This window comes from Oncorhynchus clarkii, chromosome 23 (genome assembly GCF_045791955.1).
Source record: "Oncorhynchus clarkii lewisi isolate Uvic-CL-2024 chromosome 23, UVic_Ocla_1.0, whole genome shotgun sequence".
NCBI lineage: Eukaryota > Metazoa > Chordata > Actinopteri > Salmoniformes > Salmonidae > Oncorhynchus > Oncorhynchus clarkii.
This window is the reverse complement of record NC_092169.1, coordinates 43,432,870-43,504,958: the sequence shown is the minus strand read 5'-3', so window position 1 is coordinate 43,504,958 and position 72,089 is coordinate 43,432,870. Positions and strand designations below refer to the sequence as shown.

General features: G+C 45.2%; 1 protein-coding gene and 2 pseudogenes across 1 annotated transcript; 2 read left to right on the top strand and 1 right to left on the bottom strand.

Annotated features, from left to right (window-relative positions):
• Positions 1 to 12,203: 12,203 nt before the first annotated feature.
• LOC139381473 (delta-like protein D) lies at positions 12,204 to 18,575 on the bottom strand. The gene is made up of 12 exons (XM_071125039.1): positions 18,035 to 18,575; positions 17,620 to 17,910; positions 16,727 to 16,787; positions 16,372 to 16,629; positions 15,485 to 15,545; positions 15,235 to 15,365; positions 14,821 to 14,990; positions 14,404 to 14,620; positions 13,456 to 14,284; positions 13,219 to 13,345; positions 12,708 to 13,093; positions 12,204 to 12,483 (listed from the first exon to the last, which is right to left on the bottom strand). Exons 1-11 carry the CDS (start codon positions 18,086 to 18,088, stop codon positions 13,088 to 13,090), a joined length of 2,205 nt encoding a protein of 734 aa, XP_070981140.1. The 5' UTR covers positions 18,089 to 18,575; the 3' UTR covers positions 12,204 to 12,483; positions 12,708 to 13,087.
• A 3,878-nt stretch (positions 18,576 to 22,453) lies between these two features.
• LOC139381296 (constitutive coactivator of peroxisome proliferator-activated receptor gamma-like) lies at positions 22,454 to 23,964 on the top strand (annotated as a pseudogene).
• Positions 23,965 to 24,136: 172 nt separating this feature from the next.
• Positions 24,137 to 58,767, top strand: LOC139381295 (constitutive coactivator of peroxisome proliferator-activated receptor gamma-like; annotated as a pseudogene).
• Positions 58,768 to 72,089: the final 13,322 nt, after the last annotated feature.

Here is a 72,089-nt window from a genome sequence, read left to right as displayed (position 1 = left end):
TACATATGAGATGAGTAATGTAGGGTATGTAAACATTATTCAGTATAAAGTGGCATTGTTTAAAGTGACTTTATTACGTAACATTTTTAAATTAATAAAGTGGCTAGAGATTTGTGTCAGTATATTGGCAGCACACACTCAATGTTAGTGATGGCTGTTTAACAGTGATGGCCTTGAGATAGAAGCTGTTTTTCAGTCTCTCGTTCCCAGCTTTGATGCACCTATACCGACATTGCCTTCTGGATGATAGCGGGGTGAACAGGCAGTGGCTCGGGTGGTTGTTGTCCTTGATGATCTTTTTGGCCTTCCTGTGACATCAGGTGTGTAGGTGTCCTGGAGGGCAGGTAGTTTGCCCCCGGTGATGCATTGTGCAGACTTCACTACCCTCTAGAGAGCCTTACGGTTGTGGGCGGAGCAGTTGCCGTACCAGGCGGTGATACAGTCCGACAGAATGCTCTCGATTGTGCATCTGTAGAGGTTTCTTCAGCCTCCTGAGGTTGAAGAGGCACTGTTGCGCCTTCTTCACCACGCTGTCTGTGTGGGTGGACCATTTCAGTTTGTCTGTGATGTGTACGCAGAGGAACTTAAAATGTTCCACCTTCACCACTACTGTCCCGTCGATGTGGATAGGGGTGCTCCCTCTGCTGTTTCCTGAAGTCCACAATCATCTCCTTTGTTTTGTTGACATTGAGTGTGAGGTTATTTTCCTGACACTACACTCCGAGGGCCCTCACCTCCTCCCTGTAGGCCGTCTCATCATTGTTGGTAATCAAGCCTACCACTGAAGTGTCGTCTGAAAACTTGATGATTGAGTTGGAGGAGGGGATGGCCACGCAGTCATGGGTGAACAGGGAGTACAGGAGAGGGCTGAAAACGCACCCTTGTGGGAACCCAGTGTTGAGGATCAGCGGGGTGGAGATTTTGTTTTCTACCCTCAGCACCTCGGGGTGTCCCGTGAGAAAGTCCAGGACCCAGTTGCACAGGGCGGGGTCAAGACCCAGGGTCTCGAGCTTAATGACGAGTTTGGAGGGTACTATGGTGTTAAATGCTGAGCTGTAGTCGATGAACAGCATTCTTACCTAGGTATTCCTCTTGTCCAAATGGACTAGGGAAGTGTGCAGTGTGATTGCGTCGTCTGTGGACCTATTGGGGCGGTAAGTAAATTGGAGTGGGTCTAGGGTGTCAGGTAGGGTAGAAGTGATCTGATCCTTGACTAGTCTCTCAAAGCACTTCATGATGACGGAAGTGAGTGCTACGGGGCGATAGTCATTTAGCTCAGTTACCTTAGCTTTCTTGGGAACAGGAACAAAGGTGGCCCTCTTGAAGCATGTGGGAACAGCAGATTGGGATAGGGATTGATTGAATATGTCAATAAACACACCAGCCAGCTGGTCTGTGCATGCTTTGAGGACACGGCTAGGGATGCAGTCTGGGCCGACAGTCTTGCGAGGGTTAACACATTTAAATGTTTTACTCTCGTTGGTTGCGGTGAAGGAGAGCCCGCAAGTTTTGGTAGCGGGCCGTGTCGGTGGCACTGTATTGTCCTCAAAGCAAGCAAAGAAGTTGTTTAGTTTGTCTAGGATTAAGACATTGGGGTCCGCGATGGGGCTGGTTTTGTTTTTGTAGTCCATGATTAACTGTAGACCCTGCCACATACTTCTCGTGTCTGAGCCGTTGAATTGCGACTCTACTTTGTCTCTATACTGACGCTTAAGGCAATAGCTACACTGTTTGTATAAGGCAATAGCTACACTGTTTGTATTCGGTCATGTTTCCGGTCGCCTTGCCCTGATTAAAAGCAGTGGTTCGCTCATTCAGTTTTGCGCGAATGCTGCCATCAATCCACGGTTTCTGGTTGGGGAAGGTTTTAATATTTGTCGTGGGTACAACATCACCGATGCACTTGCTAATAAACTCACTCATCGAATCAGCGTATACATCAATGATGTTGTTCGACGCTATCCGGAACATATCCCAGTCCGCGTGATTGAAGCAATCTTGAAGCGTGGAATCAGATTGGTCCCTGCAACTTCGACAATGTAGCTATTACGTTACAAAATTAATCCTGCAACTTTGACCAATATATCCATTCAGATACATTTATCCTGCAACTTTGACAAATGTATCCATTTAGCTACATTTACCCTGCAACTTAGAAAAATGTATCTATTTAGCTACAATTACACTGCAACTTTGACCAATTAAATGTTGTGTCTTTACTATCATTAAATTGAAGACTTAGTTTTTATCAAAGATTCCGGTAATTAGTATTACGCGATTAAACTGAATAATCATGTAACTATAATTAACTAGGAAGTTGGGGCACCAAGGAAAGTATTCAGATTACAAAGTTATAATTTCCCAATATAACCTTTCAAATATTTTCATATCTGATCAATAGTCTTCTGATTAATGATTTATTTATTTTACCTCACGTTAGTCTCATTCCCAACGTCGTAAATGGTTGGTTATCTGCACAAAGCCAGTCTTCACTATGAGTCATCCATACAGGACATCAATTGTCTTAAATCATTTATTTATTACTAACTAAGTAATTCACAGAAATGCATAAACAAACAAACATGGTAAATGTGGTTACATGAACTGATAGGAAAATGTGCCCTAGTGGGCTGAACCGGCATGATGGCTTGTTAGACAAAGTGGAAATGGGGGGTCAGCCAAGAAGTCACTACAGAGTTAATTATAACAATTAAAATGCTAATCCCTTACACATGAACGCTCACTCATTCGGGAACAATTTCAATCAATATATATATTTACGCTCAGTGTCGTCTTGATCGCTGGTGAAAAGTTTGTGTCTTTCGTAGAATTGTCCGTCTCTCAATCTGTCTTGGTTAGAAGGGATAGTTCAAAGTGACACTCGTTATAGGATGGATGTTTCGGCGGTTGTCGTTCTTCGCGTTTAATGATACCGAATTCATAGCTGCAGACTAGTAATTAATATCAAAGACTTGTTCTCATTCTGTCGGTATCGATAGTCTAAGAGTTTAACCACGTGGTATGGTTAAAAGATTCAGCAATCTTTTACAACCTTTGTCCCCCCCCCTAATGGAGAAAAACATGGTCTGGTGATAATTTCTCAAAGTTGAGTTTTATTCGGAATGGCAGAAAAGGGCTGTCCCAGGATGTCTGACCCTCACTGGGCTCAGGGGCGGTCCTCTGATTTAGTTCAAATCCAATTCCCTTTTTGAGTTTTCCTTCATTAAACAGTCCAAAATCACATTGTAAAATTGTGTAAACAGTATCATACTCACTCATCCATCTTATACAACAATTAGATGTAAACCTTATATCTGGGGCTATTATATGAACAGCGTTATGGTAATGTGGCCACACCGTCTCCCATGAGCTTCCCAAGTTATGACAAACGGACCAGTTCGTAGCTGGATTCTTCACCGATCGTTTACACTTTCTCCGGAACATGAAATTTGTTCATACCTCAAGTCCTTTGAGGTGGATTTCCTTTGTCTCCATGAAAAACTACTCTCTATAACTGTGTGTCCATGAGGTCTTCTCAGGAATTTACGACCTCTGACCACAGCAGCCTAGTTGAAGGAGGCAAGGGGGGAGGCAGGGAGAGGGGGATGGGGTTGCTTTACTCAAAGAGGCCAACGTCATGACAATATCCGTTTAGCTACATTTACCCTGCAACTGACAAATGTATCCATTTAGCTACATTTACCCTGCAACTGACAAATGTATCCATTTAGCTACATTTACCCTGCAACTGACAAATGTATCCATTTAGCTACATTTACCCTGCAACTGACAAATGTATCCATTTAGCTACATTTACCCTGCAACTGACAAATGTATTCATTTAGCTACATTTACCCTGCAACTGACAAATGTATCCATTTAGCTACATTTACCCTGCAACTGACAAATGTATCCATTTAGCTACATTTACACTGAATTTTTGACAAATGTATCCATTTGGCTAAATTTACCCTGCAGATTTGACAAATGTATCCATTTCGCTAAATTTACCCTGCAACTTTGACAAATAAGTAACATTTACCCTGGAACTTTGATAAATGTATCCATTTAGTTACATTTACACTACAACTTTGAAAAATGTATCCATTTGGCTACATTTACCCTTAAACTTTGACAAATGTATCCATTTGACTACATTTACACTGCAGCTTTGACAAATGTGTCCATTTAGCTAAATTTAACCTGCCACATTGACAAATGTATCCATTTTCCTACATTTACCCTGCATTTTAGAAAAAGGTATCCATTTAGCTACATTTACCCTGAAACTTTGACAAAAGTATCAATTTCGCTACATTTGCTTTGCAAATTCTACAAATGTATCAATTTAGCTACATTTACCCTGAAACTTAGAAAAATGTATCCATTTTGCTACATTTACCCTGAAACTTTGACCAATGTATCCATGTAGCTACATTTACCCAACAACTTTGACAAATGTATCAATTTAACTACATTTGCTATTTAGATACATTTAACCTGCAGCTCTGACAAATGTGTCCATTTAGCTACATTTACCCTGCAACTTTGACAAAAGTATAAATTTCGCTACATTTGCTTTGCAAATTCTACAAATGTATCAATTTAGCTACATTTACCCTGTAATTTAGAAAAATGTATCTATTTAGCTACAATTACTCTGCAACTTTGACCAATGTATCCATGTAGCTACATTTACCCTGCAACTTTGACCAATGTATCCATGTAGCTACATTTACCCTGACACTTTGACAAATGTATCCATGTAGCTACATTTACCCTGACACTTTGACAAATGTATCCATGTAGCTACATTTACCCTGACACTTTGACAAATGTATCCATGTAGCTACATTTACCCTGACACTTTGACAAATGTATCCATGTAGCTACATTTACCCTGACACTTTGACAAATGTATCCATGTAGCTACATTTACACTGCAGCTTTGACAAATATGTCCAATTAAATACATTTAACCTGCAACATTGACAAATATATCCCTTTAGCTACATTTAACCTGCATTTTAGAAAAAGGTATCTATTTAGCTACAATTACTCTGCAATTTTGACAAATGTATCCATTTAGATATAATTTACCCTGCAACTTTGACAAATGTATCAATTTAGCTACATTTACCCTGACACTTTGACAAATGTATCCATTTAGCTACATTTATCCTGCAACTTTGACCAAGGTAAGCGTTTATTTACCCTGCAACTTTGACAAACGTATTCATTTAGCTACAATTACCCTGAACATTTGACAAATGTATCCATTTGGCTACATTTACCCTGAAATTTGGACAAATTTATCAATTTAGCTACATTTATACTGCAGCTTTGACAAATGTATCCATTTGGCTACATTTACCCTGCAACATTGACAAATGTATCCATGTGCATCCCGAAAAAGTTGTTCCTTTTTCTTCATTATCATGTATCTAATTTATTTAACTTCAGAAGCTTGTCCATTACCAACTATTTCATCACTACTCAGAGTAGTACTCCTCATTCCTTTGCATAATATCCTCTCGGTTTGCATAATAACTTTATTTAAAGATGCCTTCAGTTTAGCCCCCGGTCTACAGTGAATGGAGCATGGAGTGGTCTGTTTAAAACCTCTTTAAAAGGATCCGCCCCTTTAATTTTTTGTTGTTGCCTGAAATGACATAACCAACTCTAACTGCCTGTAGCTCAGAACCTGATGCAGGGATAAGCATAGTCTTTTGAAAGGAAACACTTTGAAGTTTATGGAAATGTGAACTGAATGGGGCAGCAGGTAGCCTATTGGTTAGAGCGTTGGGCCAGTAACCGAAAGGTTGCAAGTTCTGCCCCTGATCAAGGCAGTTAAACCACTGTTCCTAGGCTGTCATTCTAAATATTTGTTCTAAACTGACTTGCTTAGTTAAGTAAAAAATGTAGGAGAATATAACACATTAGATCTGGTAAAAAGATAATACCATCATCTTTGAAATGCAAGAGAAAAGCCATATTGTATTATTCCAGCCCAGGCTCAATTGAGATTTATGCCACTAGATGACAGCAGTGTATTTGCAAAGTCTTAGACTTATCCAATGACTCATTGCATTTCTGTTCAACATTTTGTATCATGACTGCCCAAGTTTTTCTAATTGGTTTATTAGTAAATTTACAAGTTCATAACTGTGCACTCTCCTCAAACAATAGCATGGTATTATTTCATTGTAATAGCTACTGTAAATTGAACAGTGCAGTTTAGATTAACATGAATTTAAGCTTTCTGCCAATATCAGATATGTCTATGTCCTGGAAAATTTTCTTGTTACTTTCAACCTCATGCTAATCGCATTAGCCTACGTTAGCTCAACCGTCCCGCGAGGGACCCACCGATCCTGTAGAGGTTGTGTGCGGCGTGGGGATTGGTCGAGAGTGTTGTGGCAACAGTATTCCCCTTTCTGGAGATGTGTGTGATGACACGCTGCCTTTTAAACCCACCACTTCCCTTTGTGTCCTTTCCATTGTCCTGCACGAAACAGTTTTGTTTCCCAAGACTTCACTGGCACAACCCTAAATCCTAACCTTAGCCCATCGAATGAGATCTAAGGCTCCAGGTTGCAGTGGTAGAAAGTGGGGTGGTGCCGCATTGTAGGGAATGACAGGTGACCTATACATGAACAAAGGATGGCTCATTGTTGAACCATGATCCCCTTTCTTCTTCCATATTCCCCTCTTTCCACAATCTGTCAAAATACTTGCCATTGAGGGGCTTTCAGAAGAAACAGCTTTATATAGACTAATCCATGCAGAAGTAAGAGTGCACACACAGAATGTTCCAAAGTTGGTCCACAACACCAGCATCTCCCCTTTTAATTGAACAAGAAGAAGCCAGATGAAGGAAACTGGGGATATCTGACCAGATGAACGGGGGATATCTGACCAGATGAATGACTTCCTGGGAAAGTTGACTGTAGAAAGACGGATGAAGGAAATGGGGGATATCGGACCAGATGAATAGGATCCTGGGAAAGTCATTGACTTTACTAACCAGAACACTAACTGCTCTCTTGTCATGGTCAAATAGATTAGGACCAGAGTAATTCTGTCTTCACAGAGGGCCCAGGGTGGATTTAAGAAATAACCTACAGATAACAAAGCTAGTTTGTTAGCCATAGCCTGAAACAATTGGCTGAATGTAAGTAAAAGTTCAAATTGAAGAACACCACCATTGGGCATCTCTTGGATGTACAGTACATTATCCAAGACAGTTCAGGAAAAGATCCTGCAGCTACATTGTGAGTTGATAACTAGATAGTGTCACATCTAATCAACATCATTGACCAACGACATCTACTTCAAATATTATAAATGTCAAACTGAAGAATGTATCTGAAGAATGGCGCCAAAACTGTTGAAACTTCAGTGTTGTTGTCAAGGGCATCTCAGTCCTGTTGCATGGTGGGAAGATGTTTAGGAGCTACAGCTTATGTACATCTGTCACCTGTGCTCCCTCTCCGGCCTCTAGGTCACCAGGCTGCTCGTTATGGCGCACACCTGTCACCATCGTTACGCGCTCCTGCACATTATCAGACTCACCTGGACTCCATCACTTCCCTGATTACCTTCCCTTTATATGTCTCTCCCTTTGGTTCCTTTCCCAGTCGTTATTTTTTCTGTTTCAGTTTACTGTCTGTGCGTTGCTTGTGTTTTGTTCATTAAATGATGCACTCCCTGAACTTGCTTCCTGACTCCCAGCGCACTCGTTACAGAATAGCGCCTCACCAAAGGGAAGCATCAGGGGGTCAGTTTTTGATCTTTTTGTGTTGGAGGTGATGTCGGGTCCAACCCTCAGCGGGACGATAGGCTCCCATGCCTCAGCTGGTGAACAGGTTCCCGTGCATCGACCGAGGCAACCGGGGAGGTCTCAGCCGGCTCATCAGGTTCCGGATCCCCGGGATCGTCCCTTTGGTCGGTGTCCTGCAGCAGGAGCCGCACGTCAGGGCGAGGGTACTGTCACATGTGCTCCCTCTCCGGCCTCTAGGACACCAGGCTGCTCGTTATGGCGCACACCTGTCACCATCGTTACGCGCACCTGCGCCTCATCAGACTCACCTGGACTCCATCACTTCCCTGATAACCTTCCCTATATATGTAATTCCCTTTGGTTCCTTCCCCAGGCGTTCCAGTTTCCTGTCTTTGTGTTGTTCGTGTTTTGTTCATTTGTTAATTAAATTATGCACTCCCAGAACTTGCTTTCCGACTCCCAGTGCACTCGTTACAGCAGTTTTGCAACAGAAAACAATACAGAAAACAATACACACACACATTTGGCATCCCACCATATTCCAAACATATAGCAAATCCTAAGGATGAATGCACTACCAATAGCTGAAAATCTGAATGTTACACAGGAAGTATGCATTACACCCATTACATTGTGAGAATTGCATTGCAAATATATTTATAAGCATGAATAGGTATGTTTTTTTTAAAGTACCATGAGCCATTATGATTATTATTATGTAAATGGTTATTTTGTAACTACGTAATGCATTACAGACAGATTTATAGTGGTTGTACATTTATACAGGCTGTTAGATTACAGACATTTTAAATTTAGGAAACAGAACATTTAGCAAGAGAATGAATCTTTAGTCAAAAACAAAAATTAATTTTAAACATTTTGAATATTAAGATCTCAATGTTATAGTTTAGTGTAATTCCAAACATAAATGCAAGTAAATCAGACTTTTTGACAATCCTTTATTTCATGCTTATCAAAGCGTTTCAAAGTTCTTCATTCAAAACACTCTGGCATATTGGCATTAATCGGTGACCTTTGTTTGATTATTGACACAAAACTGGAGAAAAAAAATACACTGCTCAAAAAAATAAAGGGAACACTTTAACAACACAATGTAACTCCAAGTCAATCACACTTCTGTGAAATCAAACTGTCCACTTAGGAAGCAACACTGATTGACAATAAATTCCACATGCTGTTGTGCAAATGGAATAGACAACAGGTGGAAATTATAGGCAATTAGCAAGACACCCCCAATAAAGAAGAGGTTCTGCAGGTGGTGACCACAGACCACTTCTTAGTTCCTATGCTTCCTGGCTGATGTTTTGGTCACTTTTGAATGCTGGTGGTGCTTTCACTCTAGTGGTAGCATGAGGCGTCTACAATCCACACAAGTGGCTCAGGGAGTGCAGCTCATCCAGGATGGCACATCAATGCGAGCTGTGGCAATAAAGTTTGCTGTGTCTGTCAGCGTAGTGTCCAGAGCATGGAGGCGCTACCAGGAGACAGGCCAGTACATCAGGAGATGTGGAGGAGGCCGTAGGAGGGCCACAACCCAGCAGCAGGACCGCTACCTCCGCCTTTGTGCAAGGAGGAGCAGGAGGAGCACTGCCAGAGCCCTGCAAAATGACCTCCAGCAGGCCACAAATGTGCATGTGTCTGCTCAAACAGTCAGAAATAGACTCCATGAGGGTGGTATGAGGGCCCGACGTCCACAGGTGGGGGTTGTGCTTACAGCCCAACACTGTGCAGGACGTTTGGCATTTGCCAGAGAACACCAAGATTGGCAAATTCGCCACTGGCGCCCCTGTGCTCTTCACAGATGAAAGCAGGTTCACACTGAGCACATGTGACAGACATGACAGAGTCTGGAGACGCCGTGGAGAACGTTCTGCTGCCTGCAACATCCTCCAGCATGACCGGTTTGGCGGTGGGTCAGTCATGGTGTGGGGTGGCATTTCTTTGAGGGGCCGCACAGCCCTCCATGTGCTCGCCAGAGGTAGCCTGACTGCCATTAGGTACCGAGATGAGATCCTCAGACCCCTTGTGAGACCATATGCTGGTGCGGTTGGCCCTGGGTTCCTCCTAATGCAAGACAATGCTAGACCTCATGTGACTGGAGTGTGTCAGCAGTTCCTGCAAGAGGAAAGCATTGCTGCTATGGACTGGCCCGCCAGTTCCCCAGACCTGAATCCAATTGAGCACATCTGGGACATCATGTCTCGCTCCATCCACCAACGCCACGTTGCACCATAGACTGTCCAGGAGTTGGCGGATGCTTTGGTCCAGGTCTGGGAGGAGATCCCACAGGAGGCCATCCGCCACCTCATCAGGAGCATGCCCAGGCATTGTAGGTAGGTCATACAGGCACGTTGAGGCCACACACACTACTGAGCCTCATTTTGACTTGTTTTAAGGACATTACATCAAAGTTGGATCAGCCGGTTTCCACTTTAATTTTGAGTGTGACTCCAAATCCAGACCTCCATGGGTTGATAAATTTGATTTCCATTGATAATTTTTGTGTGATTTTGTTGTCAGCACATTCAACTATGTAAAGAAAAAAGTATTTAATAAGAATATTTCATTCATTCAGATCTAGGATGTGTTATTTTAGTGTTCCCTTTATTTTTTTGAGCAGTGTATTTTAAAAAAAGATATTCCCCATCAGACAGAGCCGTGGAAGAGGACTACACTGAATGAAGAAACAAAGGGTTGCTTTTACCTGTCTCCTGGTATTTGTGTGACTGACAAAGGTTAAGTTAAAAGCTAAGCATGGTATGTGAAAACAACTGTCCAACAAATACTTTTCACTGGTCCCTATTGGAGCCACTTTATTCACGCTGCATTTACAGGGCAATCAGTCCCACCGCTCCTCTCTGGCTGGCTGTAAAACAAAGTTAAACAGTGGGTTTGTGCCCATAGGCAACGTTGTTGCCGGTGATGTCTGGTGAGGACCTACAAGCCCTCAGTCCAGCCTCTCTCAGCCTATTGCGGACAGTCTGAGCACAGATGGAGGGATTGTGTGTTCCTGGTGTAACTCGAGCAGTTGTTGTTGCCATCCTGTACCTGTCCCGCAGTTGTGATGTTCAGATGTACCGATCCTGTGCAGGTGTTGTTACACGTGGTCTGCAACTGCGGGACAGGTACAGGATGGCAACAACAACTGCTCGAGTTACACCAGGAACGCACAATCCCTCCATCTGTGCTCAGACTGTCCGCAATAGGCTGAGAGAGGCTGGACTGAGGGTCAGCTGTCCGTCCTGTCTCCCTTTAGCGCTGTCTTAGGCGTCTCACAGTACGGACATCGCAATTTATTGCCCTGGCCACATCTGCAGTCCTCATGCCTCCTTGCAGCATGCCTAAGGCACGTTCATGCACACGAGCAGGGACCCTGGGCATCTTTCTTTTGGTGTTTTTCAGAGTCAGTAGAAAGGCCTCTTTAGTGTCCTATGTTTTCATACCTTTGACCTTAATTGCCTACCGTCTGTAAGCTGTTAGTGTCTTAACCACCGTTCCACAGGTGCATGTTCATTAATTGTTTATGGTTCATTGAACTATGGGAACTAAGTATGGGAAACAGTGTTTAAACCCTTTACAATGAAGATCTGTGAAGTTAATTCGATTTTTAAGAATTATCTTTGAAAAACAGGGTCCTGAAAAAGGGACATTTCCTTTTTTGCTGAGTTTATGAACATAAACATGACAACTCTGGATCAGCATTCTATGAACATTAATATAACAACTCTGGATGCTTGGCTCTGTTGTGCTTCTACAGTATAATGCATTTGCCTCATGCACCCCAACTCTGGAATGGGGTGTCTCTCCATCTGGACAGCTGCAGGTCAATGTAGTTTTCAGCTGTCCACTTCTTACTCAATGCTTCAAAGAGTGATTGTGAAGACAGTCGTACAGTACATATGGTAATGGTGTTTGTTTTTCCTGCCTTCATATTGGTTTCTAACCATTTGTCATGCTGGTTTTGGATTCTCATTGTGTAAGGACCAAATTAGTCTGATGAGTACGAAGTGCAAGTTGCTTGTAGGCTACCATCTAGCCTTACTAAATGACATTGACTAAGATTTTTTTTAAAGTTGGAAAACACTGACCAGATTATTTTCCAGGGGTGGACATTTTCCAGAAGGTTCTTTCTTCCTAAAAATAAATTGCCATCAAGATGAGGGTAGTAATTTGTGATTACTGGTTGTGCCTTTGTGTCAGTTAGTGAGGTCCCTCAGGGAGACAGTTGCATCAGGCCAAGAATTCTCAGTTTGCAGTAAGACTACATACAGAACTTAGGGTGAAACATTGCATGCATTTATGTCAAAGAGAAATCACTCTAATATTCAATGTTGGATGTTTTGCGTGACATGTTAGGTAGGTGGATAATCACAAAATATGCTATTATTTCATACATTAATTTATTTTTGAAAAATATTTAGTTGATTTTCTTAATGGGCAACAGTGATAAAACAATTCCAATAGCTTCTGTACAATGCTTCTTAAATACATTTTTGTTGGAAAACAAAGTCACATTGACCTGAACTGCCTTATATACATTAGACATAAATTATATCAAAATGAAATCTACAAATGCACAAACAACTGGAACACATAACAATTAAATTAAAAGAATACATCTTTGAAAAAACACAGTATGTTTACAAATTTAAAGGCAGTATTTGCTTTACAAATACACACTGCAGTCGGTGCATACTCATTATACACAGTAATTAACTCAAATACACACTGCAGTCGGTGCATACTCATTATACACAGTAATTAACTCAAATACACACTGCAGTCGGTGCATACTCATTATACACAGTAATTAACTCAAATACACACTGCAGTCGGTGCATACTCATTATACACAGTAATTAACTCAAATACACACTGCAGTCGGTGCATACTCATTATACACAGTAATTAACTCAAATACACACTGCAGTCGGTGCATACTCATTATACACAGTAATTAACTCAAATGTGTATGTTTAAATACATATTAAAAAGCAACCCTCCATAGTGCAATGAGGTACAACTGTCAGTGCAACAAATCCATATTACGCACGTTCCTGGGAAACATAAGTTGTGAGAGCACGGACCAGTGTGGTCCAACATCCTTTATCTGCAGCCACTGAGCTTACTTCAGTTGAGAACCAGCTCATTCTGAATATCACTGTCAATGTCTTAGTCTCACAGCAGCAGTCACACGAAGGGAAACCTTCCCCCTGGGTTTGAGCAGCATTCACCAGAGTAAAACCTCCAGTAGAGAAGACGAGCTACAGCTCAGCTGTGGTGTTACACCTGGGGAAGACAACAGGCAAAGATGCTTTAGTTTCAGAGTATTTGGCTATTCGCAAACCAGTGAAAACTAAATATGCAAACTGCAAAGAGATATCATTAGCAGTGAAAAAGGGAAATCAACTCACCTCAGTTGCAATGATACATTCATCTTTCTCGTCTGATATGACGTAGACTGACTGGTACTTTGTGTCATTGCACATCGACGCTTCGTTGCATGTCGACTCCTCTGGACGTTTCTGTTCTGAGGCGTCACTGAGAACACAAGAAAAATAAATACATTAACATCAACATTCACTCGTCAGACAAGCATGACTACTCCCATATGTGGCACATCATTTATATCTAAATGTGTAGATATTCACCTCAAACGTTTTCTTCGTTTCTCTTCAAACTCACTGTCAGAACAAAAAGATTCAGAACCATTTGATTCGGAACCCTTTGCTTCACTCTTTTCTTGGTCCTCTTTCGACACATCTTCTGGCTTTAGCTCATGCACCAGATTATAATCTGTTGACGAGCATCGGGACTTGTGGCCATTCTGCTCTCCTCCAGCATTGTCCGAGTGAAAGTCCACTTTCTTATTGGTGTTCTTGACCCCTGTCGTGCCGATCACGCTGACAGATAGGTCCTTGTCAGGCCGTTGACAGTTGTTGGCCAGGTTGTTCATGGTCTCACTCTCACTGTGGGTGTCTCCATGCTGACTCCTCTGCTGCACCTTGACCCGGATGTAAACCACCAGCACGGCACAGGCCACCAGCAGCAGCAGCGCCAGGATAATCCCAGCACACACTGCGGTCCAGGGGAATGTGCCTTGGTCCTCTTCATCAGAGTATCTCTTACCAGCTCCTTCCACCCCGGGTTGGCCCTGGGGGTGCTCCGGCAGGAGGAACTGGCAGTTATGGCCACCGTAGCCTGGCACACAGGCGCACACATAGCGATTATACCTCTCGTGGCAGGTGGCTCCGTTGTGGCAGGGATTGTGCTCACATTTTCTGATGGTCGAGCTGCAGTTCTTGCCGGTGTATCCAGGTGGGCAGGTGCAGGTGTAATCGTTCATGCCATCCAAGCATGTGCCACCGTTCTGGCAGGGGTAGTTGGCGCACTCGTCAATGTTGTCCTCGCAGTTGGCTCCGGAGAAGCCCTCAGGGCACTGGCACATGTAGGAGTTCACAAGGTCCATACACTGGGCACCTGGAGACATTAAAAAGACATGTTAAACCATCTGTTCCAGTATTCATTCATGTCCTCAGACTTTCAATATAAAGGTTAAACTGGTAAACACAGAACTGGAGAACTTTGTTTCAGCTTACCGTTGGAGCATGGGTTGGAGGTGCAGTGGTCGATCTTCTTCTCACAGTTGAATCCGGCATAGCCGAGAGGACACTGGCAGTAGTATCCTCCCTCTGGGTTGTCAGCACAGCGTCCGCCGTTAAAGCAAGGCCCATCGGCACAGGTCATGGCACTGAGCTCACAGCTGTTGCCATAGAAGCCTGGGGGGCAGGCACATGTGTATGTGTTTTCTAAATCCTGTCAGAGGTGAGACAAAGCACTTGCTAAGCAAAAGGTACAACTCCTTAATGACTTGTTATTAATTTGTTATGCTACATTCACCATGAGGAATGCCTGCCAGCTCTAGCATAACAGCACCACACACTATGTGACACTATATCACTGAGAAATAATTTCTAATGTAACTAATGAGGGGAAGCTCAGAAAAAAATACTTACAGTGCAGCTTCCCCCATTTTGGCAGGGGTTGTCGGAACATTCATTAACCTCAATCTCACAGCTGGCCCCAGTGAAGCCGGGTTTACAGGAGCAGGTGTAGCTACCCTGGCCAGTATTGGTACAAGTGGCTCCATTCATGCAGGGCTTGTGGTGTGTGCAGTAGTTGAGATCTGAAACAGACAATGGCACATGTGGATTAGTCTTCTGAGAGTTAATGTACAGTGATATCCAGGATGTTTTTATGACTTGTTTTAAGGCCAAGATGTGCCCTATTCTCTGAACCTGATTGGTATGGTGGCTTAGATAACATAGTGGGGATACTGTATGTCATCTCAACACCAGCACAGTCTGGATCTGGTGGAGAAGGACAGATGAGCACTAGTCAGTTGCATATGGGTGATAAAGAGAACTTACCTTGGTTGCAGAAGAGGCCACCCCACCCCTCCAGGCAGCTACACTGCCACGGCTGCTGGCAGGTGCCATGAAGACACCCTGGATAGCGGATGCAGTCATCACAGTAACGCCCACTGAAGCCAACTCTACACCTGTAACCACACACAATGCTCATGGTTAGATATCTGGCATATATGAAACTATACCAAACAGTGATCCTGTTGATTGGTGTTAAACCCAGAGAGAAGATGGACAAATCACTGGGACTTACTTGCATTCACCAGGCTTGTCACAGAACCCGTGCTCCTCGCCACAACCAGGAAGACAGATTGCTGCAATGAGATAGACCATCACAAGTGAATCACGGGAATCTAACTCATTGGAACATGTGTTTATACCAGCAGAGCTTATTTTCAGATGGGCCCTTTCAGTAAACACTGGTTCATTAATTTCAGTAGGCTGGTGGCCCCATTAGCCGTTACCTAGAAAATATGCCCCACTCGTCACCAGGGGGACCAACATTCTGCTTAAAACAGTTTCTGCCTATACAAAGGCTTATTTTTCAGCTAACTATGGGACAGAAGGGTTAGGGTTAACCATAACTATGGGACAGAAGGGTTAGGGTTAACCATAACTATGGGACAGTAGTCACTTTTTTCTTTCTGCTTATACAGCCCTTTCCCTTAATGTCCCTGAGTCTGTGCAGATACAATGTGGACAGCCGGTGTACGTGGTGCCAGTGCAGGACAGCCGGTGTACGTGGTGCCAGTGCAGGACAGCCGGTGTACGTGGTGCCAGTGCAGGACAGCTGGTGTACGTGGTGCCAGTGCAGGACAGCCGGTGTACGTGGTGCCAGTGCAGGACAGCCGGTGTACGTGGTGCCAGTGCAGGACAGCCGGTGTACGTGGTGCCAGTGCAGGACAGCTGGTGTACGTGGTGCCAGTGCAGGACAGCCGGTGTACGTGGTGCCAGTGCAGGACAGCTGGTGTACATTGTCTACTCTCACTCAGCAGCTGCCCGCTTCCAACAATACCTCACTAAGCCAATCAACGACAAGTGCACTGCCAAGTAGCCAATCAGGCATTACATTTAATCTATGGCTTGCATGTGAATATTCTGTTAACTTCTCTTATTTAAAGGAGGACGCAGCCTACTTACGTTCTGTGCAGTAGGTTCCCTTCCATCCTGAGTTGCAGATGATCTCGCCACGGTCCCCACAGGTGAAGTGACCGAAGGCATCATCTCGTGGACGGCAGAAAACAGAACAACCCTCCCCATAGTAATGCTCATCACAAACAAATCGGTAGGAGTACTTCAGCTCTGTTCTTCCACTAGTCTGTAAATCAGAGGACCACTTATCGCCCACTGTCAGATGCTTCTGAGTGGTGAAACGACTGATCAGACCTTCAGGGTTATCTGAAAATTGTGAATACAGGAATTAGTACTTATATCCCTATAAATATTTACAATTAATCGTTTTGTTTGGTGACCTGTTGCCCTGTATCGAATTTACCTGTTGAAAGATCATCGTCAGAATCCGTGTGTAGGGCCTCAATGATGAGAGAGAATGTCCCCTGTTGAAAAAAAAAGAAGAAACAATTATAATAATGAACAACTGTGCCAACGGGTTAGAAGGTGCTGAGGCCCCACAGGGCTGTTAGGTCTGATAGAGGTGAGCCACCGTTAGGCTTCCGTTAGGCCTGATAGAGGTGCGCCACCGTTAGGCCTGATAGAGGTGCGCCCCCGTTAGGCCTGATAGAGGTGCGCCCCCGTTAGGCCTGATAGAGGTGCGCCCCCGTTAGGCCTGATAGAGGTGCGCCCCCGTTAGGCCTGATAGAGGTGCGCCCCCGTTAGGCCTGATAGAGGTGCGCCCCCGTTAGGCCTGATAGAGGTGCGCCCCCGTTAGGCCTGATAGAGGTGCGCCACCGTTAGGCCTGATAGAGGTGCGCCACCGTTAGGCCTGATAGAGGTGCGCCACCGTTAGGCCTGATAGAGGTGCGCCACCGTTAGGCCTGATAGAGGTGCGCCACCGTTAGGCCTGATAGAGGTGCGCCACCGTTAGGCCTGATAGAGGTGCGCCACCGTTAGGCCTGATAGAGGTGCGCCACCGTTAGGCTTCTGTTAGGCCTGATTGAGGTGAGCCACCTTTAAGCTTCAAACTTAAATTCCACCACTTCCCTATTTACTTGAAGTTGCATGCAGAGATGCCAATTATACTCCCAACTATGAGGATGTGAACTTTCCCACCCTGATAGCATTTGTTTAACGTGCCTTAGTCCACCTGTCCTGGGATATGCTACATTTCACTATGACCATTAATGACATTAGCAAAGCCCCATAAGTGGTGAACCTTGAGCATGCTGACCATGATTGTATAATTTGACAAAGCTGTGTTTAAATACTCACCGGCCACGTGAATCCAAAAGAAAACGGAATAGGGTTGGCGAATGCTTCTGCAGTTGTTTCAGGCACTTGGAAGGAGTTTGATCCGAGGACAGGAGTCATCGCACCACCATAGGTACAAGGGGGTTCCGGTGATACATTAACTTGATAATGCTTCAAGCAGATTCTAAAAAACGTTTTGCATTCACACTTCTGAATCACAGAGGCTCCTTTGCAGCAGTTTGTATTGCCTGTCACTCCTTTCTTGTTGAGAAACTCTTGCAACTTCAACTCGAAAACCCCTGAACAAAAACCCTGTAAAAACACAATTAAAATATGAAGGTTGTATTCTATTATGTTTTTGATATGTAGCCTACACATGACTAATGAATACACTTAAATTACAAATCAATTCAAAAGAGAGTCAAATTCGCAATACCTGGCATATCAAGACACAAAGGATGACAGCTATCGCAAGCGACTGGCGTCCCATTGTGCTGAGGATATTCAATAAATAGTCAAATGTCCACGAGACAGGGCAATTGACGTATAACCCAGCTCAGAAAATCATCGAGAAAGTTATTTTCCGTAATCAAAAGTCCCACTTAAAAATCCGTACGGTCTACAGACGTCTTGAATGGAACTGTTTATCTCGATGCTTCTCAGTGTGACTTCATGAACAAAGTTTACAATACAATGTAATCCTCAACAGTGGTGCGGGTGACAAAAAATCCCAACGAAAAAATTGGGAATGAACTCGAAATTCCGTGACCAGGTGTTAATACCAATCCAGTTATTAGATATTGCAGTTCAGCACAGCTTCAGACTTGAGGGTGCAAATGAGACAACCCAGTTTTAAGGCTGCTTGTGTTTTGTTTATTTCCCCTTGATTGACAATGATATAAAAAAAAATGTACTGATCCAAAACACTTCCCCAAGGCTTTCTCCGATCTTCGCCCTTTGTAACTATGCGTGTGTCTGACGTCCCGGCCAGCCTGCCGCCAGTTATATACAGACTGCGCTGCTACGGTAATGAGATGCAAATGAGCTAGTCTACTCCCCAATCTGTCTCGAGCTGTCACAAAGGGACACTTTTCAAAACCTCCCTCTCAAATTATCGCCAAATGGTCATTGAGCTGTAAAATGTATAAATAACCCTTCCCCATGGCACAAAACAAAACATTTTCATTTAGATTCCAACCAAATTTTCACGTCAAGAATCATTTACATCTCTCTCTGATATAAACCTCAAATTACATCACATAACATATCCGCATTGTAAAACCCATGTAGACTACGGAATGCTCCAAATAGGCCTACATCTTCCACGCTTACTCCAATGTAAAACTATTTTTCATTCTTTAGCTTTTCAACATCCCCCTTTTATCCTAAACTTAACTTTTTATTTCATTTTTTTGTATTATTGTTAAAGTGTGCCCACATAAACTGTTTATTCACACAATAACAATTCATGTATTTAATCACAATATAAAACTAACGGTCAACATGAATTTACATTTAATCAAAATGGAAAATCAATAACTTAGAAATAGGTTTTCACATAGCTCTTGGAAAATCTTGCCAAAAACCAAAGGATATTATCTTGATATAATTCAATGAAATCTACAAAAACATGTACTTTTATTGTTTAAATTATGAGTTTTGACAACTTAACACATCAACAGGTCAAGTGGATGCTTTTTTCTTTATTTTTTTTTTTTTACAATTGTAAATATTGTGTTTACTTTAGGCATATATGTATAGATTTAACATTTTACATTCTTGTACGCTGAGCAGTAAAAACTGAGCTGGTGGGTCGTTCGCATGGCTGTCATTAAGGCACTTTGTTATTGTGCGGACCGAGGGAAAGAATAAGTTTCTTCTTTGTTGCTCTCAGCTGTATGGTAATTCAGGCAGCAGCACCTGCTCTCTCCACAATGTACTAGGGAGAAAGTGCTCCCCTCGGCGCACGCTGCCGTCCCTACAACAATGTCCTCAGTTTAAAGAAAAACGCGTTGTTTGCTATTCCAGAAAAAAAAGTCAACAGTCTTTTGGTTATTTCAATATTAGCCAACAACAGAGATTTTTAAACTAGCCTATAACATTTGGTAAACTGTCCAATCTTTTTCATTGGTGAAACTTTTAGAAACATATTTGTGTCCTGTGAAAGAGGACATCATTTGTGCTGGTGGTTCTAAGCTGATTGCTCTGCCTCTCTGGTGACACTGAGACTGTCTGTGTGTGTGTGTGTGTGTGTGTGTGTGAGGGTGGGTGGGTGGGTGGGTCGGGTGGTCTTAATTAGGACGCTAATTGAAACGGAATTTCATTTTTTGGCGGGTGGCAGCAACGACATTTGAATTTTTGAGCGGCGTTCCAAAACAAGACAAGCATTGATCCCATGCGCAATTACGCAACGTTTTTCCTCGTGTGTTTTAGTCTACTCTTGGGTTTACTAAAACATTGTGTGTTGTCGATGTAATGTCTGAGTGATGTTTTTATGTTTAGAATCATTATAATGGTCAAGATATGACGCTTCCAAATGTGGAATAGGCGGAGAGAGAACATTCCAACACTATGACTAATACAATTATGCATGTGTTTACATGGACGTATGTATTCGAAGATCCGTGTTGTATTTAACCAGTTGATTCTTCAGTACACTCAATGCAGTAATCCGAAGGATGTGACTCTATGTTTTTACAGGCTTTTGCTCTGTACGTAATTCCGCGTGCTTGAGGTTTACGCGATCACCTCTTCTCCCAACCCTTCTATCAACATATAGGCAGGCCAACGCTGCACTATCAGGCATTTATTTTATTGACGTGGCATTCATTTGTCGATTATGGCAGCAAAGCATAACTGAAAGGCATGGTGAAATCCTTCAGAATCATGATCATTACACGTTATTATTATTTTCAAACGAAATGTATGGCTCGAGATTCTGTCTTGGCTAAATCAAGCATAAAGATTCTTCTTCGAACTCCCCCTTCATTCTGAAGGTGGACTATGGGGAGACTGTTTAACTTAAGTGTTTCTATAAGGGGCTGTTGTACTTTAACTCCTGCCCACCAGTAGCTCCATTGAACAAAAGAGAGACTCGAGGTCTGACTATTCATCTTTTCTTTGCGCTTTAATTTTCATTGATTTTGAATACAAGGGGAAGCCCTTGGGGATTTTATCTGAAGGACACGACACGCCTTTAGACGCGGACAGCCTCCCAAGCCAACCATCTGCTCCACACCAAATGGCGTTTTCCCCCCAACCTCAACTGCATGTCTCTGCGTTTCTGTACATATTGCACAATCTTCATCCAAATTGGACTGGAAGCATGTTAAAGAGACTGCAACGGTATGATGCTGACCATATGGTTAGGGATTTAAGTTCAAAATGTAAGTTTTTCGGATAGATTGCTCGTGGGAAACATAAACACTGTGAACATCACACCATAACGACCAGATAGATAGCAACTCAGGCATATAGCCTACGTTACCATTCACTAAAATTATACCTAATTTTAAGTAGCCTACCGCGGTATGCGCAATTGTTCATTTGGAATAATATTCAAAGTCATCAATATTATGACCTGCTGTTACAACTGTCTTGAATAAATATGTTATTAGTTGAACAACAGACACCAGTGAACATAACGTACATGTCTAGCTTTTTGCTTTGCCAAATAGACACGCAGGCCATCGTTTCTCTCAGTGATATAACTGGACTGGAGTTCAGACAGAGGACGGAGTTTGTTTAGCGCGCTGAATCTCCACGCAGATTTATTTTAGGACAATGAGTTTCTCTTCGGCATCCTGTGTGATGCTGCAAAGTAATTGTGCTGATTACAATTATAAAGAATCTGTCGCGTGGCTCAAATGCCTGCCTCCAGATGATGGATATCAGCAGTGCAGCCTCACCACATGACGACAGAAACTCGATAGCAAATCATCTGCTCGCTTTGGCCCTGCCCCTATTTTAATGACAATACCAGTGTGATTACCTGTGATCCTATGAACGAGACGAGATTCATTTGTCTTCAAGAAGTCCGATTACTCCGGCCAGCTGCTCTGTGAGTGAACAAGGACCCATTTCAAAGAGGCCGTTCTTTGTGCCCTGTATGTTGTTGGGGTCAAGGGGGGATATTGGAGTAACTTTGCGTGTGTGTGCGCGCGTGCGCGTATTTGTGTGCATTCTTCAGGACGGGGTTTACTGCTGAGCCTCTAGAATTCTTTAGCAGAGTGGAAGGCAGTCGCGTGCTTTATGGAGAACATCTGCTTCTGTTTTGGGTGTATTTTTCCTTGTGTGTCAAGCTTGGGTCCTAGAGGGGGTTGGAAAATATCAATAAAAAGTTATAGGTGATCAAACGGCAATAACAAGAAGAAGGCCATATGCTTTCCTATAGGCACAATATTCTCCGAAAATCCCTGATTCATTGGATTAGACCCATAGCCTAAGGTAGGCTGGAAAATGTATAATTCACTCCATTAAATTAGCAGGAAATATTGTTGAGAATAATTTTGTATGCTCCAGCCTTTTTTGATTCGGAGTAGCTGCTGAGGTGAATTCTTTGGAACCCTCTTCCCAATAACTAAAGGCCTGAAGTGTCTGGAATGTGCAAGATTGCTTTAGCACAGATTGGCAGATTCTTTTCATGTAAGAGTTTTTACTTTTTTTTTGCAAACTTCATCCCTACCCCCATTAAACCACCTTCACTATTTCACCTTGGGGATGAGCTCCAGTGCTAGGATACCATCAGACCGTCATTATGAGCCCCTCACCCCCAATTCCAGAGCAAGGCAATCTGAATTACGGCACAACGCCATCCCACTGAATGGAGGATTTAACGGGGCGGTGCCCCTTTAGAATGGCTCCCCAGGTCCCTGGGAGCATCTGCCCAGAGATGACCAGATGTAGGCACCTGTGGTGACAGCCTGCATATGCTCCCAACCTATTCACACTTTTCTAGTCACGGCCACAATAGAAGATTAAGCTTTGTGTGCACAGTATTATAACTCCTGGATCATCTATTTCTCAACAGCAGTAGGCTGAAATCTACTTTTTATTAGGCCTAGTTAACCAACTTCACTATTGAACTCTTTCTCCAACTTTATTTTCAAACGTTCAACAAATTATTAGGGTATGAAGTGTGACAACTTTTAGGCTATTTAGCAGCCAACCCGAGTCATAGCCTAGGCCCTAGGCTTAGTCCTTATTATTACACAGTTCAAACATTCTGTTGCATTAGCTAGACTACGTCTCCCTGAAAAGCATGGCCAGAGAGTCACACTCAGTGCGCTTTGAAACTATTTTTCTGAATATTCTGTGAGCATTATACCTATTTATTATTATTAGTTATTAATTCACTTACATGACATACATTGACTGGTATGAGCCAGTGTATTGTATTGCTCCTAGCCACTATTTAAAACATATTTCATTTGTCTTTGTATGAGTTGGTATAAAAGGCTTGCAGTATTTCATGGAGAAATGTTGTCCAGAAACCTGTGGACCTCAGGGAGATGGCATTGCAGCATGTGTGTGTGCAGGACAGCACACAGGGCAGCAGCACCACTCCTCCTACACTGGTGGTGGATGGCATGGCCTGTCTGAGGGACTGGTATGGTGGCCAATGGAAAGAGTTAATGCATTGCCTGGAGGAGTTTGTGGGTGCCTTCACGAATGCAGGTATCTGACTTGTGTTTTTCTTTGACTGGGTAGTGGAAGAAGGCGAACAGGCAGAGTTGGTGAAACAGCAATTGAGGGTTAACGAGAAGGTTGCAGGGTGTTCCACCATTTAAAGTGCCATCATCAACAGCCTGGCCGGTACCTGTTCTGCCTCACCTCAGGGCTGGCCACCTTATCTCGCTTTGCCCTCAAGTCTCTAGGCCAGGAAACCTGGTTCTCTGCCCACGAGGACGACTATGAGATCGCCAGCTTTGCCCTCCGTCACAACTGTAGGGCATCCTGGGATGACACAGACTTCATAATCTTTGGCTCAGTCCCCTATCTGTCTGTGAGTCAGCTGAGTCTAGACACCATGACCACATGCTGATTTCCAGAGACAAACTGTCCCACGCCCTCCAGCTCCCTCTGCTCGCGTGTCTCCTTTGTAACGATGAGAGCAGTAGATGCAGCGGCCACGTAGTGATGCACTGGCAGCTCACAGGACATCCACAACCTCCACAAGGTTAGAACATGTATGCTGTATCAGATTCCATCAGTAACAACAATCTGTCCAGAGTGGGAACCCATGGTGTTAACTCTCTGCCTCTAACAGAAGGAGAGGTTCTGGACAAAGGAATACAGTACTATCTACTTCCTGGTCAAAAGCTACTATGGGACATTAGTGACACCTCTCCTCGTAGAGGTATCTGAAGAAGAGCTGCTTGTGTGTTTACAGCAGCGTTTCCCAAACTCGGTCCTCGGGACCCCAAGAGTTGTACGTTTCATTTTTTGCCCTAACACTACACAGCTGATTCAAATTATCAAAGCTTGATGATTAGTTTATTATTACAAGCAGCTGTGTAGTGCTAGGGCAAAAACCAAAATGTGCACCCCTGTCCCCCAGTTTGGGAAACCCTGCCTTACGTCCTCCAGGGAAGAAACAGATCTAGATTGTTTCAGTTGAATAAACTAGTAACATAATGAAACAGGTTTCACTATGAAGTAAAGAGAAATACAATGTACATCTTTGGATACATTTCTTGCCATTTTTATCATGCATCTTTTCTCAGCAGTGGTGGACGGGCCCAAACAGTGAGGGAATAGCTTGTCTTTCCTGGAAACCCACTGAAGGAGCCCAAATTAGTATCTCCCTTGCCGCTGGATGCCGCTGGTATGTTGTGAATTCTTAACATTAATTTAACAATGTGGAATAGGTGATTTCATATTGATGCAAAGTGCTGTTGATGGATTTCACCTTGAATTAATATTTTCCTTGTCAATGTGGAAAATCAGATTAAGATTCTATGGTCTGGGAAGGACTCCGAAACGATATGCCTCCACATCTCCACTTTCTTGGCAGTATTTGAGTTGGATTCATTCTCAGTGGAACATGGTCTCCTGGAAGGCTCTCTGATGGCTGTGCTATGCAGGTGATTAAATACTATGTTTTAATGTAGTGTTTTTTTTGTCTGGTTATTTAGAAACACCTGTACTTCAGCCTCTCGTCTAAGTAGAGTGTTATCATGACTGAACAACATAGAAGCAGTTTCCCCTTTGGGGTTTTACAATGTTGTCATTGGTCTTGCTCTTATTATTGACCTTTATTATGACAAGAGGGCTGGCATTATCACATACAGTAATTAAAATGTATCAAATTAACACTGGAGTGATAGATGTGCAGATGATGATGTGCAAATAAAAATACTGGTGTGCAAAAGAGCGCTGACGGAGAAGGGCGACATCTTATGAGTTCCATCCTAACCTCGCTATATAGTGACTTGTATTGTGTTTATCTTCATTTTTTTTTACAGAAAGGTAATACTATTATCACATATGACCGCCAAGCACTTCTGGACATCAAATCGACACTTACAAACCTCGATTTCCACTTCAAACGCGACTCAGCTGTTCCACTGTTCATTCCGGACCATATTAATTTGTTCCATGGCTACCTAAACAGTGCAGGCGTAGACGCGGAGACGAGGTGGAGTCCTGGTCAAATTGAAAGAGAGAACCGAATGACTCACTCCTCCATTCTATTGCTAAATGTCCAGTCACTCGAGAATAAGATGGATGAGCTTAGTTCGAGGGTTTCCTATTAGAGAGACTTGAAAAACTGCAATATATTATGTCTTACTGAAACATGGCAGGATGATGATGCTATGCACATAGTTCTCGGTGGATTCTCCATGCAGTGGCAGGATCATACTGCGGCTTCGGGGAAGTCAAAAGGACGTGGAGTGTGTTTTTTCATAAATAACAACTGGTGTGCTGCTTCAAGTGTGAAGGAAATCTCAAGCTTTTGCTCACCTTATATAGAATACCTCATGGTAAGCTGCAGACCATCTCATCCGTAATTATCACAGCTGTCTACATCCCTTCACAAGCCAACACCACTCTGGCACTTAACGAACTGTATCGGGCTATAAACAAACAACTAACCGCTCACCCAGAGGCAGCGTTTCTGGTGGGCAGAGATTTTAACGCAGAGCGACATAAAACCCGTCCTACCTCCGTCCTGACATATTGCCAAGGCTGGTTGGTTGGGTCGAGAACAGGAACATCCCCCAAGTCATCCAGGAGCACCCTACGAGCTCCATTCACCAGGGAAGGTGAGCCCCCTTTGGGGAAGGATTCCTGTGACACTTCCACCAGACCAGAGCGGCGTCCGGCTACTTGGGTAGAAGAAAAAGAAAAACCAGGCAGGCGTGGATTCCCCAGCAGCTTGTGTAGGTTCGCTACTTGTTTTCTAAGAGTAGCCACTTCGCCCCTGTAGTCCTCTGCAAGCAAACAGTTGCTACATTGAAAGTCAGAGTGGTCCACATTGTCCCGGAATAAAGCAAAGTTAATACAGCTCCTGCAGCATTGAGAACGTTCAATAGCAACCTCCATTTGAGACTGCCAGCTAGGCTAGCTGGGTTTCCGTGTTTCTCTCTTTACATGGAATCTGTGGGAACCCAGGACAGATAGTAGAGTTCACAGTCACTGAGCCCAACTGTTACACAGGATCCAAAATTAAAATGAAAAGTATATAAAATCACACTGTCAAAAACAATAAACCGATAAACCGAGGTCTCTCGTTTAGTGTTCCGATGCTTGTTGTATGTTTATTTAAACCTTTTTTATTTCACCTTTATTTATCTAGGTAGGCCAGTTGAGAACAAGTTCTAATTTCAACTGTGACCTGGCCAAGATAAAGCAAAGCAGTGCGACACAAACAACAACACAGAGTTACACGTGGAATAAACAAACATACAGTCAATAACACAATAGAAAAAAGTCTATATACAGTGTGTGCAAATGGCGTGAGGAGGTAAGGCAATAAATAGGAGTAAGTAATTCAAATGTATCAAATTAACACTGAAGTGATAGATGTGCAGATGATGATGTGCAAATAGAAATACTGGTGTTCAGAAGAGCAAAAAGTAAATAAAAACAATATGGGGATGCGGTAGGTAGATTGGATGGGCCATTTACAGATGGGCAGTGTACAGCTGCAGTATGTGGCAGGGCTTGCAGACAATAACGGATTACAAAGGGAAACCCAGCCATAAGATGCTTAGCAATGCAGAATTCTCAAATGATCTAAATGCTTGTTTTTTTCTCACTTCAAGGAATATAGCACTGTGCCTTGCATTAAACCTCCTGTTTTTCCAGATGACTGTGTGATCTTGGTCACCAAGCATTTCGCTACACTCGCATTAACATCTGCTAACCACGTGTATGTGACAAATAAAATTTGATTTGATGGCCAATGTGAGCTAAACCTTTAAACAGGTTAACAATCACAAGGCCGGAGTAGACGGAATACCAGGACGCATACTCAAACATTTTCAATCTCTCCTTGTCCCTGTCTGTAATCCCAACATGTTTTAAGGTGACCACCATTGTCCATGTTTCCAAGAGCTCCAAGGTAACCTGCCAAATGGCTATCGCCCTGAAGTACTCACATCTGTAATTATGAAGTGCTTTGAAAAGCTGGTCATGGCTCACATCAACACCATCGTCCTAGAGACCCACTCGAATTTGCATACCGCTCCAACAGATCCACAGATGACTCAATCTCAACTGCATTTTACACTGAACTCTCCTACCTGGACAAGAGGGGAAATAACTATGTTAGAATGCTGTTCATAGACTTCAGCTCAGAGTTCAACACCATAGTCCCCTCCAAGATCAGGGACCCTGGGACTGAACACCCTCACTCTGCAACTAGATACTGGACTTCCTGACGGGGCCAGCCCAGGGTAGTGAGGGTAGGCAACAACACCTCTGCCACGCTGACCCTCAACACGGGGCCCCTCAGGGGTGTATGCTTAGTCCCCCTGTTCACCCACAACTTTGTGGCCAAGCACGACTGATCACCGATGCCGATGAGTCAGTCTAAAGGGAGGAAGTCAGATACTTAGCAATGTGGTACCAGGACAACAACCTCTCCCTCAAAGTCAGTAAGACCAAGGAGCTGATTGTGTACTATAGGAGAAAGAGGGAAGAGCAAGTTCCCATCCACATCGACAGGTCTGTTGTGGAGCGGGTCAAGAGCTTAAGTTCCTTGGCGACCACATCACATGTTACAAACTAAGCTTGATGCCCTCAATCTCACACAAATTATCAATGAACCTACCAGGTACAACCCCAAATCAGTAAACATGGGCACCCTCATAGATGTCATCCTAACTAATTTGCCCTCCAAATACACCTCTGCTGTTTTCAATCAAGATCTCAGCGATCACTGCCTCATTGCCTGCATCTGTAATGGGTCTGCGACCAAACGACCACCCCTCATCACTGTAAAACGCTCCCTGAAACACTTCTGCGAGCAGGCCTTTCTAATCGACCTGGCCGGGGTATCCTGGAATGACATTGACCTCATCCCGTCAGTAGATGATGCCTGGCTATTCTTTAAAAGTGCCTTCCTCACCATCTTAAATAAGCATGCCCCTCTCAAAAAATGTAGAACTAGGAATAAATATAGTCCTTGGTTCATGCCAGACCTGTCTGCCCTTGACCAGCACAAAAACATCCTGTGGCGTTCTGCATTAGCATCGAATAGCCCCCGTGATGTGCAACTTTTCAGGGAAGTTAGGAACAAATATACACAGGCAGTTAGAAAAGGCAAGCTTTTTCAAACAGAAATTTGCATCCTGTAGTACTAACTCAAAAAAGTTCTGGGACACTGTAAAGTCCATGGAGAATAAGAGCACCTCCTCCCATCTGCCCACTGCTCTGAGGCTAGGAAACACTGTCACCACCGATAAATCCACTATAATTGAGAATTTCAATAAGCATTTCTCTACGTCTGGCCATGCTTTCCAAATGGCTACCCCTACCCCGGTCAACTGCCCGGCACCCTACACAGCAACCCGCCAAAGCCCCCACCATTTCTCCTTTACCCAAATCCAGATAGCCTATGTTCTGAAAGAGCTGCTAAATCTGGACTCCTACAAATCAGCCGGGCTAGACAATCTGGACCCTCTCTTTCTAAAATTATCTGCCGAAATTGTTGCAACCCCTATTACTAGCCTGTTCAATCTCTCTTTCGTATCGTCTGAGATTCCCAAATATTGGAAAGCTGCCGCGGTCATCCCCCTCTTCAAAGGGGGTGACACTCTAGACCCAAACTGCTACAGACCTATATCTATCCTACCCTGTCTTTCTAAGGTCTTCGAAAGCCAAGTTAACAAACAGATTACTGACCATTTCGAATCCCACCATACCTTCTCCGCTATGCAATCTGGTTTCAGAGCTGGTCATGGGTGCACCTCAGCCACACATACCCTCGTAAAACTGACCATCCTACCGATCCTCGACTTCGGGGATTTCATCTATAAAATAGCCTCCAACACTCTACTCAACAAACTGGATGCAGTCTATCACAGTGCCATCTGTTTTGTCACCAAAGCCCCATACACTACCCACCATTGCGACCTGTACGCTCGTTGGTTGGCCCTCGCTTCATACTCGTCGCCAAACCCACTGGCTACAGGTTATCTACAAGTCTCTGCTAGGTAAAGCCCCGCCTTATCTCAGCTCACTGGTCACCATATCAGCACCCACTCGTAGCACGCGCTCCAGCAGGTATATCTCACTGGTCACCCCCAAAGCCAATTCCTCCTTTGGTCATCTTTCCTTCCAGTTCTCTGCTGCCCATGTCTGGAACAAATTGCAAAAATCTCTGAAGCTGGAGACTCACATCTCCCTCACTAGCTTTAAGCACCAGCTGTCAGAGCAGTTTACAGATCACTGCAATAATTATTTGCAATAAAATGCAAATTAATTACTTAAAAATCATACAATGTGATTTTCAGGATTTTTGTTTTATTCCATCTCTCACAGTTGAAGTGTACCTATGATAAAAATGACAGACCTCTACATGCTTTGTAAGTAGGAAAACCTGCAAAATCGGCAGTGTATCAAATACTTGTTCTCCCCACTGTACACACCATATACACACTCACTCCCACACAATACCCTCACACATTCACATATACTATAAACATAGCACACACATGCATACCAACACAACACAAACACATACACATTACACACACACTTTTACACTCATCATTTGCTGCTGCTACGCTGTTCTTTATTTTACTCTTATTAATTATCTATCCTGATGTCTAGTCACTTTACCCTGGCTTCATGTACATATCTACCTCAAATACCTTATTATTATCTATCCTGATGCCTCGTCACTTTACCCTGCCTTCATGTACATATCTACCTCAAATACCTTATTATTATCTATCCCGATGCCTAGTCACTTTACCCTGGCTTCATGTACATATCTACCTCAAATACCTTATTATTATCTATCCTGATGCCTCGTCACTTTACCCTGGCTTCATGTACATATCTACCTCAAATACCTTATTATTATCTATCCTGATGCCTCGTCACTTTACCCTGCCTTCATGTACATATCTACCTCAAATACCTTATTATTATCTATCCTGATGCCTCGTCACTTTACCCTGCCTTCATGTACATATCTACCTCAAATACCTTATTATTATCTATCCCGATGCCTAGTCACTTTACCCTGCCTTCATGTACATATCAACCTCAAATACCTTATTATTATCTATCCTGATGCCTCGTCACTTTACCCTGGCTTCATGTACATATCTACCTCAAATACCTTATTATTATCTATCCCGATGCCTAGTCACTTTACCCTGCCTTCATGTACATATCTACCTCAAATACCTTATTATTATCTATCCTGATGCCTCGTCACTTTACCCTGCCTTCATGTACATATCTACCTCAAATACCTTATTATTATCTATCCTGATGCCTCGTCACTTTACCCTGCCTTCATGTACATATCTACCTCAAATACCTTATTATTATCTATCCTGATGCCTCGTCACTTTACCCTGGCTTCATGTACATATCTACCTCAAATACCTTATTATTATCTATCCTGATGCCTCGTCACTTTACCCTGGCTTCATGTACATATCTACCTCAAATACCTTATTATTATCTATCCTGATGCCTCGTCACTTTACCCTGGCTTCATGTACATATCAACCTCAAATACCTTATTATTATCTATCCTGATGCCTCGTCACTTTACCCTGCCTTCATGTACATATCAACCTCAAATACCTCGTACCTCATTGATATGGCACTTGTCCTCCCTGTATATTGCCCCACATTGATCTGATACTGGTATTCCCTGTATGTAGCTCCACATTGATCTGCATTGTTGGTTAAGGGCTCGTAAGAAAGCATTTCACTAAAGTCTACACCAGTTGTATTCGGAGCATGTGACAAATAATATTTTGATTTCATTTGAGGTAATTTACCCCTGATGCTCTGACTGAAACTCGATGGCTCCTTTTCTCCGTGGTTCTCTCTTCGACAATGAAGCTACAGAATTTTCACAAAAGTATGTGGACACCCCTTCAAAATAGTGGATTCTGCTATTTCAGCTATTTCCATTGCTGACGGGTGTATAACATTGAGTACACAGCCATGCAATCTCCATAGACAAACATTGGCATTACTGAAGAGCTCAGTGACTTTGAACGTGGCACCATCATATGATGCCACCTTTCTAACAAGTCAGTCTGTCAAATGTCTGCCCAGCTAGAGCTGCCCCTGTCAACTGTAAGTGCTGTTATTGTGAAGTGGAAACGTCTAGGAGCAACAATGGCTCAGCCACGAAGTTAGGCCACACAAGATTTTAAAAATCGTCTGTCCTCGGTTGCAACACTAAGGACCGAGTTCCAAACTGCCTTTGGAAGCAACTTCAGCACAATAAATGTTTGTCGGGAGCTTCATGAAATTGGTTTCCATGGCCGAACAGCCGCACACAGCCTAAGATCACCATGTGCAATGCCAAGTGTTGACTGGAGTGGTGTAAAGCTCACCGCCATTGGAATCTGGAGCAGTGGAAACGCGTTCTCTGGAGTGATGAATCACACTTCACCATGTGGAAGTCCAGGGACAAATCTGGGTTTGGCAGATGATAGGAGAACGCTACCTGCCACAAATGCATGTGTGTGTGTGTGACTGTAAAGTTTGGTGGAGATTGAATAATGTTCAGATCACTTCTCATGCTTGTTTTTATGTGGGTCACCTCTCCTTGGAAGACATAGATGCATATCTCAGCCAAGCTATCTGCGTCAGTACATATCCTATGCAAGGCTGAGTGAGATACACTAGTGTCTCTAACATAAACCCGTTATATGGGGTTTATAGAATCTTCCTAAAGTGGTTATATTATATTTGGGAAAGTGTCAGATATAAAGACCTGTTACTTATGTAGTTGTACATTTTCTTATAAATTATTTGTGTAGCAAATGCTGACCTGTTGCACCCTCTACAACCACTGTGATTATTATTATTTGACCCTGCTGGTCATCTATGAACATTTGAACATCTTAGCCATGTTATTATCTCTACCCAGCACAGCCAGAAGAGGACTGGCCACCCCTCATAGCCTGGTTCCTCTCTAGGTTTCTTCCTAGGTTCTGGCCTTTCTAGGGAGTTTTTCCTAGCTACCGTGCTTCTACACCTGCATTGCTTGCTGTTTGGGATTTTAGGCTGGGTTTCTGTACCGCACTTTGTGACATCAGCTAATGTAAGAAGGGCTTTATAAATACATTTGATTGATTGATTGACCTTTCTTTTGTGGAAAAACTTAAGATAGTTGGAAAGCTTTTGGAAAGCTTTTCGGAACGCATAGTAGTCTTTCCGGTATCATTATCTTACTCATCCAAGTTAAACATTTTCTGGAGGGATGAATCACACTCACCATATGGAAGTCCAACGGACAAATCTGGGTTTGGTGGATGACAGGAGAATGCTACCTGCCCTAATGCAACCACAAACAGGACAACAACAAGAGAACGGGGCTGGGAGAATAGTCAAGAAGCCATTTTTCAACAATATAGTAAGTCCCACAGAAGAAACTCATTTGACTCTTTCTCAATATGCAAGAAGATGTAGCAGCAGAAACTGCTGAGAGGGGATAATTTTGGGGCGCATTGCAACATTCCTGCTCAAACTGCTCTAACTGTGGTCTGAACCTGAGAATGATGCTCTGGCGACGGACTCCAAGCTGTCCCCGACACTGACCACAATGGCTATTTGCACCTCCCCACCCTACTTTAAACCCTACTACGCCTGCTATTTCTGCTCCAGCCGCCCAGAGTGGCCGGCGGTTATCCTGGGCCCGGGTTGATAGAGGCTCCCTACGGTAGAGATAATGGATGATAGCAGCGACAAATTAGAGCCTGGTGGGAGACATCCAGAAAGCCACATCCTGATTTACGGTGCTTCCATAGCATCCTCCCAGCGTCCCCCCTAAAGCTCGCGTCAGTCAGTTTCTCTGGTCTTGCCAAATCACTGCATGTTTTTGTTGTTTGTTGTTTGTTTTAGGGTAATATTTAATATTTCAGATTGTGGCTTCTAATTGTCTGCATCATTTTCAATTCCCCATATATATTTTTTGTAAATGTGTGTGTGTGTGTTATTTGATTTTATTATTTTATTTATTTGTGTTATTTGAAATAGATATTTATACTGTATATTATTATATATATTTTCCTTGTCACGCCCTGACCTGAGTTATCTATGTTTTATGTATTATTTTGGTCAGGTCGGGGTGTGACGAGGGTGGGTATGTGTGTTTTTTTTCTGTCTAGGGTTTTTGTATATCTATGGGTTTTTGTATGTCTAGGTAATGTAGGTCTATGGTGGCCTGAATTGGTTCCCAATCAGAGGCAGCTGTTTATCGTTGTCTCTGATTGGGGATCCTATTTAGGTTGCCATTTTGGTTTTGTGGGTTATTGTCTATATGTAGTTGCATGTCAGCACTCGTTGGAGTAGCTTCAAGGTCGTTTTTTGTTTTGGTAATTTGTTTAGTGTTCGTCGTTAATTAAAGAAGATGTATTCATATCACGCTGCGCCTTGGTCTCCTCACTATGACGAACGTGGCACATATTCCATCCAATTCACTTTATTTGTATAATATATTTCACTTGATCTTTCTTGAATATGTTCCTCCAGTTCTTTTAGTTTTTCCTGTAACTTATTCTGTGCCTCAATGGTACAGTTTCAATTGCTATCTGTACTGTTAGTCCCTCTATTTCCTTTGTTAATATGAACTCTTTTGACCTAAATTGTTGAGTATTAAATTGTATTGCCTCTAAAGGCACATTTAAAAGTATTCCATACAATAAGGGGATCTGCAGTACCTATAGTGACAAGAAAAAGGCAATTCTTTGGAATTACCCTGATTTCTGCATAAATTGGTAATCAAATTTGATCTGATCTTCATCTAAGTCACAACAATATACAAACATAGTGTGTTTAAACTAATAACACAAATTATTGTATATATATTGAATACATCATTAAAACATTCAGTGTCGGTTGGAAAAAGTATGTGAATCCCTAGGCTAATGACTAATTGGAGTCAGGAGTCAGCTAACCTGAAGTCCAATCAATGAGATGAGATTGGAGATGTTGGTAGACCTGCCTTGCCCTATAAAAACACTATTCACAAGGAGCATTTCCTGACAAAGGAGATCTCAGAAGACCTAAGATTAAGATTTGTTGACTTTCATAAAGCTGGAAAGGATTACAAAAGTGTCTCTAAAAGCCGTTATGTTCATCAGTCCACGGTAAGACAAATTGTCTATAAATGGAGAAAGTTCAGCACTGTTGCTACTCTCCCTAGCAGTGGCTGTCCTGCAAAGAGCACAGTGCAGAATGCTCAGTGAGGTTAAGAAGAATCCTAGAGTGTCTGATAAAGACTTACAGAAATCTCTGGAACATGCTAACATCTCTGTTGATGAGTCTATGATACGTAAAACACTAAACGAGAATGGTATTCACGGGAGGACACCACGGAAGAAGCCAATGCTGTTCAAAAAAACATTGCTATGTGAAGTTTGGAAAAGTGCTGGATGTTCCACAGCGCTACTAGCAAAATATTCTGTGGACTGATGAAACTACAGTTTGAGTTGTTTGGAAGGAACACACAACACTATGTGTGAAGAAAAAAGGCACAGCACACCCACATAAAAACCTTATCCCAACTGTAAAGTATGGTGGAGGGAGCATCATGGTTTGGGGCTGCCTCAGAGCCTGGACAACTTGCTATCATCGACGTAAAAATAAATTCCCAAGTTTATCAAGACATTTTGCAGGGGAATGTTAGGCTAGCTGTCCACCAATTGAAGCTCAACAGAAGTTGGCCGACGCAACAGGACAACGACCCAAAACACAGAAGTAAATCAACAACAGAATGGCTTCAACAGAAGAAAAGTCAGAGTCCTGACTTCAACCCGATTGAGGTACTGTGGTATGACCTCAAGAGAGCAGTTCACACCAGATCCCAAGAATTTTGCTGAACTGAAACCGTTTTGTAAAGAGGAATGGTCCAAAATTCCTCCTGACCGTTGTGCAGGTCTGATCCGCAACTACAGAAAACATTTGGTTGAGGTTGTTGCTGCCAAAGGAGTGTCAACCATTATTAAATCCAATTGTTTACATACTGCACTGTGAATGTTTACACGGTGTGTTCAATAAAGACATGAAAACGTATAATTGTTTGTGTTTTTAGTTTACGCAGACTGTGTTTGTCTATTGTTGTGACCTTGATGAAGATCAGATCAAATTGTAAGACTAATTTATGGAGAAATCCAGAAATCCAATTTATGCAGAAATCCAGGGTTCACATACTTTTTCTTGCCACTATGTTATGTAGGAAAAAGTAAGTTATACATTCTTGTGTCTTAGTTAAAAACAAGTTGTCATCCAATAGGCTTTGATTTAATTTCCAATATCCTCACCAACGTGGAAATTCTTTAAGAGTAATGTATATGGCAATTATTTTATGGTCCGACCGCATTCTGTTCCCTATCAAACTTTTTAAATGTTTGGTACCAGCAAGAATGACATAAGAAAGTAGTCAAGACAGCTACCTTGATTGAGCCTCTGCCATAAACAGTACCAGTCAAAAGGTTGGACACACCTACTCCTTCCAGGGTTTTTATTTATTTTTACTGTGTTCTACATTGTAGGATAATAGTGAAGACATAACTGAAATAACACATCTGGAATCATGTAACCAAAAAAGTGTTAAATAAATACAAATATATTTGAGATTCTTCAAAGGAGCCACCCTCTGCCTTGATGACTGCTTTGCACACTCTTGGCATTCTCTCAACCACCTAATCACCTGGAATGCATTTCAGTTAACAGGTGTGTCTTGTGTCTTGTTAAAAGTTCATTTGTGGCATTTCTTTCCTTCTTAATGCCTTTGAGCCAATCAGTTGTGCTGTGACAATGTAGGGGCGGTATACAGAAGATCGCCCTATTTGGTAAAAGACCAAGTCCATATTATGGCAAGAACAGCTCAAATATGCAAAGAGAAATGACAGGCCATCATTTCTTTAAGACATGAAGGTCAGTCAATCCGGAAATTTCAAGAACTTTGAAAGTTTCTTCAAGTGCAGTCTCAAAAATCATCAAGCGCTATGATGAAACTGTCTCTCATGAGGCCCGCCACAAGAGAAGGAAGACCCAGAGTTACCTCTGCTGCAGAGGATATGTTCATTAGAGTTACCAGCCTCAACATTTGCAGCCCAAATAAATGCTTCACAGAGTTCAAGTAACAGACACATCTCAACATCAACTGTTCAGAGGAGACTGTGTGAATCAGGCCTTTATGGTCAAATTACTGCAAAAAAAAAAACACTACTAAAGGACACCAATAATAAGAAGAGACTTGCTTGGGCCAAGAAACACGAGAAATGGACATCAGACTGGTGGAAATATGTCCTTTCATCTGATGAGTCCAAAATTGAGATTTTTGGTTCCAACTGCCGTGTCTTTCTGAGACGCAGAGTAGGTGACGGATGATCTCCACATGTGTGGTTCCCACCGTGAAGCATAGAGGAGGAGGTGTGATGGTGCTTTTGCTGATGACACTCAGTGAGTTATTTAGAATTCAAGGCACACCACCAGCAAGGCTACCACAGCATTCTGCAGTTATACGCCATCCCATCTGGTTTACGCTTAGTGAGACTATCATTTGTTTTTCAACAGGACAATGCCCCAACACACCTCCAGACTATGTAAGGGATATTTGACCAATAAGGAGAATGATGGAGTGCTGCATCAGCCTCCACAATCACCCAACCTCAACCCAATTGATGGTTTGGATGAGTTGGGCCGCAGAGTGAAGGAAAAGCAGCCAACAGGTAAATAAATATACTGTATGTATTTAACTAGGAAAGTCAGTTAAGAACAAATTCTTATTTACAACGACAGCCTACCCTGGCCAAACCCGGACGATGCTGGGCCAATTTTGCGCCGCCCTATGGGACTCCCAATCACAACCGGTTGTGATACGGCCTGGAATTGAACTACGGTCTGTAGTGACACCTGTAACACTGAGATGCAGTGCCTTAGGCCACTGCGCCACTCGGGTGCCCAGATCTGGGTACTCCTTCAAGAGTGTTGGAAAAGCATTCCAGGTGAAGCTGGTTTAGAGAATGCCAAGAGTGTTTAACACTTTTTTGGTATCTAATTATGGAGAGGTATCAGTTAGCCTAGTATCCTAAATATGGAGAGGTATCAGTTAGCCTAGCATCCTAACTATGGAGAAGTATCAGTTAGCCTAGCATCGTAACTATTTGTACATATTACTTTGCAGTCGTTTTTCTCTTATTTTAAAAGTTATGTTTGTTGTAATCATCGAACGGTTTTTGTGTGTGTTTGTTTATATAACAACTTCAGTAAACTTCATCTAGTGTAACAGCTAACTTCAGTGAACTCCCTCTTGTGTAACAGCTAACTTCAGTAAACTCCATCTAGTGTAACAGCTAACTTCAGTAAACTCCCTCTTGTGTAACAGCTAACTTCAGTAAACTCCAGCTAGTATAATAGCTAACTTCAGTAAACTTCATCTAGTATGACAGCTAACTTCAGTAAACTCCCTCTTGTGTAACAGCTAACTTCAGTAAACTCCAGCTAGTGTGACAGCTAACTTCAGTAAACTCCAGCTAGTGTAACAGCTAACTTCAGTAAACTCCATCTAGTGTGACAGCTAACTTCAGTAAACTCCAGCTAGTGTAACAGCTAACTTCAGTAAACTCTAGCTAGTGTAACAGCTAACTTCAGTAAACTCCATCTAGTGTGACAGCTAACTTCAGTAAACTCCAGCTAGTGTAACAGCTAACTTCAGTAAACTCCATCTAGTGTGACAGCTAACTTCAGTAAACTCCAGCTAGTGTAACAGCTAACTTCAGTAAACTCCAGCTAGTGTAACAGCTAACTTCAGTAAACTCCATCTAGAGTGACAGCTAACTTCAGTAAACTCCAGCTAGTGTAACAGCTAACTTCAGCTAGTGTGACAGCTAACTTCAGTAAACTCCCTCTTGTGTAACAGCTAACTTCAGTAAACTCCAGCTAGTGTAACAGCTAACTTCAGTAAACTCCAGCTAGTGTAACCCTAGATCCCAGAATATATGAGGTAATAAAAATGGTTTGTGTTGGGGAGATTTCTGTTTAGTGAGTGCACAGTAGCAGCAGGTGTTGAATGGGTGGGCAGGAGGGGGTTATTATAAAAGTGTGTGTGTGCAAGTGTGTGTGTGAGAGAGAGAGAGGGAGAGAGAGAGAGAGAGGCCGGGCGGGCGGGGTGATGACAGCCTGCTGCTGGACAGATTAGAGTGTGTGTAGATTTGTGACTGCCTCCTACTCCGGGGCTCCAAAACGCACCTGTTGCCCCACGCCATTGTTGCATCCCATCAGGAAGGATATTGTCACATCTGCCTGAAATCTCAGAAAGCCAGGGGAGGGGAGGGGTAGAGAGAGGAGAAGGGGGAGACAGATGGCAGGAGACTCTCCAGGGGCAGTCTGATGCTTTTTTTTCTCTCTCTCGCCCCCCTCCCCCTCTCTCTAATCTCTCTCCCCCTGCAGTGCTTTCTCATACTGGGGGAATGTCCATTAAGCCTAGGGCTGGGGATCAGGGGATGCCACTGCATCAGGGAGCTGCTGGGAGCCAGCATTCAGCCATCCATACACATAAATAAACCCTTTTATTCAATGGCAAGGACTACAGATTAGACCAGTCCTAGTTCCTACTAGTGTTGTGAGTAGGGTTGCAAAATTCATGGAACTTTCATTAAATTCCCTGGTTTTCCAGAAATCCTGATTGGAGGGTACCGGATTCCCTGCTTATTCATTCCTGATTTTTGGAACTCACCAACCGAGATTGTATTAAATGTCACCGGAATTTTGGAACCCTAGTCATGAGCACTGATCATCTAAGCTTATTCAGCAGAATGGGAATTGTGGTGCTGTTTCAAAGAGACCTGTTTCTCACCGGTAATATCCTCTGTTGTGTAATGGACGGGGAGACGGTTGTCCAAAACATAGAGGGTTGCCCCCAGGGGTATCAACTGTCTCAGGCACCTGATTGGAGGAGATTTTAATGTTTATGCTTTGGTGAAGCTACTGTGTGGACAGCTGCACTCCTGTACATGAAGACGTGGGCCTTCCTAACCTTCTTCATTGAGGGTGGCTCCATGGCTGGAGATTAGCATTCTGGTTTCGAGAAAAACACACCAAATTATGGAAAGGAGGCCCAACTAAGTTTAGAAAAATGAAAATCGTAACTGGTATGCTAATTGGCCAGGGTTCCCACACACAAGCAAGCATGTGTTTCCTACTTTGAACTGCCACTTTCAACCAATGAACAGGACAAGTGTAGCCACACATTGTCAAATTACTACTTCTGCATGCTCAGAGATACTCCGTTTTGAAGAAGCCCCAAAGTAGTTGCTTCCCTTGCTTGCTTGTATGTGTGTTTAAATGTGGGATGAGTGCTTTGTTTAGGGGTGGTGTGCCTGGAAGGCGCCTGCTGCTGGCTGCAGCCTCTTTAGCTTGATCTCTCTTCCCTCTTTGCTTTAGCTGAAGCTGTGTTTGAGTGGGGAGCAGGTGGCAGGCAGGTCTCTGGGCCCATGTGTTTGACAGGGCCTAATCAGCCCTATTTGATCTCCTATGGGCTGAGGGCCCAGGTGAGACCTGAGGGTAAATACAGGGGACATCTGCCTGTTGGCTAGCTAGCTACCACTCCTGTCCTGCTGCGACCCCTGGCTCTCCTCTCTCTGTGCTGCTGCAGATCAACTCTCTGTTTATTTACTGTAACTCGCCTGGTTCCATGCTGTATGTGCTATAGCATACTCTTCTACTTGCCATACAGTTAGGACCATACATTACAGAACATTCCCATAGAAACATTTGGTGTCGAACAAATATAATTGTATGACATGTAGAATAGAGAATCATGTCAGCTCTGTTCATTCCATTTCTATCTTCTCTGCAGGTCTCTCATGTGGAGCCCCGAGCGGTTCAGCTGGGCTCTCTGTTTGTTTAAGGGCTGACCCACTTGGCTGCTGCCAAGAGCGCTTGCGGCTGCCCCTTCCCCATGTAGCAGCTGGTGCCCTGAACACCTTTGACGGCCTGCTCTTCCACTCAGAGTACCTGCTGGCTCACTCATGGAGGCCACAGGGGGAGCTGCTGGAGGGCAATGTGAGTAAGTGGAAACACTGTTAGTAGAATTGATTCTAGCTATTAGCTACTGTAACAGGGCTCCCGAGTGGCGCAGCGGTCTAAGGCACTGCATCTCAGTGCTAGAGGCGTCACTAAAGATCCTGGTTCGATTCCAGGCTGTATCACAACTGGCAAAAGTTGGGAGTCCCATAGGGTGACGCACAATTGGCCCAGTGTCGTCTGGGTTAGGGTTTGGCCGTCATTGTAAACAAGAATTTGTTCTTAACTAACTTGCCTAGTTAAATAAAAAAAATATAAAAAATGTGGTAGTAGGGTTGATTATAGCTATTAACTAATGTAACAGTGGTAGTAGGATAGCTGGCTCCTCTAACTTGAGTCAGTCTGTCACGTCTAATCAAGGTGGGTGGAATCAGGCGCAGAGAGCAGATAGCAATTTAAAGTTTTATTCTCCGGTGAACAAAACAAACACGATCAACCCAAACACACACAGGGTGAAATTATCCAACACAGGATAACAGACTAACCGGAGAATAAGAAACACAAAAACACCGATAGACGAAATGAATGACAACATAAACAATCCCGCACAAAACAAGGGTGGGACAACCTACATTATATACAGACACTAATTAACTAAACAACACACAGGTGCAGCCAATCAGACAAAACCAACAGATACACGAAAAGGGATCGGTAGTGGCTAGTAGGACGGTGACGACGACCGCTGAGCACCGCCCGAACGGGCAGGAGAGCCAACCTCGGCGGAAGTCGTGACAGTACCCCCCCCCCCCTGACGCGCGGCTCCCGCAGCGCGCCGCCACCGTCCGGCGGTGGAAATCTATTAGGAGAGAAGGGTCCAAAATGTCCCTCACCGGAACCCAGCATCTCTCCTCCGGGCCGTACCCCTCCCAGTCCACGAGGTACTGTAGGCCCCCCACCCGGCGTCTCGAATCCAGAATGCCTCGAACTGTATACGCCGGGGGCCCCTCGATGTCCAGAGGGGGCGGAGGGACCTCAGACACCTCACCTTCTTGCAGGGGACCAGCCACCACCGGCCTGAGGAGAGACACATGAAACGAGGGGTTAATACGGTAATACCTAAGAAGTTGTAACCTATAACACACTTTGTTTATTCTCCTCAGGACTTTGAACGGCCCCACACACTGCGGCCCCAGCTTCCGACAGGGCAGGCGGAGAGACAGGTTTCGGGTCGAGAGCCAGACCCTGTCCCCCGGTGCAAACACGGGGGTCTCACTGCGGTGTTGGTCAGCGCTCCTCTTCTGCCGTTCTCCCGCTAACCGTAATGATTCCTGAACGGCTTTCCAGGTGTCCTTGGAGCGCTGTACCCATTCCTCCACCGCAGGAGCCTCGGTCTGACTCTGATGCCATGGAGCCAGGACCGGCTGGTAACCTAACACACACTCAAAAGGAGACAAGTTAGTAGAGGAGTGGCGTAAGGAGTTCTGGGCTAGTTCGGCCCATGGAACATACCTAGCCCACTCACCAGGCCGGTCCCGGCAATAGGACTGCAGAAACCTGCCCACATCCTGGTTAACGCGCTCCACCTGCCCATTACTCTCGGGGTGAAAACCTGAGGTTAGGCTAACCGAGACCCCCAGTCTCTCCATAAACGCCCTCCACACTCTGGACGTGAATTGGGGACCCCGATCAGAGACGATGTCCTCAGGCACCCCATAGTGCCGGAAGACATGGGTAAACAAAGCCTCAGCAGTCTGCAGGGCCGTAGGAAGACCGGGCAACGGAATGAGACGACAGGACTTAGAAAACCGATCCACAACGACCAGGATCGTAGTACTTCCCTGGGACGGGGGAAGGTCGGTAAGAAAATCCACCGCCAGCCGCCGATCCGTCAAACTCCCGTGGGAGTGTCAGCCGAAGAGCCCCAGAGCCAGATGTGGTCGCAGAAACAGGAGGTGCTGGAGAAGGGGTTGCTAGAGATGAGGAGGGGAGGCCACTCCTCTCCCACCGATCCATTCTCTCCATCATTTGGTCCATTGCAGAACCAATCCGGTGAAGCACGCTGGTATGATGGAGGACCCTCTCTTCCATCGATGGGAGAGGAGACGCTGCTGCTCCTGCTGATTCCATGGTGGTGCGGGATTCTGTCACGTCTAATCAAGGTGGGTGGAATCAGGCGCAGAGAGCAGATAGCGATTTAAAGTTTTATTCTCCGGTGAACAAAACAAACACGATCAACCCAAACACACACAGGGTGAAATTATCCAACACAGGATAACAGACTAACCGGAGAATAAGAAACACAAAAACACTGATAGACGAAATGAATGACAACATAAACAATCCCGCACAAAACAAGGGTGGGACAACCTATATTATATACAGACACTAATTAACTAAACAACACACAGGTGCAGCCAATCAGACAAAACCAACAGATACACGAAAAGGGATCGGTAGTGGCTAGTAGGACGGTGACGACGACCGCCGAGCACCGCCCGAACGGGCAGGAGAGCCAACCTCGGCGGAAGTCGTGACACAGTCTTTCCCCAATTTGATTTTCAAGATGAGGCCCTAAAAGCAACAGGCATTGTGGCTCCAAAGTTTTCTATTTGAAACAAATAGAAGTTAATATATTGCAAGGGAAACCCTACCTTGGGTGTACACTGTAGTGGGGAGTGTTTCTCTTACTGTAACTTGGCTCATCCTCTTGTCAAGACCCCCTGGGTGTTCCTGTTCCATTCCCTCCGAGAGCTGGTCTTGGGAACCTGCAGCTGGCATGGCCAGACCATCAAGTCCAGAACATCTAGTCCAGTCCAGACCATCCAGTCCAGACCATCTAGTCCAGAGCATCTAGTCCAGTCTAGACGATCTTGTCCAAATAATCTAGTCCAGATCATCTAGTCCAGACCATCTAGTCCAGGCCATCTAGTCCAGGCCATCTAGTCCAGGCCATCTAGTCCAGTCCATCTAGTCCAGTCCATCTAGTCCAGACCATCCAGTTCAGACCATCTAGTCCAGACCATCCAGTCCAGACCATCTAGTCCAGAGGGTCCAGTCTAGACTATCGAGTCCAGATCATCTATTCCAGACCATCCAGTCCAGACCATCTTTTCCAGACCATCCAGGCCAGACCATCCAGTCCAGACCATCCAGTCCAGACCATCCAGTCCAGACCATCTTTTCCAGACCATCCAGGCCAGACGATCCAGTCTAGACCATCCAGTCCAGACCATCCAGTCCAGACCATCCAGTCCAGACCATCTAGTCCAGTACATACCATCTGGTCCAGTACATACCATCTAGTCCCGACCATCTAGTCCTGACCATCCAGACCAGACCACCTAGTCCAGTACAGCCCATCTAGTCCAGTACAGCCCATCTAATCCAGTACAGACCATCTAGTCCAGACCATCTAGTCCAGACCATCTAGTCCAGTACAGACCATCTAGTCCAGACCATCTAGTCCAGACCATCCAGACCAGACAATCTAGTCCAGTACAGACCATCTAGTCCAGACCAGACCATCTAGTCCAGGCCATCCAGACCAGACCATCTAGTCCAGTACAGACCATCTAGTCCAGACCAGACCATCTAGTCCAGACCATCTAGTCCAGACCATCCAGTCCAGACCATCCAGTCCAGACCATCTTGGCCAGACCACAGACAACACAGCCCGGTGAGACATATTCATCTCACTAATGAAACATGTTGAGGTCCCAGTGTCGGTGAACATGGCACACATACTGTATTTACACAAACACAGAGTCTATTAGTGAGATGAAACAGAGTCCATCCGCTCAATGTATTTACTAAATATATTTATATCTGCCTATACTATTTGTTTAGGCTAGTGTTAAAAAGGCCATGGCAACAAATACTTAAGGAGTCTTCATAGTATCCTCCCCAAAGTTATGTGATTCCTGAGGCAAAGACATCGCTACTCTTTGCCACGCTCAAAGAGAGACAGCCTATTATTATTATCCATATGTTCTGAATAAAGGAAATAATGATGATTGAGAGAGAATGTGTACTGTACCATGCGGGACTGTTGGTGCCCTTGAGGGGGAACAATACCCAGTAGTCTCTACAGTCTATAATATGATCCATCTGGGCTCCAATCCATTGAAACAGTTCCAGTGGTAGATACTTTTGGCTCCTCAAGATACTTTGTCATAACAAGAATAATTCTGGGTTTATTTTTGTAGGACTTGATCTATATTAAGTAACATAACAAGACAACCAAATTATAACGTCCCAGAACCAGTCTTTTACAAAGGCCTCAACCCCACTGCTTTCAACTTGCATCCTGCTTCCTGTGGTTCTCTATAGAGATTAAAAGAACATAGAAGGCAACATTTTCTCCATCTGTTTGTTCTCTTGACGTTGAACAACACGTCAAGTATGACCTACATTTTGTAGAACTTTTGCTGGTTTTGCTACTATGATATGATTTGTAATGTCTGCTCTTTGTCCACACACAGTATTTGAATTAGTGTATGATAGCCTACTTCAGTGGACCACAAATACTATGAGATATTGAGTGTGGAAAGGGAGCTTCAGTTCGAAAGTATCAAATAGTTCTGTAGACAAAATCTATCATAACTCAAAATAACTGTTGAAGTATAGATGGGAATGGGAACTTCTCCAAAACCGACATGGTTAGTAAATTTACCAGTTAGCAAATACAGTGCCTTGCGAAAGTATTCGGCCCCCTTGAACTTTGCGACCTTTTGCCACATTTCAGGCTTCAAACATAAAGATATAAAACTGTATTTTTTTTGTGAAGAATCAACAACAAGTGGGACACAATCATGAAGTGGAACGACATTTATTGGATATTTCAAACTTTTTTAACAAATCAAAAACTGAAAAATTGGGCGTGCAAAATTATTCAGCCCCCTTAAGTTAATACTTTGTAGCGCCACCTTTTGCTGCGATTACAGCTGTAAGTCGCTTGGGGTATGTCTATCAGTTTTGCACATCGAGAGACTGAAGTTTTTTCCCATTCCTCCTTGCAAAACAGCTCGAGCTCAGTGAGGTTGGATGGAGAGCATTTGTGAACAGCAGTTTTCAGTTCTTTCCACAGATTCTCGATTGGATTCAGGTCTGGACTTTGACTTGGCCATTCTAACACCTGGATATGTTTATTTTTGAACCATTCCATTGTAGATTTTGCTTTATGTTTTGGATCATTGTCTTGTTGGAAGACAAATCTTCGTCCCAGTCTCAGGTCTTTTGCAGACTCCATCAGGTTTTCTTCCAGAATGGTCCTGTATTTGGCTCCATCCATCTTCCCATCAATTTTAACCATCTTCCCTGTCCCTGCTGAAGAAATGCAGGCCCAAACCATGATGCTGCCACCACCATGTTTGACAGTGGGTATGGTGTGTTCAGGGTGATGAGCTGTGTTGCTTTTACGCCAAACATAATGTTTTGCATTGTTTGAAAAAGTTCAATTTTGGTTTCATCTGATCAGAGCACCTTCTTCCACATGTTTGGTGTGTCTCCCAGGTGGTTTGTGGCAAACTTTAAACAACACTTTTTTTGGATATCTTTAAGAAATGGCTTTCTTCTTGCCACTCTTCCATAAAGGCCAGATTTGTGCAATATACGACTGATTGTTGTCCTATGGACAGAGTCTCCCACCTCAGCTGTAGATCTCTGCAGTTCATCCAGAGTGATCATGGGCCTTTTTGCTGCATCTCTGATCAGTCTTCTCCTTGTATGAGCTGAAAGTTTAGAGGGACGGCCAGGTCTTGGTAGATTTGCAGTGGTCTGATACTCCTTCCATTTCAATATTATCGCTTGCACAGTGCTCCTTGGGATGTTTAAAGCTTGGGAAATCTTTTTGTATCCAAATCCGGCTTTAAACTTCTTCACAACAGTATCTCGGACCTGCCTGGTGTGTTCCTTGTTCTTCATGATGCTCTCTGCGCTTTTAACGGACCTCTGAGACTATCACAGTGCAGGTGCATTTATACGGAGACTTGATTACACACAGGTGGATTGTATTTATCATCATTAGTCATTTAGGTCAACATTGGATCATTCAGAGATCCTCACTGAACTTCTGGAGAGAGTTTGCTGCACTGAAAGTAAAGGGGCTGAATAATTTTGCACGCCCAATTTTTCAGTTTTTGATTTGTTAAAAAAGTTTGAAATAACCAATAAATGTCGTTCCACTTCATGATTGTGTCCCACTTGTTGATTCTTCACAAAAAAATACAGTTTTATATCTTTATGTTTGAAGCCTGAAATGTTGCAAAAGGTTGCAAAGTTCAAGGGGGCCGAATACTTTTGCAAGGCACTGTATACCACAGTTAGTAAATATACCACAGTTAGTAAATATACCATAGGTAGTAAATATACCACAGTTAGTAAATATTGTCACGTTCATCGTATTGATGAGACCAAGGTGCAGCGTGATATGAATACATACTTATTTTAATAAAGAAAGAACACTAAATAAACTAACAAAATAACCGTGAAGCTATATAAACCGAGTGCTGCCAGGCAACTACACATAGACAATAACCCACCAAATACCCAAGGAATATGGCTTCCTAAATATGGTCCCCAATCAGAGACAACGATAAACAGCTGCCTCTGATTGGGAACCAATCTAGGCAACCATAGACATATAAACACCTAGATATACAAAAACCCCTAGACATACAAAAACCCTAGACAATACAAAAACCACCCTCGTCACACCCTGACCTAACCAAAATAATAAAGAAAACAAAGATAACTAAGGTCAGGGCGTGACAGTACACCCCCCCCCCCCCCCCCCCCCCCCAAAAGGTGCGGACTCCCGGCCACAAACCTTAACCTATATGGGAGGGTCTGGGTGGGCATTTAACCTCGGTTCTGGTTCTGGACGCCGCCCCCTTCTTTACACTGAGTCTGCTCTTGTAGCACTGACCCGTGGATCTTCGACTGGGGACAGTCGCCGGAGGCCCCGGACTGGGGACCGTCGCCGGAGGCCCCGGACTGAGGACCGTCGCCGGAGGCCCCGGACTGAGGACCGTCGCCGGAGGCCCCGGACTGAGGACCGTCGCCGGAGGCCCCGGACTGGGGACCGTCGCCGGAGGCCCCGGACTGGGGACCGTCGCCGGAGGCCCCGGACTGGGGACCGTCGCCGGAGGCCCCGGACTGGGGACCGTCGCCGGAGGCCCCGGACTGGGGACCGTCGCCGGAGGCCCCGGACTGGGGACCGTCGCCGGAGGCCCCGGACTGGGGACCGTCGCCGGAGGCCCCGGACTGGGGACCGTCGTTGGAGGTTCCGGACTGGGGACCGTCGTTGGAGGTTCCGGACTGGGGACCGTCGTTGGAGGTTCCGGACTGGGGACCGTCGTTGGAGGTTCCGGACTGGGGCCCGTCGCCGGACGCTCCGGACTGGGTACCGTCGCCGGACGCTCCGGACTGGGTACCGTCGCCGGACGCTCCGGACTGCCGAGGCGCACTCTAGGCCTGGTGCGTGGTGCCGGCACTGGTGGTACAGGGCTGGGGACACGCACCTCAGGGCGAGTGTGAGGAGCAGGATCAGGGCGTACTGGACTGCCGAGGCGCACTGTAGGCCTGGTGCGTGGTATTGGCACTGGTGGTACTGGGCTGGTGACACGCACCTCAGGGCGAGTGCGGGGAGGAGGCACAGGATACACTGGACCGTGGAGACGCATTGGAGATCCAGAACATAGAGCTGGCTCAATACGTCCTGGCTGGATGCCCAGTCTAGCCCGGCAAATGCAAGGAGCTGGAATAGAGCGCACCGGACTAGAATAGTGCACTGGAGACACCGTGCGCATCTCTGCATAACACGGTGCCCGACCAGTTATACACTCCCCACGGTAAGCACGAAGAGTTGGCTCAGGTCTCCTACCTGACTCAGCCAATCTCCTCGTGTGCCCCCCCCCCCCCCCAAAAATGATTGGGGCTGCCCCTCAGGCTTCCGTGCTAGCCGTTTACCTTCATATCGTCGCCGTTCCTCTATTCTCCGGTATTTATCCTCGTAGTATGGCCGTTCCGCTTTCGCTGCCTCTAACTCCTCCTTAGGACTGCGATACTCCCCCGGCCGTGTCCAGCGTCCTGCTCCATCTAATATCTCCTCCCAGGTCTATTTCCCCATTAAGCTCTATTCCTCCTTTTCACGCTGCTTGGTCCTGGTTTGGTGGGTTTTTCTGTCATGTTCGTCGTATTGATGAGACCAAGGCGCAGCGTGATATGAATACATACTTCTTTTAATAAAGAAAGAACACTAAACAAACTAACAAAATGAACGTGACGCTATATAAACCGGGTGCTGACAGGCAACTACACATAGACAATAACCCACCAAATACCCAAGGAATATGGCTACCTAAATATGGTCCCCTATCAGAGACAACGATAAACAGCTGCCTCTGATTGGGAACCAATCTAGGCAACCATAGACATATAAACACCTAGATATACAAAACCCCTAGACATACAAAACCCCCTAGACAATCCTAAAACTATACAAACCACCCTCGTCACACCCTGACCTAACCAAAATAATAAAGAAAACAAAGATAACTAAGGTCAGGGTGTGACAAATATACCATAGTTAGTAAATATACCACGGTTAGTAAATATAACACAGGTAGTAAATATACCATGGTTAGTAAATATACCACGGTTAGTAAATATACCATGGTTAGTAAATATACCATGGTTAGTAAATTTACCACGGTTAGTAAATATAACACAAGTAGTAAATATACCACAGTTAGTAAATATAACACAGGTAGTAAATATACCATGGTTAGTAAATATACCACGGTTAGTAAATATACCACGGTTAGTAAATATACCACGGTTAGTAAATTTACCACGGTTAGTAAATATAACACAGGTAGTAAATATACCACAGTTAGTAAATATACCATAGGTAGTAAATATACCATAGTTTGTAAATATACCATAGTTAGTAAATATACCATAGGTAGTAAATATACCATAGTTTGTAAATGTACCATAGGTAGTAAATATACCATAGTTTGTAAATATACCATAGGTAGTAAATATACCATAGTTTGTAAATATACCATAGGTAGTAAATATACCATAGGTAGTAAATATACCACAGTTAGTAAATATACCACGGTTAGTAAATATAACACAGTTAGTAAATATACCATAGGTAGTAAATATACCATAGTTTGTAAATATACCATAGTTTGTAAATATACCATAGTTTGTAAATATACCATAGGTAGTAAATATACCACGGTTAGTAAATATACCACAGTTAGTAAATATACCATAGGTAGTAAATATACCATAGTTTGTAAATATACCATAGGTAGTAAATATACCATAGTTTGTAAATATACCATAGTTAGTAAATATACCATAGGTAGTAAATATACCACGGTTAGTAAATATACCATGGTTAGTAAATATACCACGGTTAGTAAATTTACCACGGTTAGTAAATATAACACAGGTAGTAAATATACCACGGTTAGTAAATATACCATAGTTAGTAAATATACCATAGGTAGTAAATATACCATAGGTAGTAAATATACCATAGTTAGTAAATATACCATAGGTAGTAAATATACCATAGTTAGTAAATATACCATAGGTAGTAAATATACCATAGTTAGTAAATATACCATAGTTAGTAAATATACCATAGGTAGTAAATATACCATAGTTAGTAAATATACCATAGTTAGTAAATATACCATAGGTAGTAAATATACCACGGTTAGTAAATATACCATGGTTAGTAAATATACCACGGTTAGTAAATTTACCACGGTTAGTAAATATACCATGGTTAGTAAATATACCACGGTTAGTAAATATACAATAGTTTGTAAATATACCACAGTTAGCAAATATAACATGGTTAGTAAATATACCATAGGTAGTAAATATACTATAGTTAGTAAATATACCATAGTTAGTAAATATACCATTGTTAGTAAATAGACCATAGTTAATAAATATATCACGGTTAGTAAATATACCACGGTTAGTAAATATACTATAGTTAGTAAATATACCATAGTTAGTAAATATACCATTGTTAGTAAATAGACCATAGTTAATAAATATATCATGGTTAGTAAATATACCACGGTTAGTAAATATACTATAGTTAGTAAATATACCATGGTTAGTAAATATACCACAGTTAATAAATATATCATGGTTAGTAAATATACCATTGTTAGTAAATATACCATAGTTAGTAAATAGACCATAGTTAGTAAATATACCATTGTTAGTAAATAGACCATAGTTAATAAATATATCATGGTTAGTAAATATACCATAGTTAGTAAATATACCATTGTTAGTAAATAGACCATAGTAAATATACCATTGTTAGTAAATAGACCATAGTTAATAAATATATCATGGTTAGTAAATATACCATAGTTAGTAAATATACCATTGTTAGTAAATAGACCATAGTTAGTAAATATACCATTGTTAGTAAATAGACCATAGTTAATAAATATATCATGGTTAGTAAATATACCATTGTTAGTAAATATACCATAGTTAGTAAATAGACCATAGTTAATAAATATATCACGGTTAGTAAATATACCACAGTTAGTAAATATACCACGGTTAGTAAATATACAACAGTTAGTAAATATATCATAGTCAGTAAATATACCATGGTTAGTAAATATACCACGGTTAGTAAATATACCATTGTTAGTAAATATACCATAGGTAGTAAATATACCATAGGTAGTAAATATACCATGGTTAGTAAATATACCACGGTTAATAAATATACCATAGTTAGTAAATATACCATTGTTAGTAAATATACCATTGTTAGTAAATAGACCATAGTTAATAAATATATCATGGTTAGTAGGGTCAAAATATTTGTTTCACCTTAGAGGAACTCAATATTTTAGCAACATATTGAGACCCCTCTAATCATTAGTGAAAATAAGACAAAAACAGAACTACCAGAGTGTGCGTGTGCGTGTGTGTATGTGTGTGTGTGTGTGTGACATGTACATGTGTGTGTACTTGTGTGTCTACCTGCATGCCTGTCTGAGGCAGATGTTGACAACTGGCTTTTCTTCTTTTTCTTGTCATTGTTTACTCTAAGTCTCTGTCTGTTATACAAGAGTTGTCATGAGTTTATAGATCGAATACGCTGCAAATAAAAAATGTAGACATAAAAAGGTATGTCTTTAATTTACGTCTTAGCCTCAACCAGTAATGGTTACCCCGGGGTTGTGGGGAGATGGTGGTGGCGCTTTGCGGAGCACAGAATTGCATGGTTTGTGTTTGGAGTGATTCTTAATGTTTCATCTCCACAGTGAAATATTTATTCCAAGAGTCTGGACCTCATAATTATAAAAATATTTTGTGGTATTGTCCTCAGGGAAGCACGGGGAAGGAAAGAGGCGCCCCATGAGGACAGCATGATCCACCTCCTCAACACTATAGACCCCAGACCAGATCCCCTTCAGGACAGCATGGTCCCCCTCCTCAATACTACAGACCCCAGACCAGATCCCCTTCAGGACAGCATGGTCCCCCTCCTCAATACTACAGACCCCAGACCAGATCCCGGTCAGGACAACATGGTCCCCCTCCTCAATACTACAGACCCCAGACCAGATTCCGGTCAGGACAGCATGGTCCCCCTCCTCAATACTACAGACCCCAGACCAGATCCCCTTCAGGACAGCATGGTCCCCCTCCTCAATACTACAGACCCCAGACCAGATCCCCTTCAGGACAGCATGGTCCCCCTCCTCAATACTACAGACCCCAGACCAGATCCCCTTCAGGACAGCATGGTCCCCCTCCTCAATACTACAGACCCCAGACCAGATCCCGGTCAGGGCAGCATGGTCCCCCTCCTCAATACTACAGACCCCAGACCAGATCCCGGTCAGGACAACATGGTCCCCCTCCTCAATACTACAGACCCCAGACCAGATCCCGGTCAGGACAACATGGTCCCACTCCTCAATACTACAGACCCCAGACCAGATCCCCTTCAGGACAGCATGGTCCCTCTCCTTAACACTACAGACCCCAGACCAGATCCCGGTCAGGGCAGCATGGTCCCCCTCCTCAATACTACAGACCCCAGACCAGATCCCGGTCAGGGCAGCATGTTCCCCCTCCTCAATACTACAGACCCCAGACCAGATCCCGGTCAGGGCAGCATGGTCCCCCTCCTCAACACTACAGACCCCAGACCAGATCCCGGTCAGGGCAGCATGGTCCCCCTCCTCAATACTACAGACCCCACACAAGATCCCGGTCAGGACAGCATGGTCCCTCTCCTCAACACTACAGACCCCAGACCAGATCCCGGTCAGGGCAGCATGGTTCCCCTCCTCAATACTACAGACCCCAGACAAGATCCCGGTCAGGGCAGCATGGTCCCCCTCCTCAATACTACAGACCCTAGACCAGATCCCAGTCAGGGCAGCATGGTCCCCCTCCTCAATACTACAGACCCCAGACCAGATCCCGGTCAGGGCAGCATGGTCCCCCTCCTCAATACTACAGACCCCAGACCAGATCCCCTTCAGGACAGCATGGTCCCCCTCCTCAATACTACAGACCCCAGACCAGATCCCCTTCAGGACAACATGGTCCCCGTCCTCAATACTACAGACCCCAGACCAGATCCCCTTCAGGACAGCATGGTCCCTCTCCTTAACACTACAGACCCCAGACCAGATCCCGGTCAGGGCAGCATGGTCCCCCTCCTCAATACTACAGACCCCAGACCAGATCCCGGTCAGGGCAGCATGTTCCCCCTCCTCAATACTACAGACCCCAGACCAGATCCCGGTCAGGGCAGCATGGTCCCCCTCCTCAACACTACAGACCCCAGACCAGATCCCGGTCAGGGCAGCATGGTCCCCCTCCTCAATACTACAGACCCCACACAAGATCCCGGTCAGGACAGCATGGTCCCTCTCCTCAACACTACAGACCCCAGACCAGATCCCGGTCAGGGCAGCATGGTTCCCCTCCTCAATACTACAGACCCCAGACCAGATCCCGGTCAGGGCAGCATGGTCCCCCTCCTCAATACTACAGACCCCAGACCAGATCCCCTTCAGGACAGCATGATCCACCTCCTCAACACTATAGACCCCAGACCAGATCCCCTTCAGGACAGCATGGTCCCCCTCCTCAATACTACAGACCCCAGACCAGATCCCGGTCAGGACAACATGGTCCCCCTCCTCAATACTACAGACCCCAGACCAGATTCCGGTCAGGACAGCATGGTCCCCCTCCTCAATACTACAGACCCCAGACCAGATCCCCTTCAGGACAGCATGGTCCCCCTCCTCAATACTACAGACCCCAGACCAGATCCCCTTCAGGACAGCATGGTCCCCCTCCGCAATACTACAGACCCCAGACCAGATCCCCTTCAGGACAGCATGGTCCCCCTCCTCAATACTACAGACCCCAGACCAGATCCCGGTCAGGGCAGCATGGTCCCCCTCCTCAATACTACAGACCCCAGACCAGATCCCGGTCAGGACAACATGGTCCCCCTCCTCAATACTACAGACCCCAGACCAGATCCCGGTCAGGACAACATGGTCCCACTCCTCAATACTACAGACCCCAGACCAGATCCCCTTCAGGACAGCATGGTCCCTCTCCTTAACACTACAGACCCCAGACCAGATCCCGGTCAGGGCAGCATGGTCCCCCTCCTCAATACTACAGACCCCAGACCAGATCCCGGTCAGGGCAGCATGTTCCCCCTCCTCAATACTACAGACCCCAGACCAGATCCCGGTCAGGGCAGCATGGTCCCCCTCCTCAACACTACAGACCCCAGACCAGATCCCGGTCAGGGCAGCATGGTCCCCCTCCTCAATACTACAGACCCCACACAAGATCCCGGTCAGGACAGCATGGTCCCTCTCCTCAACACTACAGACCCCAGACCAGATCCCGGTCAGGGCAGCATGGTTCCCCTCCTCAATACTACAGACCCCAGACAAGATCCCGGTCAGGGCAGCATGGTCCCCCTCCTCAACACTACAGACCCTAGACCAGATCCCAGTCAGGGCAGCATGGTCCCCCTCCTCAATACTACAGACCCCAGACCAGATCCCGGTCAGGGCAGCATGGTCCCCCTCCTCAATACTACAGACCCCAGACCAGATCCCCTTCAGGACAGCATGGTCCCCCTCCTCAATACTACAGACCCCAGACCAGATCCCCGTCAGAACAACATGGTCCCTGTCCTCAACACTACAGACCCCAGACCAGATCCCGGTCAGGGCAGCATGGTCCCCCTCCTCAACACTACAGACCCCAGACCAGATCCCGGTCAGGACAGCATGGTCCCCCTCCTCAACACTACAGACCCCAGACCAGATGCCCGTCAGGACAGCATGGTCGCCATCCTCAACACTACAGACCCTAGACCAGATTCCTGTCAGGACAGCATGATTCCCTTCCTAAACACTACAAAGAGCAGAGATCCCAGAGGACAGGTACATGGTAGGCTACAGACAGACTAGCTGCTGGTTGCTGTCTGGACCACAAGCTGCTAGTTGCTGTCTGGACCACTAGCTGCTGGTTGCTGTCTGGACCACGAGCTGCTGGTTGCTGTCTGGACAACTAGCTGCCGGTTGCTGTCTGGACCACTAGCTGCCGTTTGCTGTCTGGACCATTAGCTGCCGGTCGCTGTCTGGACCACTAGCTGCCGGTTGCTGTCTGGACCACTAGCTGCTGGTTGCTGTCTGGACCACTAGCTGCCGGTTGCTGTCTGGACCACTAGCTGCCGGTTGCTGTCTGGACCACTTGCTGCCAGTTGCTGTCTGGAACACTAGCTGCTGGTTGCTGTCTTGACCTTTAGCTGCTGGTTGCTGTCTGGACTACTAGCTGCCGGTTGCTTTCTGGACCACCTGCTGCTGGTTGCTGTCTGGACTACTAGCTGCCGGTTGCTCTCTGGACCACTAGCTGCTGGTTGCTGTCTGGACCTTTAGCTGCCGGTTGCTGTCTGGACCTTTAGCTGCTGGTTGCTGTCTGGACCTTTAGCTGCTGGTTGCTGTCTGGAACACTACCTGCTGGTTGCTGTCTGGACCAAATCAAATGTATTTATATAGCCCTTCGTACATCAGCTGATATCTCAAAGTGCTGTACAGAAACCCAGCCTAAAACCCCAGACAGCAAGCAATCCAGGTGTAGAAGCACGGTGGCTAGGAAAAACTCCCTAGAAAGGCCAAAACCTAGGAAGAAACCTAGAGTGGAACCAGGCTTTGTGGGGTGGCCAGTCCTCTTCTGGCTGTGCCGGGTGGAGATTATAACAGAACATGGCCAAGATGTTCAAATGTTCATAAATGACCAGCATGGTCAATAATAATAATCACAGGCAGAACAGTTGAAACTGGAGCAGCAGCACGGCCAGGTGGACTGGGGACAGCAAGGAGTCATCATGTCAGGTAGTCCTGAGGCATGGTCCTAGGGCTCAGGTCCTCCGAGAGAGAGAGAAAAAAAGAGAGAGAGAATTAGAGAGAGCATACTTAAATTCACACAGGACACCGGATAGGACAGGAGAAGTACTCCAGATATAACAAACTGACCCTAGCCCCCGACACATAAACTACTGCAGCATAAATACTGGAGGCTGAGACAGGAGGGGTCAGGAGACACTGTGGCCCCATCCGATGACACTCCCGGACAGGGCCAAACAGGAAGGATATAACCCCACCCACTTTGCCAAAGCACAGCCCCCACACCACTAGAGGGATATCTTCAACCACCAACTTACCATTCTGAGACAAGGCCGAGTATAGTCCACAAAGATTTCCGCCACGGCACAACCCAAGGGGGGGCGCCAACCCAGACAGGAAGATCACATCAGTGACTCAACCCACTCAAGTGACGCACCCCTCCTAGGGACGGTATGAAAGAGCCCTAGTAAGCCAATGAATCAGCCCCTGTAATAGGGTTAGAGGCAGAGAATCCGAGTGGAAAGAGGGGAACCGGGCAGGCAGAGACAGCAAGGGCGGTTCGTTGCTCCAGAGCCTTTCCGTTCACCTTCACACTCCTGGACCAGACTACACACAATCATATGACCCACTGAAGAGATGAGTCTTCAGTAAAGTCTTAAAGGTTGAGAACGAGTTTGCGTCTCTCACATTGGTAGGCAGACCATTCCATAAAAATGGAGCTCTATCGGAGAAAGCCCTGCCTCCAGCTGTTTGCTTAGAAATTCTAGGGACAATTAGGAGACCTGCGTCTTGTGACCGTAGCGTACGTGTAGGTATGTACGGCAGGACCAAATGAGAGAGATAGGTAGGAGCAAGCCCATGTAATGCTTTGTAGGTTAGCAGTAAAACCTTGAAATCAGCCCTTGCCTTGACAGGAAGCCAGTGTAGGGAGGCTAGCACTGGAGTAATATGATCAATTTTTTTGGTTCTAGTCAAGATTCTAGCAGCCGTATTTAGCACTAACTGAAGTTTATTTAGTGCTTTATCCGGGTAGCCGGAAAGTAGAGCATTGCAGTAGTCTAACCTAGAAGTGACAAAAGCATGGATTAATTTTTCTGCATCATTTTTGGACAGAAAGTTTCTGATTTCTGCAATGTTACGTAGATGGGAAAAAGCTGTCCTTGAAACAATCTTGATATGTTCTTCAAAGGAGAGATCAGGGTCCAGAGTAACGCCAAGGTCCTTCACAGTTTTATTTGACACGACTGTACAACCATTAAGATTAATTTTCAGATTCAACAGAAGATCTCTTTTGTTTCTTGGGACCTAGAACAAGCATCTCCGTTTTGTCCGAGTTTAAAAGTAGAAAGTTTGCAGCCATCCACTTCCTTATGTCTGAAACACATGCTTCTAGCGAGGGCAATTTTGGGGCTTCACCATGTTTCATTGAAATGTACAGCTGTGTGTCATCCGCATAGCAGTGAAAGTTACCATTATGTTTTCGAATGACATCCCCAAGAGGTAAAATATATAGTGAAAACAATAGTGGTCCTAAAACGGAACCTTGAAGAACACCGAAATTTACAGTTGATTTGTCAGAGGACAAACCATTCACAGAGACAAACTGATATCTTTCCGACAGATAAGATCTAAACAAGGCCAGAACTTGTCCGTGTAGACCAATTTGGGTTTCCAATCTCTCCAAAAGAATGTGGTGATCGATGGTATCAAAAGCAGCACTAAGGTCTAGGAGCACGAGGACAGATGCAGAGCCTCGGTCTGATGCCATTAAAAGGTCATTTACCACCTTCACAAGTGCAGTCTCAGTGCTATGATGGGGTCTAAAACCAGACTGAAGCATTTCATATACATTGTTTGTCTTCAGGAAGGCAGTGAGTTGCTGCGCAACAGCCTTTTCAAAAATGTTTGAGAGGAATGGAAGATTCGATATAGGCCGATTAGTTTTTTTATATTTTCTGGGTCAAGGTTTGGCTTTTTCAAGAGAGGCTTTATTACTGCCACTTTTAGTGAGTTTGGTACACATCCAGTAGATAGAGAGCCGTTTATTATGTTCAACATGGACCACTGGCTGCTGGTTGCTGTCTGGACCACTGGCTGCTGGTTGCTGTCTGGACCACTGGCTGCTGATTGCTGTCTGGACCACTGGCTGCTGGTTGCTGTCTGGACCACTGGTTGCTGTCTGGACCACTGGCTGCTGGTTGCTGTCTGGACCACTGGCTGCTGGTTGCTGTCTGGACCACTGGCTGCTGGTTGCTGTCTGGACCACTGGCTGCTGGTTGCTGTCTGGACCACTGGCTGCTGGTTGCTGTCTGGACCACTGGCTGCTGGTTGCTGTCAGGACCACTGGCTGCTGGTTGCTGTCTGGACCACTGGCTGCTGGTTACTGTCTGGACCACTGGCTGCTGGTTGCTGTCTGGACCACTTGCTGCTGGTTGCTGTCTGGACCACTGGCTGCTGGTTGCTGTCTGGAACACTGGCTGCCGGTTGCTGTCTGGACCACTAGCTGCCGGTTGCTGTCTGGACCACTAGCTGCCGGTTGCTGTCTGGACCACTAGCTGCCGGTTGCTGTCTGGACCACTAGCTGCCGGTTGCTGTCTGGACCTTTAGCTGCCGGTTTCAGTCTGGACCTTTAGCTGCCGGTTGCTGTCTGGACCACTAGCTGCTGGTTGCTGTCTGGACCTTTAGCTACTGGTTGCTGTCTGGACCACTAGCTGCTGGTTGCTGTCTCAACCAGGGCAGAGTGCCATTGAGGTTTATTCCAACCAGCTAGCAAAAAAGCCATAGCAACCTAATTCCATTCTGTTGTTGGTGTGACTTTCAACCAGCTGACCAAAACCTTAACACTTTTTTAAAACTTGTATGCAAGAAAGATTTTCATGATAGTCCTATCATTCATAATGAATCATATAATATCATTCTTAATTAGTCATATATTTTATTTTTCACAGAGCATAACAGACCAAGATCAAGACATCCAAACAGACAGAGATACCACCTGGCCCCTACGTGAGACACCACCTGGCCCCTAGGTGAGACACAACCTGGCCCCTAGGTGAGACACCACCTGGCCCCTATGTGAGACACTACCTGTCCCCTAGGTGAGACACTATCTGGCCCCCAGGTGAGATACCACCTGGCCCCCAGGTGAGACAACACCTGGCCCCTAGGTTAGACACGACCTGGCCCCTAGGTGAGACTACACCTGGCCCCTAGGGGACACAACACCTGGCCAGTAGGCTAGACACCACCTGGCCCCTAGGTGAGACAATACCTGGCCCCTAGGTGAGACAATACCTGGCCCCTAGGTGAGACACCCCCTGGCCCCTAGGTGAGACACCACCTGGCCCCTAGGTTAGACACCACCTGGCCCCTAGATGAGACAACACCTGGCCAGTAGGCTAGACACAACCTTGCCCCTAGGTGAGACACCACCTGGCCCCTAGGTGAGACACCACCTGGCCCCTAGGTCAGACACCACCTTGCCCCTAGGTGAGACAACACCTGGCCCCTAGGTCAGACACCACATGGCCCCTAGATGAGACACCACCTGACCCCTAGGTGAGACACCCCCTGGCCCCTAGGTGAGACACCACCTGGTCCCTAGGTCAGACACAACCTGGCCCCTAGGTGAGACAACACCTGGCCTCTAGGTCAGACACCACCTGGCCCCTAGTTGAGACACCACCTGGCCCCTAGGTGAGACACCCCCTGGCCCCTAGGTGAGACACCACCTGGTCCCTAGGTGAGACAACACCTGGCCCCTAGGTCAGACACCACCTGGCCCCTAGTTGAGACACCACCTGGACCCTAAGTGAAACACCCCCTGGCCCCTAGGTGAGACACCACCTGGCCCCTAGGTTAGACACCACCTGACCCCTTGGTGAGACAACACCTGGCCCCTAGCTGAGATCCCACCTGGCCTCTAGGTGAGATACCACCTGGCCCCTAGGTGAGACACCACCTGGCCCCTAGTTGAGACACCACCTGGCCCCTAGGTGAGACACCCACTGGCCCCTAGGTGAGACACAATCTGGCCACTAGGTGAGATCCCACCTGGCCTCTAGGTGAGATACCACCTGGCCCCTAGGTGAGACAGCACCTGGCCCCTAGGTGACACAACACCTGGCCAGTAGGCTAGACACCATCTGGCCCCTAGGTGAGACACCACCTGGCCCCTAGGTCAGACACCACCTGGCCCCTAGGTGAAACAACACCTGGCCCCTAGGTCAGACACCACCTGGCCCCTACTTGAGACACCACCTGGCCCCTAGGTTAGACACCACCTGACCCCTAGGTGAGACAACACCTGGCCCCTAGGTGACACAACACCTGGCCAGTAGGCTAGACACAACCTTGCCCCTAGGTGAGACACCACCTGGCCCCTAGGTCAGACACCACCTGGCCCCTAGGTGAGACACCACCTGGCCCCTAGGTGACACAACACCTGGCCAGTAGGCTAGACACAACCTTGCCCCTAGGTGAGACACCACCTGGCCCCTAGGTGAGACACCACCTGGCCCCTAGGTGAGACACCACCTGGCCCCTAGCTGAGATCCCACCTGGCCTCTAGGTGAGATACCACCTGGCCCCTAGGTGAGACACCACCTGGCCCCTATTTGAGACACCACCTGGCCCCTAGGTGAGACACCCACTGGCCCCTAGGTGAGACACCATCTGGCCACTAGGTGAGATCCCACCTGGCCTCTAGGTGAGATACCACCTGGCCCCTAGGTGAGACAGCACCTGGCCCCTAGGTGACACAACACCTGGCCAGTAGGCTAGACGCCATCTGGCCCCTAGGTGAGACACCACCTGGCCCCTAGGTCAGACACCACCTGGCCCCTAGGTGAAACAACACCTGGCCCCTAGGTCAGACACCACCTGGCCCCTACTTGAGACACCACCTGGCCCCTAGGTTAGACACCACCTGACCCCTAGGTGAGACAACACCTGGCCCCTAGGTGACACAACACCTGGCCAGTAGGCTAGACACAACCTTGCCCCTAGGTGAGACACCACCTGGCCCCTAGGTCAGACACCACCTGGCCCCTAGGTGAGACACCACCTGGCCCCTAGGTGACACAACACCTGGCCAGTAGGCTAGACACAACCTTGCCCCTAGGTGAGACACCACCTGGCCCCTAGGTGAGACACCACCTGGCCCCTAGGTGAGACACCACCTGGCCCCTAGGTTAGACACCACCTGACCCCTAGGTGAGACAACACCTGGCCCCTAGGTGACACAACACCTGGCCAGTAGGCTAGACACAACCTTGCCCCTAGGTGAGACACCACCTGGCCCCTAGGTCAGACACCACCTGGCCCCTAGTTGAGACACCACCTGGCCCCTAGTTGAGACACCCCCTGGCCCCTAGGTGAGACACCACCTGGCCCCTAGGTGAGATACCACCTGGCCCCTAGGTGAGACAACACCTGGCCCCTAGGTGACACAACACCTGGCAAGTAGGCTAGACACCACCTGCACCCTAGGTGAGACACCACCTGCCCCTAGGTCAGACACCACCTGGCCCCTAGGTCAGACACCACCTGGCCCCTAGTTGAGACACCACCTGGCCCCTTGGTGAGACACCCCCTGGCCCCTAGGTGAGACACCACCTGGGCACTAGGTGAGTTACCACCTGGCCCCTAGGTGAGATACCACCTGGCCCCCAGGTGAGATACCACCTGGCCCCTAGGTGAGTGTCAACATTTATTATACTGTTACATGAGCAAGCTGCATTCATTCATTCCGAATTTCCTTGAAAACAATTAGGATTTATTTCCAAGAAATGTTTTTATTGTATCCCCATCCTGATTTCACCTGACTGTCAGTGTTGAAGGGACAGCGGAGGGCCTCCCATGCTCCACTTCCATTATCAGTGTTATGGAAACCACCTCCCATGCTCCACTTCCATTATCAGTGTTATGGAAACCACCTCCCATGCTCCACTACCATTATCAGTGTTATGGAAACCACCTCCCATGCTCCACTACCATTATCAGTGTTATGGAAACCACCTCCCATGCTCCACTACCATTATCAGTGTTATGGAAACCACCTCCCATGCTCCACTACCATTATCAGTGTTATGGAAACCACCTGCCATGCTCCACTACCATTATCAGTGTTATGGAAACCACCTGCCATGCTCCACTACCATTATCAGTGTTTAAAATGCTGCCACATTCCCATAGAGAAGGCAGCTAAGCAGCGAGCATCGCTTGCATCTCCGAGGCTGCCCGTGGGGAGAGAATGTTTGGGTCTATCCGAGGTGGGGGATGACATGCATGAGGTGCCAAGCAGGGCCCCTTATCCTTAACAATTCACCACAGTTCCTGGCCCTCTCCCCAAACGCACAGATGTATCAATAATGTGCTGACAAAGTTCACAGAGGTCAAACCAGAATAAAAACATAATTAGGGACATACTAATCATTGAAATAGTTAACAGTTAAGCTTTTCTCCCTTTGCCTTGATAATCCTAATGGGTTTAATTAGAGCATATGGGTAATAAACTCAGCAAAAAAAGAAACGTCTCTCACTGTCAACTGCGTTTATTTTCAGCAATCTTAACATGTGTAAATATTAGTTTGAACATAACAAGATTGAACAACTGAGACATAAACTGAACAAGTTCCACAGACATGTGGCTAACAAAAATGGAATTAAGTGTCCCTGAACAAAGGGGGGGGGGGGGGGGTTCAAATCAAAAGTAACAGTCAGTATCTGGTGTGGCCACCAGCTGCATTAAGTAATGCAGTGCATCTCCTCCTCATGGACTGCACCACATTTGTCAGTTCTTGCTGTGAGATGTTACCCCACTCTTCCACCAAGGCACCTGCAAGTTCCCGGACATTTCTGGGGGGAATGGCCCTAGCCCTCACCCTCCGATCCAACAGGTCCCAGACTTGCTCAATGGGATTGAGATCCGGGCTCTTTGCTGGCCATGGCAGAACACTGACATTACTGTCTTGCAGGAAATCACGCACAGAACGAGCAGTTTGGCTTGTGGCATTGTCATCATGCTGAAGCGTCATGTCAGGATGACCCTGTAGGAAGGGTACCACATGAGGGAGGAGGATGTCTTCCCTGTAACGCACAGCGTTGAGATTGCCTGCAATAACAACAAGCTCAGTCCGACAATGCTGACACACCGCCCCAGACCATGACGGACCCTCCACCTCCAAATCGATCCCGCTCCAGAGTACAGGGCTCGGTGTAACGCTCATTCCTTTGACGATAAACGCGAATCCGACTATCACGCCTTGTGAGACAAAACCGCGACTCGTCAGTGAAGAGCACTTTTTACCAGTCCTGTCTGGTCCAGCTACGGTGGGTTTTTGCCCATAGGCGACATTGTTGCCGGTGATGTCTGGTCAGGATCTGCCTTACAACAGGTCTACAAGCCCTCAGTCCAGCCTCTCTCAGCCTATTTGCTGACAATCTGAGCACTGATGGAGGGATTGTGCGTTCCTGGTGTAACTCGGGCAGTTGTTGTTGCCTTTCTGTACCTGTCCCGCAGGTGTGATGTTAGGATGTTCCGATCCTGTGCAGGTGTTGTTACACGTGGTCTGCCACTGCGAGGACGGTCAGCTGTCCGTCCTGTCTCCCTGTAGCTCTGTCTTAGGCGTCTCACAGTACAGACATTGCAATTTATTGCCCTGGCCACATTTGCAGGCCTCTTTGCAGCATGCCTAAGGCACGTTCACGCAGACGAGCAGGGACCCAGGGCATCTTTCTTTTGGTGTTTTTCAGAGTCAGTAGAAAGGCCTCTTTAGTGTCCTATGTTTTCATACCTGTGACCTTAATTGCCTACCGTCTGTAAGCTGTTAGTGTCTTAACCACCGTTCCACAGGTGCATGTTCATTAATTGTATATGGTTCATTGAATAAGCATGGGAAACAGTGTTTAAACCCTTTACAATGAAGATCAGTGAAGTTATTTGGATTTTTACAGATTATCTTTGAAAGACAGGGTCCTGAAAAGGGACGTTGCTTTTTTTGCTGAGTTTATGTTCCAAAGTTTTTTCTCTAAGTACGCCATGTATGACAGTGACAATACAGGCTGCTCTTCTCTTTCTGTCTGAGGTGCATGCCAACACGGCCAGTGATGAATATTCAGCCCAGGCCGTATTAGTCCCTGATGATCTATTATCTTTCAGACCTTGTGGTTTGGAACCAATCCAAACACACATGTCATACAATTGTCTGTCAGCCCATTGAAACATGGAGTGCTTTCCAGACAGAAAAAGGGAGAGGGTAGTTGTTGGTTTCAATTAGGCTAATTGTGAATGAGAGAAATTTGTTAATGATAATGATGTGAATGATTAAACAAATCATGGCGATTAGAGGAATGTCATATGTTGCCTGACTGGTGCCGACAGAGATGGCCGCCTCGCTTTGCATTCTTAGGAAACTATGCAGTATTTTTTTTTTTTTTTACGTGTTATTTCTTACATTGGTACCCCAGGTAATCTTAGGTTTTATTACATACAGTCGGGAGGAACTACTGGATATAAGAGCAACGTCAACTCACCATCATTACGACCAGGAATACAACTTTCCCGAAGCGGATCCTCTGTTTTGCCCACCACCCAGGACAATGGATCGGATCCCAGCCGGTGAACCAAAACAATGACCCTGTAAAAGGGGCAGACGAAGCGGTCTTCTGGTCAGGCTCTGGAGACGGGCACATCGCGTACCGCTCCCAAACATACTACTTGCCAATGTCCAGTCTTTTGACAACAAGGTTGATGAAATCTGAGCAAGGGTAGCATTCCAGAGAGACATAAGAGACTGTAATGTTCTTTGCTTCATGGAAACATGGCTCACTCGAGACACGCTATCGGAGTCGGTGCAGCCGCCTGGTTTCTTCACGCATTGCGCCGACAGAAACAAGCATCTTTCTGGTAAGAAGTGGGGCGGGGGGGTATGTCTTGTGATTAACGAGACGTGGTGTGATCATAACAACATACAGGAACTCAAGTCCTTCTGTTCACCTGACTTAGAATTCCTCACAATCAAATGTTGACCGCATTATCTGCCAAGAGAATTCTCTTCGATTATAATCACAGCCGCATATATTCCCCCCCAAGCAGACACATCGATGGCCCTGAACGAACTTTATTTTACTCTATGTCAACTGGAAACCACATATCCTGAGGCTGCATTCATTGTAGCTGGGGATTTTAACAAGGCTAATCTGAAAACAACTCTCCCTAAATTCTATCAGCATATTGATTGTGCTACCAGGGCTGGTAAAACCCTAGATCATTGTTATTCTAACTTCCGCGACGCATATAAGGCCCTCCTTTCGGAAAAGCTGACCACAACTCCATTTTGTTGCTCCCTGCCTATAGACAGAGACTAAAACAGGAAGCTCCCGCACTCAGCTCTGTTCAACACTGGTCTGACCAATCTGATTCCACGCTTCAAGATTTCTTCGATCACGTGGATTGGGATATGTTCTACATTGCATCAAACAACAAAATTGACAAATACGCTGATTCGGTGAGCGAGTTTATTAGCAAGTGCATCGGTGATGTCCTACGCACAGCAACTATTAAAACATTCCCAAACCAGAGACCGTGGATTGATGGCAGTATTCACGTGAAACTGAAAGCTGAACCACTGCTTTTAAACAGGGCAAGGTGACCGGAAACATGACCGATTACAAACAGTGTAGCTATTCCCTCCGCAAGGCAATCAAACAAGCTAAGCGTCAGTATAGAGACAAAGTAGAGTCGCAATTCAACGGCTCAGACACAAGAGGTATGTGGCAGGGTCTACAGTCAATCACGGATTACAAAAAGAAAACCTGCCCCGTCACGGACCAGGATGTCTTGCTCCCAGGCAGACTAAATAATTTTTTTGCCCGCTTTGAGGACAATACAGTGCCACGGCCCGCTACCAAAACCTGAGGACTCTCCTTCACTGCAGCCGATGTGAGTAAAACATTTAAACGTGTTAACCCTCGCAAGGCTGCAGGTCCAGATGACATCCCCAGCCGCGTCCTCAGAGCATGCGCAGACCAGCTGGCATGGTGTGTTTACGGTCATATTCAATCAAACCTTATCCCAGTCTGCTGTTCGCACATGCTTCAAGAGGGCCACCATTGTTCCTCTTCCCAAGAAAGCTAAGGTAACTGAGCTAAACGACTACCGCCCCGTAGCACTCACTTCCGTCATCATGAAGTGCTTTGAGAAACTAGTCAAGGTATCACCATATCACCTACACCCTACCTGACACACTAGACCCACTCCAATTTGCTTACCGGCCCAATAGGTCCACAGACGACGCATTCGCAACCACACTGCACACTGCCCTAACCCATCTGGACAAGAGGAATACCTATGTGAGAATGCTGTTCATCGACTACAGCTCAGCATTTAACACCATAGTACCCTCCAAACTCTTCATCAAGCTCGAGACCCTGGGTCTCGCCCCCTCCCTGTGCAACTGGGTACTGGACTTCCTGACGGACCTGCCCCCAGGTGGTGAGGGTAGGTAACAACATCTCCACCCCGCTGATCCTCAACACTGTGGCCCCACAAGAGTGCGTTCTGAGCCCTCTCCTGTACTCCCTGTTCACCCACGACTGCGTGGCCATGCACGCCTCCAACACAATCATCAAGTTTGCAGACGACACTACAGTGGTAGGCTTGATTACCAACAACGACGAGACGGCCTACAGGGAGGAGGTGAGGGCCCTCGGAGTGTGGTGTCAGGAAAATAACCTCACACTCAACGTCAACAAAACAAAGGAGATTATCGTAGACTTCAGGAAACAGCAGACGGAGCACCCCCTATCCACATCGACGGGACAGTAGTGGAGAGGGTAGTGAGTTTTAAGTTCCTTGGCGTACACATCACAGACAAACTGAATTGGTCCACCCATACAGAAAGCGTGGTGAATAACCTCAGGAGGCTGAAGAAATTTGGCTTGTCACCAAAAGCACTCACAAACTTTTACAGATGCACAATCGAGAGCATCCTGTCGGGCTGTATCACCGCCTGGTATGGCAACTGCTCTGCCCACAACCATAAGGCTCTCCAGAGGGTAGTGAGGTCTGCACAACGCATCACAGGGGGCAAACTACCTGCCCTCCAGGATACCTACACCACCCGATGTCACAGGAAGGCCATAAAGATCATCAAGGACAACAACCACCCGAGCCACTGCCTGTTCACCCCGCTATCATCCAGAAGGCGAGGTCAGTACAGGTGCATCAAAGCAGGGACCGAGAGACTGAAAAACAGCTTCTACCTCAAGGCCATCAGACTGTTAACCAGCCACCACTAACATTGAGTTGTTGCTGCCAACATACTGACTCAACTCCAGCCACTTTAATAATGGATATATTGATGTTAAAAATGTATCATTAGCCACTTTAAACAATGCCACTTCAACAATGCCACTTATGTTTACATATCCTACATTACTCATCTCATATGTATATACTGTACTCTATACCATCCAGTGCATCTTGCCTATGCCGTTCTGCCATCACTCATTCATATATCCTTTTTATGTACATATTCTTATTCATTCCTGTTGTGAAATTGTTCGGTTAAATTACTTGTTGGATATTACTGCATTGTCGGAACTAGAAGCACAAGCATTATGCTACACTCGCATTAACATCTGCTAACCATGTGTATGTGACAAATAAAATTTGATTTGATTTTGGAGTCATAGACTCCATAAGATTCTTTATTTAACTCTGTATCCCTTTACACTCGTAACCGGATAAGGGTTGAAAATGGCAGATTTGGACACTGATAAATGCCTACATTAGAACGCAGTGGTTGTATAGTAACAAAAAGTCTATATTTTTACCTTTATTTAACTAGGCAAGCCAGTTAAGAACAAATTCAAATTTTACAATGACGTCCTACCCCGGCCAAACCCTACCCTAATAAGGACGACGCTGGGCCAATTGTGCACCGCCCTATGGGACTCCAAATCACGACTGGTTGTGATACAGCCCGGGATCAAACCAGGGTCTGTAGTGACACCTCTAGCACTGAAATGCAGTGACTTAGACCGTTGCGTCACTCAGGAGCCCATGCTATACATGACATCAGAGCTCAGTGGCTGTACAGTAACATGCTATAATGATGTCAGAGCTCACGGTCTCCTCTTCACATCTCTTTATGGGTTTTGACTGACAGCCTTTCTGAGCTTGAGCACCGTGCGCGACAAGACGTTTCCCCCATCCCTTCCGCTATTGGGCAACTTTTGCACATTTTTGTTGTGTGAGTGAGGGAAATACTTTAAATTAAGAGGACTATGTATTTTCAAAAGGTGAGACGTTGAGGATTATAATTAATGCAGCGTTGATGTCTTACAAGCAAGCCTAATAGCCATGAGTCCAGATGTGCACTTCACATTTCAGATAAAATGTATTGGTCACGTACACAGATGTTATTGCAGGTGAAGCGAAATGCTTGTGTTTGTAGCTGCAACAGTGCAGTAATACCTAGCAATACAAAAAAATACAATACACACTTAATCCAGAAAAAAGGAAAGAAACGAGATGGAATATAAATATACAGTGGGGCAAAAAAGTATTTAGTCAGCCACCAATTGTGCAAGTTCTCCCACTTAAAAAGATTAGAGAGGGCCTGTAATTTTCATCATAGGTACACTTCAACTATGACAGACAAAATGAGAAAAAAAAATCCAGAAAATCACATTGTAGGATTTTTAATGAATGTATTTGCAAATTATGGTGGAAAATAAGTATTCACTCACACAACAGCTCTGTGAGAGCCAGAAATCTTGCTTGTTTGTAGGTGACTAAATACTTTTTTGCCCCACTGTATACAGTGTCACGGCCGTCAAAAGAAGTGGTCCAAAGTGCAGCGTGTTGAGCGTACTTTCTTTTATTTTAAAATGTCGGCAACAAAACAACAAACAAAAGAAACAACCGTGAAGCTTACAGGGTTACGAGCCACAAACAAAGTTAACTACCCACACTGAAAGGAGGGAAAAAGGGCTACCTAAGTATGATTCCCAATCAGAGACAGCTGTCCCTGATTGAGAACCATACCCAGCCAAACATAGAAATAAAGAAACCTAGAAAACAAAACAAAGAATGCCCACCCCACATCACACCCTGACCTAACCAAATCCGTCCGCAAAACCTGAACCTATAGGGGAGGGTCCTGGTGGGTATATATCCGCAGTGGCGGCTCTGGTGAGGGACGTAGACCCCGCTCCACCTCTGGCTCACCCCGCTTTGGTGGCGCCTCTGGTGTGGGGACCCTCGCCGCCGACCCCGGACTGGGGACCCTCTCTGCGGGCCCCGGACTGGGGACCCTCGCTGGTGGCTCTAGACCATCGCTGGAGGCTCTGGACTGGGGACCCTCGCTTGAGGCTCCGGACCCTCGCTGGAGGCTCTGGGCTGGGGACCCTCGCTGGAGGCTTCGTGCCATGGATCATCACTGGACTGGAGAGACCCACAGGAGGCCTGGCTCTGGGGCACAGGACTCACCAGGCTGGGAAGACATACAGGAGGCCTGGTGTGTTGGGCCGATACAGGTGGCACCGGTGTTGCCGCATACTCCTCGCCAACTCGATTCTGCGGTATCCCTCCTCGCATTGTTCTATTGAATCCCAGGCGGGCTCTGACACTCTCCCTGGGTCGACCGACCACCTCCTCCCAGGTTGTCTCTGGTTCACACCTCGGCACCGCCGACCATCCCGTGTGCCCCCAAAAAACATTTTTTGGGGGGGCTGCCTCTCCTGGCCACGCTGCTTGGTCCTTTGGTGGTGGGTAGTTCTGTCACGGCCGCCATTGGAAGGAGACCAAGGTGCAGCGTTGTGAACGTACATTTTCTTTTATTATTTTAAATGTCGCCAACAAAACATAAAACGAAAGAAACAACCGTGACGCTTACAGAGCTTTAGTGCCACTATCAAAGATAACTACTGTCGTGTCTTTGGCAATGCCAGATTAAGTGATATGACATGCTATTCTATAAACTCATTTCTCCATAATTAATATTACCTGATTGAGCTAATCATGTAAATGTAATTAACTAGAGAGTCGGGGCACCATGAAAGAATATTTATAGACCTGTTATCTTCCGAATAAACTCTTAAAGACCTAGTAATATTTTACATCAATAGCAGTCAATATTAATCGTCACCTTAATTCAGTCTCATCTGAAAGTTGTAAATTCTTGGTTATCTTCACGAACCCTGGCTAACAAGTTGAATCAGCAATACAAAATTGGGTTTCATTATTTTTTTACTAAATACCTAACTAATCACACAGAATTACACATACACATTAATTAATCATAACTTGATTACAAATTACGTCATAAAGGAAAACATCCCTAAAGGGCGGAACAGATATGACAGCTTGTTACACAAAAGAAAAGGGATGGGTTTGAGTGAAAGAGCTTGGAAGACTGAGTAACAAAGAAAGAAGCTGTGCTATCGTAAATACAGTATCTTATGCATTCTAAATTACCGCCAATTTGGAAAAGGAAAATGCAATAAATATTTACTCTGAGCTGCGTTTCGGTAGGTTGGTGATAGATGGAAGGCCGTGTTGCCAAACCGAGTCCTTTGTCCTTTGAAGAATGTCTCTGGTGGTCAATTGGTACGTTGTAGTAATGTCGTTGTGTGATAGACGGGATACTCTGTCTGTACCTTCCTAACCGTCGTTTTCAGCGGGTGTTGCTAACTCAACGGCTAGGAGGTATCACTTCTGTAGTGAATAAGAGTTCAAAGTTCATACCATTCGCAACCAAAGTTCACGCTGATGTTGGCTAGTTCTGTAGTTATTATCTGAACCATTCTGACATCGGACCGTCGTCCTCACATCCTCGGAACAGGAGGTTATATTGTTGTCAAGGCCTTATATAGGAAGGGAGAGGAGGGCGTGTTTGAAACGTTTTATAGCCCATGTCCCTTCACAGGGGTGGGCCACTAATTGAGCAGAGCCCTAACCTTATGAAAACCCAAATCTCACATTTGAGAAGCTAAAATCACATTTCATCCCATCACGAATAATTTCATATTCAAACATTTAAATTGAACAACAATTCCATGTGAATCTGATAACTCTGATGTGTAGACTTTCCACTGTAGAGTTTGTCATCTTATCATTGATGAGAATGTCTCAGATGACAACCGAACTGACATCATATTCATTAAGTACCACCGCATATGTTCAATTGGTTGCATTACCAGAATATAGTTCATTTCCCCCATCTTCTGATGTTCCCAGAATCTCTATGTTAACCAAGGGTTTTGCAAATGTAACATCAGTAGGGTAGAGAGAGGAAAAAAGGGGGAAGAGGTATTTATGACTGTCATAAACCTATCCCCAGGCCAATGTCATGACACTACCCACACTGAAAGGAGGGAAAGGGCTACCTAAGTATGATTCCCAATCAGAGACAACGATAGACAGCTGTCCCTGATTGATAACCATACCCGGCCAAAACATAGAAATAAAGAAACCTAGAAAACAAAACATAGAATGCCCACCCCGCATCACACCCTGACCTAACTAAATAGAGAAATAAAACGTCTCTCTAAGGTCAGGGCGTGACATATAGATATAAATGACAGTATATGAACAGAAAAGGTGTGTACAGCAGTAGTTATATAGGATGGTGTGTATAGACAGTATGGACAGTATATGAACAGAAAAGGTGTGTACAGCAGTAGTTATATAGGATGGTGTGTATAGACAGTATGGACAGTATATGAACAGAAAAGGTGTGTACAGCAGTAGTTATATAGGATGGTGTGTATAGACAGTATGGACAGTATATGAACAGAAAAGGTGTGTACAGCAGTAGTTATATAGGATGGTGTGTATAGACAGTATGGACAGTATATGAACAGAAAAGGTGTGTACAGCAGTAGTTATATAGGATGGTGTGTATAGACAGTATGGACAGTATATGAACAGAAAAGGTGTGTACAGCAGTAGTTATACAGGATGGTGTGTATAGACAGTATGGACAGTATATGAACAGAAAAGGTGTGTACAGCAGTAGTTATACAGGATGGTGTGTATAGACAGTATGGACAGTATATGAACAGAAAAGGTGTGTACAGCAGTAGTTATATAGGATGGTGTGTATAGACAGTATGGACAGTATATGAACAGAAAAGGTGTGTACAGCAGTAGTTATACAGGATGGTGTGTATAGACAGTATGGACAGTATATGAACAGAAAAGGTGTGTACAGCAGTAGTTATATAGGATGGCGTGTATAGACAGTATGGACAGTATATGAACAGAAAAGGTGTGTACAGCAGTAGTTATACAGGATGGTGTGTATAGACAGTATGGACAGT

Excerpts from the sequence above, each read along its gene's own strand:
- LOC139381473 (XM_071125039.1), bottom strand. The coding sequence starts at position 18,088 with ATGGGACGCCAGTCGCTTGCGATAGCTGTCATCCTTTGTGTCTTGATA. Across the intron at positions 14,991-15,234 it reads TGGCCTCTTCTGCAACCAAG|ATCTCAACTACTGCACACAC; the intron begins GTAAGTTCTCTT and ends TGTCTGTTTCAG. Across the intron at positions 14,285-14,403 it reads CTCCAACCCATGCTCCAACG|GTGCCCAGTGTATGGACCTT; the intron begins GTAAGCTGAAAC and ends TAATGTCTCCAG.